This window comes from Lolium perenne, chromosome 5 (assembly GCF_019359855.2).
Source record: "Lolium perenne isolate Kyuss_39 chromosome 5, Kyuss_2.0, whole genome shotgun sequence".
In the NCBI taxonomy this organism is placed as follows: Eukaryota; Viridiplantae; Streptophyta; class Magnoliopsida; order Poales; family Poaceae; genus Lolium; species Lolium perenne.
In genome coordinates this window covers 119,389,380-119,450,327 of record NC_067248.2, presented here as the reverse complement: position 1 = coordinate 119,450,327, position 60,948 = coordinate 119,389,380, and the positions used below count along the sequence as shown (strand labels likewise).

The window sequence follows — 60,948 nt, the reverse complement described above, 5'->3', positions numbered from 1 at the left end:
ATGCCTTATTACTACCGTTGACAAAATTGTTTCTTGTTTTCAAAACCAAAGCTCTAGCACAAATATAGCAATCAATGCTTCCCTCTGCGAAGGGCCATTCTTTTACTTTTATGTTGAGTCAGTTTACCTATTTCTCTCCACCTCAAGAAGCAAACACTTGTGTGAACTGTGCATTGATTCCTGCATACTTGCATATTGCACTTGTTATATTACTTTATATTGACAACTATCTATGAGATATACATGTTATAAGTTGAAAGCAACCGCTGAAACTTAATCTTCCTTTGTGTTGCTTCAATACCTCTACTTTGAATTATTGCTTTATGAGTTAACTCTTATGCAAGACTTATTGATGCTTGTCTTGAAAGTGCTATTCATGAAAAGTCTTTGCTATATGATTCATTTGTTTACTCATTACATTACCATTGCTTTGATCGCTATATTCATTACATGTGCTTACAATAGTATGATCAAGGTTATGATGGCATGTCACTCCAGAAATTATCTTTGTTATCGTTTACCTACTCGGGACGAGCAGGAACTAAGCTTGGGGATGCTGATACGTCTCCGATGTATCGATAATTTCTTATGTTTCATGCCACATTATTGATGATATCTACATGTTTTATGCATACTTTATGTCATATTTATGCATTTTCCGGCACTAACCTATTAACGAGATGCCGAAGAGCCAATTGTTGTTTTCTGCTGTTTTTGGTTTCAGAAATCCTAGTAAGGAAATATTCTCGGAATTGGACGAAATCAACGCCCAGGGTCCTATTTTGCCACGAAGCTTCCAGAAGACCGAAGATGATACGAAGTGGGGCCACGAGGTGGCCAGACGCTAGGGCGGCGCGGCCCAAGCCCTGGCCGCGCCGGCCTGGCGTGTGGGGCCCTCGTGTGGCCCCCTGACCTATCTCCTCCGCCTACATATAGCCTTCGTCGCGAAACCCCCATTACCGAGAGCTACGATACGGAAAACCTTCCAGAGACGCCGCCGCCAATCCCATCTCGGGGGATTCAGGAGATCGCCTCCGGCACCCTGCCGGAGAGGGGAATCATCTCCCGGAGGACTCTTCACCGCCACGGTCACCTCCGGAGTGATGTGTGAGTAGTTCACCCATGGGCTATGGGTCCATAGCAGTAGCTAGATGGTCGTCTTCTCCTAATTATGCTTCATTATCGGGTCTTGTGAGCTGCCTAACATGATCAAGATCATCTATCTGTAATGCTATATGTTGTGTTTGTTGGGATCCGATGGATAGAGAATACTATGTTATGTTGATTATCAATTTATATCTATGTGTTGTTTATGATCTTGCATGCTCTTCGTTGTTAGTAGAGGCTCTGGCCAAGTTTTTGCTAGTAACTCCAAGAGGGAGTATTTATGCTCGATAGTGGGTTCATGCCTCCATTAAATCTGGGATAGTGACAGAAAGTTCTAAGGTTGTGGATGTGTTGTTGCCACTAGGGATAAAACATCGATGCTATGTCCGAGGATGTAGTTGTTGATTACATTACGCACCATACTTAATGCAATTGTCTGTTGTTTGCAACTTAATACTGGAAGGGGTTCGGATGATAACCTGAAGGTGGACTTTTTAGGCATAGATGCATGCTGGATAGCGGTCTATGTACTTTGTCGTAATGCCCAATTAAATCTCACTATACTCATCATATCATGTATGTGCATGGTCATGCCCTCTCTATTTGTCAATTGCCCAACTGTAATTTGTTCACCCAACATGCTTATTCTTATCGGAGAGACACCTCTAGTGAACTGTGGACCCCGGTCCATTCTTTTAATCGAATACAATCTACTGCAATACTTGTTCTACTGTTTTCTGCAAACAATCATCATCCACACTATACATCTAATCCTTTGTTACATCAAGCCGGTGAGATTGACAACCTCACTGTTACGTTGGGGCAAAGTACTTTGGTTGTGTTGTGGAGGTTCCACGTTGCCGCCGGAATGCCTGGTGTTGCGCCGCACTACACTCCGCTGCCATCAACCTTCGACGTGCTTCTTGGCTCCTACTGGTTCGATAAACCTTGGTTTCTTACTGAAGGAAAACTTACTGCTGTACGCATCACACCTTCCTCTTGGGGTTCCCAACGGACGCGTGTTAAACGGAAAAGACATACGTCAACTACGCGCATCAAGTAGATTTTCTGGCGCCGTTGCCGGGGAACGAAAAGCTACACAATAGAGATTTCCTCCCTCGTCAACCACGCGCCAGTCCTGGACAGCATCACCTGTTGAGAGCAACAGTTTATATCATGGCGTTTAAGCAAGATTTTAGCAATTGTATTCAATTTTTCTATCACAGCACTCATGACTTTACCCATTCTTGATTCTCTATAATTATTATATAATTCAATAAGATCCAACATGGTTATGCGTTCTTCCATAACAACAGTTTTTAATTTTTCGATTTTTCAAATTTTTATGGATTTTTGGGTATATGAGAAAAGTAAAACAAAACAAAAACAAACTAGACAAAAGTAAACTAAGCAAAATAATACTAAACAGAAATAAACTAAGCACAAAAACAAACTAGACAAAAGTAAACTAAGCAAAACAAAATAAAATAAAATAAAAACAGAGAGAGAGGTAGAGTGTACTCCCCAGGTGAACTTATGAGTAGAGCTATGCCTCCCCAGCAACGGCGCCAGAAAATACTTGATGCTGTCCTGGACTGGCGCGTGGTTGACGAGGGAGGAAATGGTGTAGCTTTCCTTTGTTCCCCGGCAACGGCGCCAGAAAATAGTCTTGATAACCCACAAGTATAGGGGATCGCAACAGTCTTCGAGGGAAGTAAAACCCAAATTTATTGATTCGACACAAGGGGTGGTAAAGAATACTTATAAGCCTTAACAACTGAGTTGTCAATTCAGCTGCACCTGGAAAAACACTAGTAACAGGGGTGATGTGAAAGCAGTAGTAATATGAGAGCAATAGTAACAGTAACACATCAGCAGTAGCAATAACACGGAGGCGATGGCACCAAAAAATAGTTGATACTACTTCCAATGACATATAGAACGAGTATATGATGATGAGAGATGGACCGGGGTTCCCAGCGATCTACACTAGTGGTAACTCTCCAATAACAAGTGACAAGTGTTGGGTGAACAAATTACAGTTGGGCAATTGATAGGATTGAAAGCATTAAGACAGAACATCAAGATTATTAATCATGTAGGCATGTTTTCCATATATAGTCATACGTGCTCGCAATGAGAAACTTGTACAACATCTTTTGTCCTACCAGCCGGTGGCAGCCGGGCCTCAAGGGAATCTACTGGCTATTAAGGTACTCCTTTTAATAGAGCACCGGAGCAAAGTATTAACACTTGTTGAAAACATGTGATCCTCATACCTACGCCTTCCCCTCCAGTTGTCCCAATTTCTGTCACTTTGGGGCCTTTGGTTCCGGACATAGACATGTGCATACAACTTGTAGATACAATCTAAGCAATAATTATAGAGCTTAAATCTAAGATCATGCCACTCGGGCCCTAGTGACAAGCATTAAGCATAACAAGATTGCAGCAACAATAACTTCACAAACTTTATAGATAGACTAATCACAATGTATCATCCATCGGATCCCAACAAACACAACACCGATTACATCAGATGGATCTCAATCATGTAAGGCAGCTCATGAGATCATTGTATTGAAGTACATGGGATAGAGAGTACCAACTAGCTACTGCTAGAACCCGTAGTCCATGGGGGAACTACTCACGGAGCATGATGGAGGCGGTGGCGTCGATGGAGATGGCTTCCGGGGGCACTTCCCCGTCTCGGCAGGGTGCCGGAACAGAGACTTCTGTCCCCCGAATTGGAGTTTCGCGATGGCGGCGGCACCCCTGGAGTCTTTCTGGAGTTTCGTCAATCGGTATCGAGTTTTTAGGTCGAAAGGGCTTATATAGGCGAAGAGACGGAGTCAGAGGGGTTACGGAGGCGCCACACAGTAGGCCGGCGCGCCACCCCTTTGGGCCGCGCCGCCCACACGTGTGGGGCCCCCAGGGCTCCCCTCTGGTCCACCTTTGACTTTCTGGAAGGTTCCGGGAAAAATAAGATGTTGGGTCTTTGTTTCGTCAAATTCCGAGAATATTGCCCGAATAGCATTTCTAGAACCAAAAACAACAGAAAACATGAACTGGCACTGTGGCATCTTGTTAATAGGTTAGTTCCGGAAAATGCATAAAAACATTATAAAGTGTGAGCAAAACATGTAGGTATTGTCATAAAACAAGCATGGAACATCAGAAATTATAGATACGTTGGAGACGTATCAGTCACCTCCAGAACAAAGAAACATATCCTTAGTTCTTTTCAAGTACTTCAGGATATTCTTGACCGCTGTCCAGTGTTCCATCCCTGGATCACTTTGATATCTCCTAGTCAAACTAACAGCATGTGCTATATCCGGTCTAGTACACAGCATGGCATACATGATAGAGCCTACTGCCGAGGCATAGGGGACCTGATTCATCCTTTCTCTTTCTTCTGCCGTAGCCGGATGATACGTCTCCGACGTATCGATAATTTCTTATGTTCCATGCCACATTATTGATGATACCTACATGTTTTATGCATACTTTATGTCATATTTATGCATTTTCCGGCACTAACCTATTAACGAGATGTCGAAGAGCTAGTTGCTGTTTTCTGCTGTTTTTGGTTTCAGAAATCCTAGTAAGGAAATATTCTCGGAATTGGACGAAATCAACGCCCAGGGTCCTATTTTGCCACGAAGCTTCCAGAAGACCGAAGGAGTCACGAAGTGGGGCCACGAGGTGGCCAGACAGTAGGGCGGCGCGGCCCAAGCCCTGGCCGCGCCAGCCTACTGTGTGGGCCCCCTGTCAGGCCCCCTGACCTATCTCCTCCGCCTACTTATAGCCTTCGTCGCGAAACCCCCAGTACCGAGAGCCACGATACGGAAAACCTTCTAGAGACGCCGCCAATCCCATCTCGGGGGATTCAGGAGATCGCCTCCGGCACCCTGCCGGGGAGGGGAATCATCTCCCGGAGGACTCTTCACCGCCATGGTCGCCTCCGGAGTGATGAGTGAGTAGTTCACCCCTGTACTATGGGTCCATAGCAGTAGCTAGATGGTCGTCTTCTCCTAATTATGCTTCATTGTCGGGTCTTGTGAGCTGCCTAACATGATCAAGATCATCTATCTGTAATGCTATATGTTGTGTTTGTTGGAATCCGATGGATAGAGAATACTATGTTATGTTGATTATCAATCTATTATCTATGTGTTGTTTATGATCTTGCATGCTCTCCGTTATTAGTAGAGGCTCTGGCCAAGTTTTTACTCTTAACTCCAAGAGGGAGTATTTATGCTCGATAGTGGGTTCATGCCTCCATTAAATGCAGGACGATGTGAGAAAGTTATAAGGTTGTGGATGTGCTATTGCCACTAGGGATAAAACATTGATGCTATGTCCGAGGATGTAGTTATTGATTACATTACGCACCATACTTACTGCAATTGTCTGTTGTTTGCAACTTAATATTGGAAGGGGTTCAGATGATAACCTGAAGGTGGACTTTTTAGGCATAGATGCATGCTGGATAGCGGTCTATGTACTTTGTCGTAATGTCCAATTAAATCTCACTATACTCATCATATCATGTATGTGCATGGTCATGCCCTCTCTATTTGTCAATTGCCCAACTGTAATTTGTTCACCCAACATGCTATTTATCTTATGGGAGAGACACCACTAGTGAACTGTGGACCCCGGTCCATTCTTTTAATCGAATACAATCTACTGCAATACTTGTTCTACTGTTTTCTGCAAACATCATCATCCACACTATACATCTAATCCTTTGTTACAGCAAGCCGGTGAGATTGACAACCTCACTGTTACGTTGGGGAAAAGTACCTTTGTTGTGTTGTGCAGGTTCCACGTTAGCGCCGGAATCCCTGGTGTTGCGCCGCACTACATCTCACCGCCATCAACCTTCCACGTGCTTCTTGGCTCCTACTGGTTCGATAAACCTTGGTTTCTTACTGAGGGAAAACTTGCCGCTGTACGCATCACACCTTCGTCTTGGGGTTCCCAACGGACGCGTGCTGTACGCATACCAAGCTCTTTTTCTGGCGCCGTTGCCGGGGAGATCAAGACACGCTGCAAGGGGAGTCTCCATAATCCAATCTCTTTACTTTGTTTTTGTCTTGCTTTATTTTATTTACTACTTTGTTTGCTGCACTATATCAAAAACACAAAAAAATTAGTTGCTAGTTTTACTTTATTTGCTATCTTGTTTGCTATATTAAAAAAACACAAAAAATTTAGTTACTTGCATTTTACTTTTGTTACCATGTCTAGCTCTGCACCTGTTACTTCTTCACCTAAAGAATTAGTCTTCACTTTTAAGCAAGGGGATGAGGAGAGTTTTAAAGATGCTTGGTCCAGAATTTTTACTTCTTATCGTAAAGCTGAACCTCAAATGACTCTAAGTTTGCTCCTTAGTAACTTTTATTTTGGTCTTATGATTCGCTATAGATATGCCTTGGATGCTGTAGTGGGAGGAGATTTCCTTCATTGCAATGGGGATCAAGCTTTTAATGCCATAAAGAAGTTGGTTGCATCACATGATTCAGCTAATAACTTTGATTCAGCCCTTATTAGCATTTATAATAGATTAAACACTCTTGAGACAAGTGCATCTCGCTTGAATGAAAATTATAGATATGTTCGTAACCGTCTTGATCAATTTTAGTGAACTCTGAACCTTCATTATGGGATCCTACTATTAAAATTGTTATCGGTAATCAAACTCTTCATGCCAATTGTGATATTATGTCTGAATTTTGCCTTATGCCTAAGAGTATTCATGAATCTTTGACACTTTGGGGATTCGTTGAAGGGGGAGAAGGAATAAATCTTATTGATAACTCTGTTATAACTCCTAAGGGAATAGCTGCGGGTGTGCATACAACCATTCTTGGAAGAACAATATCCATTGATTATCTTGTTATTGAATGTGTAGGAACAGGACAAATCACACTCGGAAGATCCCTGCTGAAACTATTGGGAGCAGTCATAGATATGGGAGAAGGCACCCTAAAATTCACCTCTACACCGGGGGATAGACATGTATTCCCTAAATCAAAGAGTAAGAAAAAGAACAAGAAAGGTAAGGGTAAAGCCCAAGGTAATGTTGATGCATCATCTCTTGATAATACTTGATACACACTTTCTGCGCCTAGCTGAAAGGCGTTAAAGAAAAGCGCTTATGGGAGACAACCCATGTTTTTACTACATTACTTTTATTTTATATTTGATTCTTGGAAGTTGTTACTACTGTAGCAACCTCTCCTTATCTTAGTTTGTTGCATAGTTGTGCCAAGTAAAGTCGTTGATAGTAAGGTTCATACTAGATTTGGATTACTGCGCAGAAACAGATTTCTTTGCTGTCACGAAATTGGGCAAAATTATCTGTAGGTAACTCAGAAAATTATGCCAATTTACGTGAGTGATCCTCAGATATGTACGCAACATTCATTCAATTTGAGAATTTTCATTTGAGCAAGTCTGCTGCCTCAATAAAATTCGTCTTTACGAACTGTTCTGTTTTGACAGATTCTGCCTTTTATTTCGCATTGCCTGTTTTGATATGCTTGATGGATTTTTCGATTCCATTAACTTTCAGTAGCTTTGTGCAATGTCCAGAAGTGTTAAGAATGATTATGTCACCTCTGAACATGTAAATTTTGATTGTGCACTAACCCTCTAATGAGTTGTTTTGAGTTTGATGTGGAGGAAGTTTTCATGGATCAAGAGAGGAGGATGATACAATATGATCAAGGAGAGTGAAAGATCTAAGCTTGGGGATGCCCCGGTGGTTCACCCCTGCATATTTCAAGAAGACTCAAGCGTCTGAGCTTGGGGATGCCTTCATCGACAACATTATCAGGTTCCTCTAGTGAAACTATATTTTTATTCTGTCACATCTTATGCACTTTGCTTGGAGCATCGGTTTGTTTTTGTTTTTTGTTTTGTTTGAATAAAATGGATCCTAGCATTCTTTGTGTGGGAGAGAGACACGCTCCACTGTTGCATATGGACAAATATGTCCTTAGGCTTTACTCATAGTATTCATGGCGAAGGTTGAATCTTCTTCGTTAAATTGTTATATGGTTGGAAACAAAAAATGCTACATGTAGTAATTGGTAAAATGTCTTGGATAATTTGATACTTGGCAATTGTTGTGCTCATGTTTAAGCTCTTGCATCATATGCTTTGCACCTATTAATGAAGAAATACATAGAGCATGCTAAAATTTGGTTTGCATAATTGGTCTCTCTAAAGTCTAGATAATTTCTAGTAAGGATTGAACAACAAGGAAGACGGTGTAGAGTCTTATAATATTTACAATATGTCTTTTATGTGAGTTTTGCTGCACCGGTTCATCCTTGTGTTTGTTTCAAATAACCTTGCTAGCCTAAACCTTGTATCGAGAGGGAATACTTCTCATGCATCCAAAATCCTTGAGCCAACCACTATGCCATTTGTGTCCACCATACCTACCTACTACATGGTATTTCTCCGCCATTCCAAAGTAAATTGCTTGAGTGCTACCTTTAAAATTTCCATTCTTCATCTTTACAATATATAGCTCATGGGACAAATAGCCTAAAACTATTGTGGTATTGAATATGTACTTATGCACTTTATCTCTTATTAAGTTGCTTGTTGTGCGATAACCATGTTCCTGGGGACGCCATCAACTACTCTTTGTTGAATATCATGTGAGTTGCTATGCATGTCCGTTTAGTCTGAAGTAAGGGCGATTTACCACTTCTTTAATGGTTAGAGCATGCATAATGTTAGAGAAGAACATTGGGCCGCTAACTAAAGCCATGAATCATGGTGGAAGTTTCAGTTTTGGACAAATATCCTCAATCTCATATGAGAACATTAATTGTTGCTAAATGCTTATGCATTAAAGAGGAGTCCATTATCTGTTGTCTATGTTGTCCCGGTATGGATGTCTAAGTTGAGAATAATCAAAAGCGAGAAATCCAATGCGAGCTTTCTCCTTAGACCTTTGTACAGGCGGCATAGAGGTACCCCTTTGTGACACTTGGTTAAAACATATGTATTGCGATGATAATCCCGGTAATCCGAGCTAATTAGGACAAGGTGCGGGCACTATTAGTATACTATGCATGAGGCTTGCAACTTGTAAGATATAATTTACATGATACATATGCTTTATTACTACCATTGACAAAATTGTTTCTTGTTTTCAAAACCAAAGCTCTAGCACAAATATAGCAATCAATGCTTCCCTCTGCGAAGGGCCTTTCTTTTACTTTTATGTTGAGTCAGTTCACCTATTTCTCTCCACCTCAAGAAGCAAACACTTGTGTGAACTGTGCATTGATTCCTACATACTTGCATATTGCACTTGTTATATTACTTTACATTGACAATATCCATGAGATATACATGTTATAAGTTGAAAGCAACCGCTGAAACTTCATCTTCCTTTGTGTTGCTTCAATACCTCTACTTTGATTTATTGCTTTATGAGTTAACTCTTATGCAAGACTTATTGATGCTTGTCTTGAAAGTACTATTCATGAAAAGTCTTTGCTACATGTTCATTTGTTTACTCATGTCATTACCATTGTTTTGATCGCTGCATTCATTACATATGCTTACAATAGTATGATCGAGGTTATGATGGCATGTCACTCCAGAAATTATCTTTGTTATCGTTTACCTGCTCGGGACGAGCAGAAACTAAGCTTGGGGATGCTGATACGTCTCCGACGTATCGATAATTTCTTATGTTCCATGCCACATTATTGATGATATCTACATGTTTTATGCATACTTTATGTCATATTTATGCATTTTCCGGCACTAACCTATTAACGAGATGCCGAAGAGCCGATTCTTGTTTTTACTGCTTGTTTTTGGTTTCAGAAATCCTAGTAAGGAAATATTCTCAGAATTGGACGAAATCAACGCCCAGGGTCCTATTTTGCCACGAAGCTTCCAGAAGACCGAAGGAGTCACGAAGTGGGGCCACGAGGTGGCCAGACAGTAGGGCGGCGCGGCCCAAGCCCTGGCCGCGCCAGCCTACTGTGTGGGCCCCTTGTCAGGCCCCCTGACCTATCTCCTCCGCCTACTTATAGCCTTCATCGCGAAACCCCCAGTACCGAGAGCCACGATACGGAAAACCTTCCAGAGACGCCGCCGCCGCCAATCCCATCTCGGGGGATTAGGAGATCGCCTCCGGCACCCTGCCGGAGAGGGGAGTCATCTCCCGGAGGACTCTTCACCGCCATGGTCGCCTCCGGAGTGATGAGTGAGTAGTTCACCCCTAGACTATGGGTCCATAGCAGTAGCTAGATGGTCGTCTTCTCCTAATTATGCTTCATTGTCGGGTCTTGTGAGCTGCCTAACATGATCAAGATCATCTATCTGTAATGCTATATGTTGTGTTTGTTGGGATCCGATGGATAGAGAATACTATGTTATGTTGATTATCAATCTATTATCTATGTGTTGTTTATGATCTTGCATGCTCTCCGTTATTAGTAGAGGCTCTGGCCAAGTTTTTACCCTTAACTCCAAGAGGGAGTATTTATGCTCGATAGTGGGTTCATGCCTCCATTAAATCTGGGACAGTGACATAAAGTTCTAAGGTTGTGGATGTGCTGTTGCCACTAGGGATAAAACATTGATGCTATGTCCGAGGATGTAGTTATTGATTACATTACGCACCATACTTAATGCAATTGTCTGTTGTTTGCAACTTAATACTGGAAGGGGTTCGGATGATAACCTGAAGGTGGACTTTTAGGCATAGATGCATGCTGGATAGCGGTCTATGTACTTTGTCGTAATGCCCAATTAAATCTCACTATACTCATCATATCATGTATGTGCATGGTCATGCCCTCTCTATTTGTCAATTGCCCAACTGTAATTTGTTCACCCAACATGCTATTTATCTTATGGGAGAGACACCACTAGTGAACTGTGGACCCCGGTCCATTCTTTTAATAGAATACAATCTACTGCAATACTTGTTCTACTGTTTTCTGCAAACATCATCATCCACACTATACATCTAATCCTTTGTTACAGCAAGCCGGTGAGATTGACAACCTCACTGTTACGTTGGGGAAAAGTATTTTGGTTGTGTTGTGTAGGTTCCACGTTGGCGCCGGAATCCCTGGTGTTGCGCCGCACTACATCTCGCCGCCATCAACCTTCGACGTGCTTCTTGGCTCCTACTGGTTCGATAAACCTTGGTTTCTTACTGAGGGAAAACTTGCCGCTGTACGCATCACACCTTCCTCTTGGGGTTCCCAACGGACGCGTGCTGTACGCGTATCACCGGACCTTGAGTTTTACTCAAGACCTTACCTGGCAACATAGGTAAGAACCCTTTCTTACTTTCGTCCATTCTAAACTTCTTTAGAATCTTGTCCAGGTATGTACTCTGTGAAAGCCCTATTAGGCGTCTTGATCTATCTCTATAAATCTTGATGCCTAAAATGTATGATGCTTCACCAAGGTCTTTCATTGAAAAACACTTATTCAAATAACCTTTTACACTGTTTAATAGTTCTATATCATTCCCAATCAATAATATGTCATCTACATATAATATCAGGAATGCTACAGAGCTCCCACTCACTTTCTTGTAAATACAGGCCTCTCCATGACACTGTATAAACCCGAAGTCTTTGATCACCTTATCAAAGCGTCAGTTCCAACTTCTGGATGCTTGCTTCAGTCCATAAATTGAACGCTGAAGTTTGCACACCTTGTTAGCATTTTTAGGATCGACAAAACCTTTGGGTTGTACCATATACAACTCTTCCTCAATGTCTCCATTAAGGAACGCCCTTTTGACATCCATCTGCCAAATCTCATAATCGAAAAATGCAGCTATTGCTAACAAAATCCTCACAGACTTTAGCTTCGCTACAGGTGAGAAAGTCTCATCGTAGTCAACACCTTGAATTTGTCGGAAACCCTTTGCGACAAGTCGAGCTTTATAGACAGTAATATTACCATCAGCATCTGTTTTTTTTTTGAAGATCCATTTATTCTCGACAGCCTTGCGGCTTTCAGGTAAGTCTACCAAAGTCCACACTTTGTTATCATACATGGATCCCATTTCAGATTTCATGGCTTCTTGCCATTTGTTGGAATCTGGGCTCATCATCGCTTCTTCATACGTCGCAGGATCTTCATCATTGTTGTCCACAATCATGACATTTAGACAAGGATCAAACCAATCAGGAGTGGTACGTTCCCTTGTCGATCTGCGAGGTTCAGTAGCTATCTCGTTTGAAGTTTCATGATCATTATCATTAGCTTCCTCTGTCACCGGTGCAGGCGGCATAGGAACATCTTCCGGTACTGCGCTACTCTGATCAACGAGAGAAGGTTCAGTAACCTCATCGAGTTCTACTTTTCTTCCAGTCACTTCTTTAGTGAGAAATTCTTTCTCAAGAAAGGTTTCGTTCTTAGCAAAAAAGATTTTGCCTTCGGATCTGTGATAGAAAGTATACCCTATAGTTTCCTTAGGGTATCCTATGAAGACGCATTTCTCCGCTTTGGGTTCTAGCTTGTCCGGTTGTAACTTTTTTACATAGGCTTCGCAACCCCAAACTTTAAGGAACGACAGCTTAGGTTTCTTATTAAATTATAATTCATACGGTGTCATTTCAACGGATTTAGATGGTGCCCTATTTAAAGTGAATGCAACTGTCTCTAATGCATAACTCCAAAATGATAACGGCAAATCAGTAAGAGACATCATAGAACGAACCATATCTAAGAGAGTTCGATTACGATGTTCGGACACACCATTTCATTGTGGTGTTCCCGGCGGTGTCAATTGTGAAAGTATTCCGCATTTCTTTAAATGCATGCTAAACTCATAACTCAGATATTCGCCTCCGCGATCAGATTGCGGAAATTTAATCTTTTTGTTATGTTGATTTTCTACTTCACTTTGGAATTCCTTAAACTTCTCGAAAGTTTCGGATTTATGTTTCATGAAATAGATATACCCATATCTACACAGATCATCTGTGAAGGTTAGAACATAACGATAACCACCGCGCGAGGCTACACTCATTGGTCCACACACATCGGTATGTATGATTTCCAATAAGTCTGTAGCTCGCTCCATAATACCAGAGAATGGAGTCTTAGTCATTTTTCCCATTAGACATGCTTCGCATCTATCAAGTGACTCAAAGTCAAGTGATTCTAGTAATCCATCGGAATGGAGTTTCTTCATCCGTTTCACTCCAATATTACCAAGACGACAGTGCCACATATAAGTAGAATTATCATTCAATTTAATTCGCTTAGCTTCAATGTTATGAACATGTGTATCACTACTATCGAGACTTAATAGAAATAAACCATTCTTCTCAGGCGCGTGACCATAAAAGATATTATTCATAAAAATAAAACAACCATTATTCTCAGACTTGAATGAATAACCGTCTTGCATTAAACAAGATCCAGATATAATGTTCATGCTCAACGCAGGCACTAAATAACAATTATTGAGGTTTAAAACTAATCCTGAAGGTAGATGTAGAGGGAGCGTGCCGACAGCGGTCACATCGATCTTGGATCCATTTCCAACGCGCATCGTCACTTCATCCCTTGATAGGTTTCGTCTATTCCGTAGTTCCTATTTCGAGTTACAAATATGAGCAACCGAACCAGTATCAAATACCCAGGCACTAGAACGAGAACCAGTAAGATAAGCATCTATAACATGTATATCAGATATACCTTTCTTCTTCTTGACAAGGCCGCTTTTCAGATCAGCCAAATACTTGGAGCAATTACGCTTCCAGTGTCCCTTCTCCTTGCAGTAATAGCACTCAGCATCAGGCTTGGGGCCAGTCTTAGGCTTCACAGGAGGCGCGACAACTTTCTTACCGCCCTTCTTGAATTTTCCCTTAGACTTGCCCTGTTTCTTGAAACTGGTGGTCTTGTTGACCATCAACACTTGGTGCTCTTTCTTTATCTCAATCTCAGCAGATTTCAGCATGGCGAAAAGTTCAGGTAACTCTTTGTTCATGTTCTGCATATTGTAGTTCATCACAAAGTTCTTGTTCATGACTATAGGGCAGTGATTGAAGGACACGATTAATCCCCAGTCTGTTAGGAATCACTATTCCCAATTCACTGAGTTTCTTCGCATGCCCAGTCATGATGAGCATGTGCTCACTAACGGAGCTGCCCTCTTCCATCATGCAACTGAAGAAGTGTTTCGATGCTTCATAGCATTCCACGGCCGCATGAGTTTCAAAGATAGCTTTCAGCTCATTGACTAACTCATGAGGATCGTGGTGCTCAAAACGTTTTTGAAGATCGGCTTCTAGACTGCATAGGATGGCACACTGAACTTGAGAGTACCGAGTTTTCTGAGTCTCGTAAACATTCTTTACGTCATCGGTTTCAGTTTCTGTAGGAGGGTCACCTAGCGGTGCTTCGAGCACATATTGCAGGTTTCCACCAGCGAGGAAAATCCTCACATGACGGAACCAGTCGGTGAAGTTGCTACCATTGCTCTTAAACTTTTCGTTCTCTAGGAACTGGTTAAAATTGATTGATGGGGACGCCATAATCTACAACATATATTTGCAATAGTTTAGACTAAGTTTATGATAAATTGAGTTCAAATTTTAATTCAACAAAATTAAAAATCTAGGTGAACTCCCACTCAAAACAATATCCCTCGAATTGTCTTAGTGATCACACGAACCAAATCCACCACACCAAGTCCGATCATCACGAGACAAGATGTAACTTCAATGGCGAACACTCAAAGTGTTCATCATATCAATCATAAGATTCATGCTCTACCTTTCGGTATCCCGTGTTCCGAGACCATGTTTGTACATGCTAGGCTCGTCAAGGCAACCTTAGTATCCGCGTGTGCAAACTGGCTTGCACCAGTTGTATGCACATGTTGAATCTATCATACCCGATCATCACGTGATGCTTCGAAACGACAAGTCTTGGCAACGGTGCTACTAAGGATGAACACTTTATTATCTTGATATTTTAGTGAGAGGGATCATCTTATAATGCTACCGTCGCGATCTAAGCAAAATAAGATGCATAAAAGGATTAACATCACATGCAATTCATATGTGATATGTTATGGCCCCATTGTCTTTGCACCTTTGATCTTCATCTCCAAAGCACGAACATGATCTCCATCATCAACGGGCATGATCTCCATCATCGTCGGCGTAGCGTCAAGGTCAATGGCGCCGTCTTCATGATTGTTCTCCCATGTAGCAACTATTACAACTTCTTTGAAATACTACTCAACATGAAATTTAAAGACAACCATAAGGCTCCTGCCGGTTGCCACAATACAATAATGATCATCTCATACATATTCATCATCACATTATGGCCATATCACATCACCAAACCCTGCAAAAACAAGTTAGACGTCTCTAATTTGGTTTGCATATTTTACGTGGTTTAGGGTTTTCGAGTAAGATCTAATCTACCTACGAACATGAACCACAACGGTGATACTAGTGTTGCCAATAGAAGAGTAAATTGAACCTTCACTATAGTAGGAGAGACAGACACCCGCAAATCCACTTATGCAATACAAGTTGCATGTCGAGCGTGGAGCAAATCTCATGAACGCGGTCATGTAAAGTTAGCCCGAGCCGCTTCATCCCACTATGCCACAAAGATGCAAATACTCAAACTAAAGACAACAAAGCATCAACGCCCACAAAACAATTGTGTTCTACTCGTGCAACCAATCTATGCATAGACACGGCTCTGATACCACTGTAGGGATTCGTAGCATAGAAAACAAAAAATTCCTACCGCGAGAACGCAATCCAAGCCAAGATGCAATCTAGAAGATGGTAGCAACGAGGGGATGAACGAGACTAAACCTTGAAGATTTCCAAAGCCTACGAGATTAGATCTCGTTGTTGCAGAAGATGATCACCTGCCGCTTTCAAAAGCGCGTAGAAGATCTCGACGGTGGCACAATCGGGCAGCACCTCCGTACTCGGTCACACGTTCGGTGTTGATGAAGACGACGTCCTTCTCCCCGTTCCAGCGGGCAGCGGAAGTAGTAGATCCTCCTTGGAATCCCGGCAGCACGACGGCGTGGTGGCGGTGTCGATGGAGATCTCCGGCGGAGCTTCGCTAAGCGTATGCGGGAGAGGTGGTGGAGGAGAGGCGGCTAGGGTTTGGGAGAGGGGGGCGCCGGCCACTATAGGGGTGCGGCCAACTAGGGCTTGGTGTGGCCGGCCCCCTCCCCTTGTCCCTCTTTTTATAGGTGGAACCCCCAAGAGTTGGTCTACAAGTCTTCGAATAAGACCCCAAACCAAAACCTTCCATGTGTAGGGAAACCTACCCAAGGTGGGATTCCCACTCAAGGTGGGATTCCCACCTTTCCTTGGAGGGGGGTGGCCGGCCACCTTGGTGGAGTCCACCTGAGACTCCACCCCCTTATGGGTTGGCCGGCCAAGCTTGGTGGAGTCCCTCCGGGACTCCGCCTTCCATAGTGATTTCTTCCGGACTTCTCTAGAACCTTCTAGAACCTTCCATAAATGCACCGGATCATTTTCAAACTTATAAAATGACTTCCTATATATGAATCTTATTCTCCGGACCATTTCGGAACTCCTCGTGATGTCCTGGATCCTATCCGAGACTCCGAACAAAACTTCGAACTCCATTCCATATTCCATATCTACTTAAACGACATCAAACCTTAAGTGTGTCACCCTACGGTTCGCGAACTATGCGGACATGGTTGAGACCTCTCTCCGACCAATAACCAATAGCGGGATCTGGAGATCCATAATGGCTCCCACATATTCAACGATGACTTAGTGATCGAATGAACCATTCACATACGATACCGATTCCGTTTGTCACGCGATATTTTACTTGTCCGAGGTTTGATCATCGGTATCTCTATACCTTGTTCAACCTCATCTCCTGACAAGTACTCTTTACTCGTACAGTGGTATGTGGTCTCTTATGAACCATTCATATGCTTGCAAGCTAATTAGACGACATTCCACCGAGAGGGCCCAGAGTATATCTATCCGTCATCGGGATGGACAAATCCTACTGTTGATCCATATGCCTCAACTCATACTTTCCGGATACTTAATCCCACCTTTATAACCACCCATTTACGCAGTGGCATTTGATGTAATCAAAATACCCTTCCGGTATAAGTGATTTACATGATCTCATGGTCGAAAGGACTAGATAACTATGTATCGAACGCTTATAGCAAATAACTTAATGACGTGATCTTATGCTACGCTTAATTGGTTGTGTCCATTACATTATTCACATAATGACATAACCTTGTTATTAATAACATCCAATGTTCATGATCATGAAACTATGATTATCTATTAACAACAAGCTAGTTATACAAGAGGCTTACTAGGGACTCCTTGTTGTTTACATAACACACATGTATCAATGTTTCGGTTAATACAATTATAACATGGTATATAAACATTTATCATAAACACAAAGATATATAATAACTACTTTATTATTGCCTCTTGGGCATATCTCCAACAGGCAGAGGTAGACATTAATGTAGAAAGGTGGGTGTCCGAAAAAAAAGCCATTGGTAAGACATATCTGTGAGAAAATAGCATTACACCAAACCGAAAAACCAGATCTGAACCCAGCTCATATTCTCCTGATTGAATAAATAAAATAAAAAAATAGCAAAAAAATTCAAAAAATATGTAATTTTTGTACAATGAACAAGAACAAGTGTTCAAACTGCGCGCAAAAAATCTCCGAGAAAATACATGCGTAGTGGTCTGTACAAAAAAGACAAAATGCAGATGCGGTGTTGTTTTGAACATCTAGATTTGTTGCTGACATCACTCCGATTTGTATTTTTTGCACAGACCACTACGTATGTATTTTCACATAGATTTTTGGTGTGCTGTTAGAACATTTGTTCATGTTCGTTGCGCAAAAAACTCAGATTTTTTAAAGCCTGTTTTCTATTTTTTAAATTTTTATACTCAATCAAGAGCATACGAGCTCGGGTTCAGAAACACCTCTCCCCAAACCAAACCTCGCTTTGAATAGTGTTAGGTGCACATCTAGTCACACTCACGAGTCTCAATTTGGAAATTTTAAAATGGTGAATTTAAAAATATGTACGTAGTACCAATTTTTGTATGTTGTTGTGGATGAGTTTGCCTATGTTTGAGCGGGCACGTGAGGTCGCGTGCCCCCTGCACTCGCCACCACCACCACTTGTTCTTTCCTTGTCCGCCTCCCCTCCCTCCATTCCCCTCCTCCGATCCGAATGGAGCCTCCGCAATCCGCTCCCGCCGGCCTCCCCTAGCCGCGGCCCGCCCCTGCTCCCCTGCGCGCTTCGCTTCGGTTCAGGTGCGTGCCTCCCGGATCCGCGCCTCTCTCCACCGCGTCTGGGCGATGATTCTCGGGATCTCCGCGTCGCTGGGTCAGCCAGAGGCGGGAACGAGGGGGATTTAGCTTCAATCAGGTGCTCTAGGCTCGTTTCTAGCTTGTATTTGTTGTTAATGCGGCGGATTTTAGCTGTATTTTTGGGCTTGAAATTCGTGGGATTCGGGTGTCTTTCCTTCCTGATTGACCCGGGGGTGGGCGAACCTCTTTTGGATTGGGTAATGTAAAAATGCGACCGGTACCCATTGTTTCTGGATGTAATCCTCTCTTATTTTTTTTCATTGTGTAATTGGATTGTGCCCCTCTGTTTCATGACTGCCTACCTCGCGGATTATTTTGTAGTTTCATGTGTTGCGACTTGCTAACCTGATTAATTACAATTTCATCAATTCTAGGCTGATGAGATTAGGAATGTTATTAGGTAGTCGGCTGCCAATGCCCGGAAATGCGTCTTCTAAGGGCGGTGCGTTTAAAATGCATCTCTAATGGCACTGAGGGAGATCTTAGAAATTCATGTCTAATACTATTTAGCCAAGCAATATGCCCGAATTTTGGTTATGTGCGTAGTGTTGTGAGAAGGTTCTCCACCACTTGATGTAGGCATTGGAGGTGTGGGAGAGTAAAGGTATGCTAATAGACTTTACGGGACATCAATAAAAGAAATCGATATGGGAATACATTTGACTATTTGTTAGGCAATAAAAATAAATTGTACATCTTAGTAGGGATCCCAGATTACCTTGCCGTTAACTGATTGTGTTGCTTTCTATTTTCCTAAGCACATCATCCAAACACCTACAAAATCCAAGGCTCCAATGAAGGCCTTGATGCACATGCTCTCAAGAGTAGCTACTAAAGCCTAACCACAATTATTGCATTTTCTGATACTTCACCGATACATGTCGGGCATGTATCGTTGTTGTGTAGTTTGAATGTTATTGTATTGAGATTGCTAGAAGTTAGAGTGAGGAAATGTGTATTAGGAAGTAACTTAGCTCATGATTTAGTGATTAGTAATGACGTGGCAAGCTCAGTAGATCTGGAATTGTGGGCATTCCCCTTGATCCCTACCATTGTTGTGAATTCATATTGGAAATGGAAAAAAAAGAGTGACTTGATTTTCATCTCACTTTCAAACAACAGATAGTGTTCGATTGATTAGTGTACCGCTTAATTTTTTGTGCGTGGCAAAAGCCAGACAAATTAAAAGGGGAGTTCATTTTGTAGAAAAAAAAGGTTATTATGCCTTGGGGAAGTTCTGTCATATTGTTCGTACCTTTTGCTTCTTGCCACGCATCAGGGTGGAATGGTATAAAAGTTAGATGACATAATTCGTCCAATTATTATGTTCATAATGATGGATTGGTATATAGTATGTAAGCCCAAAAAGGGGAAGTGTGACTTTTTCTTCCCTCTTCCAAGCGGCATATTGTACTAACTGCTTTCAGAAATGATATAGCACGCTTCATTATTTAGGAAGGTATTTCTGGGAGATCTGTTTTTCAGTTTGTTGGGGTAATGGAAGTAGGCAACCAGGATAAATATATTCTTTTCTGAGAAGAACTTTCACAGGCTAACACCAGCTAAATAATTTTCTTGTGCAGCCTCTTCATGTTCAGCTTATGTTGACAGTACTTGGGAGTTGTGATGTTGTTACTGCAAACATAGGAGGAAGTTTTGGCGTTTCAGCACAATTGCGTTTACTCCTGTTGGCTTTCAGAGTAGATGTCGTTCCGTAGCATTGTGCGCGATGTAAAGGATGGCTTTGGGAGCTTATCTCGAAGAGGGTTTGAGGTGAGGCTTCTTGGCCATCGCAGAGGGAAATCTCATAGTGCTGTCCACGAGTTGCATGATCCTGCCCCGGTGATCCAGAGCAGTTGCTGGGCTAACTTGCCTCCAGAATTGCTTCGTGATGTGATTGAGAGGTTGGAGGCCAGTGAGGCTGCATGGCCTTCCAGGAAGCATGTAGTCGCTTGTGCAGGTGTCTGTCGAACCTGGAGAGAGATGTGTAAAGAGATTGTTAAGAACCCAGAGTTCTGTGGAAAATTTACCTTTCCTGTTTCCCTAAAGCAGGTGATGATGCCCCTCTTAGTCTTTTTGGCTTCTTTTTCATTTTTAACAATTATTTTAGACTATACTTAAGATGATTTTATCTTATAGTGCTCTGTGAAATAAACAACAGAGTAGAAGCATATTCATCTATTCACTAATATGCTTTTATTGGTCGCTCTTCAGCCTGGGCCCCGAGATGGAACCATCCAGTGCTATATTAAAAGGGATAAATCTACCCAAACTTACTACCTGTATCTGTGTCTTAGCTCAGGTAAGCCTGTTCCAAGTATTTTGTTTCCTTGTGTTTACTGCAATTCTGGTCACTACATCTTAGCAGCCATCAATTTCTCTGACAAGTATATATATATGAGTTATGTTGAAAAGAATGCAAGATCAACAACCATGTTTTTTATAAAAAATAAAAAATAAAGTGGGGTGCAGTTGCCACATTGTAATTAATCATGCATAAAATTACTTCAGTTACTCAATATACCATAGTGATTGTTGTGTACCATTATGTTCTGTGTTAGTTTAATGTTGTATCATGAAACTATTGTGCTCCAATGGTGCCGGTCATTTATGCCTAATGTAGTCTCATTTTTTGCTCCTTACTCCCTCCATCCAGGAATAATTGTGCATTTAGCTTTAGTCCTAAGTCAAACTCTTTAAAGTGTGACCAAATTCATAGTAAAAAGTACAAACACGTATAGCACCAAATTAATATCGCTAGATCCATCTTGAAATTTAATTTCATAGTTCCATGCCATACATACTGCTACCTTTTTTCTATAAAGTCGGTGAAGCTTAAAATAGTTTGACTTAGGACAAAAGCTAAACGTGCACTATTTCTAGACGGAGGGATTATTTTCTTTGTATACATGGCTGGTACATCCTTGGTTCTTTATCTCACAAATCTAGAGGACCAGCTCCTCTGTAGTATTGTTGTAGAGAAGTATGCGCTCAGTTTGCTTTAAAAGATACCATGCAGAATCCAGTATGAATGACAGTTGCTGTTGGTTGACTAACATCGCTAAACGAATGTCATTCATCTGGAGCCAAACATTTCTCTTCATGAAGCCAGCTCTGTAAAAGTGAATTTGCTAGAACTGAGTGCACTACATCATCTGCATCAGCTTGGCTGGTATTCCAGCACTTACAATAACTAGTGCTGACATGCTTCTTCCAGTTTTCAACTATTTATCTGTTGTCAGTTCATCCCTTAGCAAGATCACATATTCCTCATGCTAGTGTACTTGTTAGTATCCATTACTGTCAGCTGCTTTTTAAGAAGCCCTAACACAACTTTTTAGTATTCATTTATATCAGCTGCTATTTAACATGCCATAATTCATTTTATACAGCTGTGATCGCTGAAGGTGGCAAGTTTCTTCTATTGGCGAAAAGATACTCCCGTCCAACCTGTACAGAATATACAATATTTATGAATGCTGACAATACATCTAGGTCAAGCAACATGTATATTGGAAAATTGAGGTACTAACTAAAATAATGGCAACTTACTTTGAACATCATGTTCTTTTTGGTCTGATCATGCCACTAATATCTTCACCACGTTGGACTTTTAGGTCAAATCTCCTCGGCACAAAGTTTGTAATATATGATACCCAGCCTCCATGCAATATACCCAATGTTCAGCAGTCAGGGAAAACAAGCCGTAGGTTCTACTCTAGGAAGGTGTCGCCGAAGGCTCCATCCAGCACCTACAGTATAGCACAGGTTTCATATGAGCTGAACGTTTTGGGGACTCGGGGCCCACGACGGATGAACTGCGTGATGCACTCCATACCTGCCTCGTCCATTGAGGCTGGTGGCAGTGTTCCATCCCAACCGGACAGTGTCCTTGCTCGCTCCGTTGATGAGTCATTTGGCAGCATCTCCTTCTTGAAGTCATCAATAAGGGACCGGTCCATTCGGTTCAGCAGCACCCGATTCTCTGACATCTCAATAGGCAGCTCCAGGAACGGGGCCCAGTCATTGGGTGACAACGAAGAGTCCAAGGATTTGCCATTGATTCTCCGCAACAAGGCCCCACGATGGCACGAGCAGCTGCAGTGCTGGTGTCTCAACTTCAAGGGCAGGGTGACGGTCGCGTCCGTCAAGAATTTCCAGCTTGTTGCTGCGACGCAGCCTTCTTCTGCTGGAGCCCCGACCCCGTCGCAACCTGCCCCGGCACAGCCATCCGAGCATGACAAGGTGATACTGCAGTTTGGGAAGGTCGCGAAGGACATGTTCACCATGGACTACCGCTACCCGCTCTCAGCCTTCCAGGCGTTCGCGATCTGCCTGAGCAGCTTCGACACCAAGCTGGCCTGCGAATGAGAGATCGCCGGTGCCGCAGCATGGCCCGTCGATTTTGTAATAGACTGGTGCCCCCCTATCTGGGGCCACCTCAGCGTTGTCTGTTGTTGATGCCTTATTAACGTGTAGCTGTCACTAGAAAAGCCGCGGATTAGCCGGTTTCTCCTGATTTTTTTTAGCTGCTGCCACCGATGTTGCGCTGTTGTATCCCTGTTTGTTTTCCTTTTTGCAGCTTGCTTTTCTAGCATCTTTTGCCTTCCTGTAATAACTAGCAAACTTAATTCGGTTGTTGATACTTTGCACTGTGTTAACTGAGAAGAGTTGTCACATATTCATCGGCGGCTAAGGTTCAGATCTTTTTCCTGCCTCTCGTGGTGACCTATGGTTTTTTTTTAATAAAAAAATGCCTTGCTCTGACTAAATGTTTGATGATGAAGAATGCTACATGAGGGGAAGGAGACTCTGCCTGATCGCCAATTTGATTTCAGTAACAAACGGCAAGGTTGTTAGCCCTCAGGGCATCTCCAACCGGGCGACCCATCCCGCGTCCGGATGGGTCGAAACGGACAAAAACCCGGCCCAACGCGGGGACGCACCGCAAAAGCGGACGGCCGCGGCGTCCGGAACAACGCAAACCCGGCCCAAATCTGGGCTAGGTTTGCGTGGCCGCGGATGGCACGCGCCGTCCGCTCGCGTCCGCGCGCTGGTCGCCTCGTCTCCCTTGGGCCCACCCGTCGGTGACCAGGGGAGTCTATTAAATGGGGACTGGAGGGTATCTGGCCCTCCACTCCAGTCCCCACTCCACTCCCGCAGCGAAACCGCCGCCATGGCCCCGAAGCGGGTTTTCGCCGGAGCCAACGACGACGAGGCGAGCAGCAGCCGGCGTCGTCCGCCCTGCGACCATCGTGCGGAAACCGAGGCGGCCTCCACATCGGAGAGGCCGCCCGCGGCGACGCGGCATTGCCGCAACCGCCGCCGCTGCTGCTCGAGCCCAAGCCCGAGTCCTCGGAGGAGGACCCGGACCTCCGCGCCGCCCTGATCATCTCGGCGGCGGAGGAGGAGGCGAAATGGCCGCAACTCCATGCGGCCATTCGCACCTCCGAAATGGAGGAGGCGGCGCGACGGGAGGTGGAGGACGCGGAGGGTCGGGAGCTCTACGCCTGTGCCCTCCAGGCGCGACGGGAGGAGGAGGAGGAGGCGGCGCGGCGGGAGGAGGCCGAGCGCCGCGCCGACGAGCAGCGGCGCCGCCAGGAGGAGAGGTGCCGCGGCCGGAGGAGGCGGCGCCGGGAGGTAGGCGCCGCCGCCGCGGGAGAGGCAGCGGCGCCTCCGGGCGGCGCGGGTGGCTCCGGACCCCCACTCGCCGTGGGAGGAGGCCCCGTGGTCTCCCTCTGGCCGGAGTCCCCGGCGCGGTCGAGCCACAACGGTGCCTCGCCGCCGGGGACCTCGACGACGTCGCCGACGACGCCCACAGGGGGCTAGGCGGCGCACCGCGGCCACCGCGCCGCCGACCAAACCCTAGAGGGTTTTTTATTTTCTCGTTTATATTTTAGTTTAAATTTAAAAGCCCATATAGGGGCTTCTTTTGTTAGTGTTATTTGCCCAAAATAGGGCTATGTACTAAATTTGCCCAAAATAGGGCATATGTTTAATCAAATATCGTTTAAATTTGCCATTTTCATTTCGTGTTCGTGTTTCTCCAATTTGCGATGCGTCCGCGCGTTGGGCGCAGCGCGCGACCCAAACGGACACGCGGACGCGGGGCGCTGTCCGCGTGTCCGGGCGGCGACCCAAACGGCCCAAAACGGACGGCCCAGCGCGTCCGTTTGGGTCGCCCGGTTGGAGATGCCCTCATTTCCCCATTGGCCGATTGGCGTCCTCCTCCAGTACCAGTAGGGAAATGCCGGAGTCGTGACCATTCCGTCAGATCAAGGCCGTGCGGAGCCCCATTGGACGGTGACCGTTTTTCCACCAAGGCGAGCTGAGTCACGACCATTCCGCCAGATCAGAGGCGTTCGGACCGCATCGGACGGTGGACGTTTTTCGAGCAAGGTTAAAAGGGGTTTAAACAAAAGTACAAAACCCTGGAACGAAAACCGCAAGCCCACCCCGGCCGAGAGGGAGAGGCGGCGCCGATCCGAACCCCCAGCCCAGCGCAGCCATGTCGCCGCAGCTCCTCCTCCGCCGCGTCGCCGGCGCCAGCGCCGGCGCCCGCCGACAGGCACGCGGCCACCACCACCGCCTCCTCAGCTCGGCGTCGGGGGCGGCCGACTACGGCGGCGAGATGCGGGGGTCCCCGCAGCACGGCGAGGAGAGCAAGGCGGTGAAGGTGTCGGTGTGGTGGGACTTCGAGAACTGCGCGGTGCCCCAGAACGTCAACGTCTGCCGCGTCGCCCAGCGCGTCTCCGCCGCGCTCCGCGCCGCCGGCGTCCGCGGCCCGCTCTCCATCACCGCCTTCGGGGACGTCCAGCAGCTCTCCCGCGCCACGCAGGAGGCGCTCGCCGCCACCGGCGTCGCCATCTCCCACGTCCCGAGCAGTTGCGTCATCCCCCCACCTCCCCCATCTTTCCGTTCCATCCCCTTCTGTGCGAATTTCTGGTGTACGGGAAATTGTTTGCCATTCTGGTGTAGATGTAGTGGGGAAGCATCTCGCCTGCCTAGTATTGTTTAGGCATTTCGTGTGCATTTCACTTTCTGTGATGGTGATTTGCGATGCGTTGCCCGTTGCCCAGGTTCTGCATTCTTTGGTGTGCTGCTGGAGTTGATAGTTTTGTTAATTCGTTTTACATCGCATAACTAAATACTACTGTACCACAAATGAGTGACTTTGACAGGATGGAAATTACACTTGGGCTGGTTAGAATGCAGTTTTGCCTGTGATTTTGAGCTTTGCTATCACTATCACTAGTAGTACACCAGAGTTCTTTTTGTGTTGGTGTTCATACAAGCAGCGTGACTTTCTCCATGTGAAAATTGGGGTAATTTTGGCATGGTACATCATAGCTAGCCCACTACTTGATTATACACTTGCATGCTCTGTAGTTTGTGTTGCCTTCTCAATAGTCAAGCACACTTATTAATAGATCGATGCAGGAGAAGTAGTAGGGCTGGAACAGTGCAAAACATGTGTTTTTCTTGTGTGTAGTACCAGAAAGGCTACAACTTTCTTTAGACATGGCTTCAGATTTGTGGGAAATGTGCTTCATTTTTGTAGCAGATCATGAAAATTAGTTATTTGACTTTTAATGACTCGATTTGATAACATCTTCATGGACTATCATCTTTTATTAGAAGCATTTTCTTTATAGGTGTTATCATTGGTTTTGTTGTAATCTGTAGTCATTTCTGTAATTTTATGAATAAAATCATTATTTTTCTTATACATATTTTGGATTGATAAAACTTAGGTAGTACTGTAAGCAACGGTGTTGCCCCTGTTTTTGTAGTGTACAGGAAACTCCGATATCAGGTGATTAGGTTGACAGTTTACTGCATGGGTGATGTTGGGGCATGCTCCTAAATAGGGATTTTTGCAGCTATTGCAGTTTAGGCTGTCTGCTGATACAAAGTATCGACCATTTTTGCAATCATATTGGCCGCGATATCGGGATGTCGGCTTATATTTCGGACATATCAGTCACATTCCTCGTTAGTGCGCCTCGTAATATTCAAATTATGCGTTCTGAAATATCTTTTTTCTTTTTCTTGTTCGTATTCTTTGCTCGTGTTTCTCTTGCTCTACTAATAGTGCTATTTCGATAATGTAGGTGGAAAGAATAGTTCTGACCGGTCATTTCTGGCTGATCTTGTCTACTGGGTTGCTCAGAATCCCCCACCAGCTCATTTTTTCCTCATATCTGGGGATAAAGATTTCGCAAACATTTTGTATCGGTTACGAATGAGCAACTATAACATATTACTTGCTTGCCCTGGTAATAGGACTACCAGTGTACTGTGCAATGCAGCGACAGTTATGTGGCGTTGGGAAGCTTTAGTTAGAGGGGAAAATTTCTCACCGAAACGTTTTAACCACCCACCAGATGGTTTATCTGGATCTTGGTATGGTCACTACAGAGGAGCCCTTGATGACCCCTTCGTGGAGGCTGAATCAGAAGAAACCGTTGCAACACCAGTACCATCTGACTCCAAATTGTGCCGAAAGACCAAAATTCCAGTTAAGGCAATCCCTCAATATGTGGTTAATATTATACGAAATATACTAAAGTCATATCCTGATGGGGTGAGACTTTCGGTTCTCCTGGAAACACTCAGAAAGAGAAATGTGCGTCTTGATTCTGATTACTTTGGCCACAAAAAGTTCTCTTGCCTTCTCCAATCGATGCCTGATATTGTGAAAGTTATTCCACCTACTGAACCTCATGATAATGAGCCATCTGCATTTCGGGTCAATAAAAGGTTACAGGAGCCTGCTGAACAAAGTTTGAACCCCCTGAGTTCTGCTGAAATTGATGTCAAGGACAATAACCTGGATCAAGCAACACACAATGACAAGCAACCTCCATCCTTTGTGTCAACTTCTTTTCCTGAACAAAATTGTGAAACCTTAAGTTCTCAACAAAGTGTCGTTGGGGAGAGAAGCTTCAAGCAGACTGTAGATGAGAACCCAGCTGCATCTGCTGTCTCATCTTCACCACAAGATGTGTTACCTGAGGATCAACAGGAGTGCTCAGCAGCTGATATGAATGCACAGACAGAATTACCTGCCAACCACGTGGAATTGGATGCCTCTAGAACTCCCTCTTCCTTAGGGGTAGAAGGTACTGTCAACAGCGATGGGCTATTGAAAAGGATCTTGGTACTATGGAATGGCCCTGAGAGTGCTAAGCGTGAGGTTTCTCCATGTCATGAAGGCACTTCTGCTGAAGTTTTTGATTTGCAAACTCCTCATCAAGATCACAGTCCCGATCAATGTAGCAGGCTTCTGAATAGGACTGGTAAGACCTCTTCCTGTAACATAAGCTCAGATGGAACAAATAGCTCTGCAGTGATATCTGATAACTTTTCAACTTTGTCCGGCCATGACCCTTCTGAAAAACATGCAGAAGAGATGGCAACGCTAAAGAGTGCGCCGCCAGTTCTCCAGAACTCAAAACCGTGTAGTGGATCTACATCTGTTCCATTGTGTAAAGCTGGAGGTGATACCTCAAAGATGAGTAAGGGCTTATTTAGCTGGCTACTGGGGTGGTGGAAAACTGAAAAATCAGATGCAGATAGCAGAACAATCAATAAAAGTGTCACTGATGAAGCGAATACGGACATGACTGATGAATCTGAATCTTTGAAGGCTTCAACTTGTGGAAGTGAGCAGCAGGTGGTTAATAAAATATTCACAAAATTTTACTTTTGGGATGTTTTAGGAAAACACCTATCGAAGCCCCTTGCATCTGAGCTTGTTTCAAAAGCAAAGACGAGGTAAAATTGTTAACCCTGATGATTTTATACTATGCCTTCTGGTTACCTCTAGATGTTACTTATTAGAAGGATAAATAGAAACTGTTGAAGATTTTACTAGCAACTAAAAATTGTACAATATGAATTCAAGTCTTGCATGTAATACGACAGACTTGTCCAGTATCAACTAATGAGAAGAAAATATCATTCGTTGTATATATATCTAGCAATGCCAACAAATGTGCATTTTTATAGGTTTGCTTGCATGATATCTTGTAGCCTGGTAAGCCCTAGCTCTTCAGTTTTGCCTTGCTGCTTGAAAAACTTTGATTATATCTAGAAATTGTCTGAACTTGTCATGATAACGTTGCAGTATATATTCTTTCTCATGCCGTTAGTTTAGTAACTGGAACACCTATATCTATCATGAGCATGTCTTATGTACTCCGTAACTAAATACAGGCAAGCAAATGGATCCCACCCAGATTCATATGAGATAATATGACAAATCATGTTTGGCTTGATCAGTTGAAGATATAATATTTCTTACATGATTACTGTTATCGACAGGGAGGAATTGATAAATGGATTGCAGAAGTTAGAATGTTGGCCACTCAATGGCCTTGCCGAGAAAGATCTCAATCAGCTGGTACATTTGTTAGTTTCAGAAAAGAAATGGATCGAGGAAACTCCTTCCAACTATTTCCCATTTCGTGTTACACTCCCTCAAAAGAGAACATGTGTTCCATCAAATTCTAGTAAATTTGATCTCAGTACTCTCTTCTCCAATGGGAAACCCTTGGAGCGTGGTAAATATGCCGGTGACAAAGGCAGGACAAACAGAAGTCTCACGAGGGAGGAAGTATTGTCTGATTGCCACAAGCTGTTGAAGGACCTTCTTCTGGAACACAAACATGGTTTTAACATCAGCATTTTCAAGCTCCAGTTTGCTCAGAAGAATGGGTACGAGCTCGACCACAAGAAGCTTGGGTACGCAGACATTGAGTCACTGTTGCAGATTATGCCTGGCGTGACAGTAAAGTTTCCAAGGGTTGTACGTGCAGAAAATGGGAAAGGTCAGGATAGTAGCAAGGACGGTGGGAATCAATGTAATGGTGACGATTTCATCTGGGAGGAACTGGGTCCTGTTTCTGGCACTTCAAAAACGGCTGAAGGAGTTGATGAGGAAACATGCTACCAGCCTCCTAAGCACTCAGAAGACGAATTCTCTGATAACGAGAATCAAGCAGACCAACGGGCCAGAACTGGGCAGAACTCGCTCCTATCGATCATCGATTCCTGGAACAGGAGCAGCAGCAAGGGTGATGGCTCCAGCATGACACCTGAAGAGATCGATGGGCTCATGGACTGTTCCAGGAGCAGTCCAGGTTATGTTGACACCCTGAAGGCTGCAAGGCAACAGCAGAAGCAGTACAGCTTTGTTTCTTCCGACTCGGAGGGAGAAGGCGGGAACAAGGATAAGCTTGTAGAGAGCGTGTTGGGCAGCCTGCAGAAAGCACGGGGCGTGAGGTTGCCTAATTGATGAGCTGGTAATTGCAGCTTTCATTTTTTTCCTTTCTTTCTGGCGACAAAATTGCAGCATTTAGCCCTGTGTTACCACACCGAAAGCTGACATGCTCCTCGTTCCGGTTATGCTCAGTCATCAACTCCTCAAAGCAGTAGGTTATGTTAGTGAGCTATATTTTTTTTTTCTATTCTACTTAGTTTAAGAGTGTACTCTTATACGAATTCACGGTTGGTTAACCAACGAGCTTCGTTTGGTTTATTTTGGTGAGCGTTCACTACTATCGAGAAGGACTGCAGTTAGTTTCCTAGTTGACATGATATAAGGTGAGTTTCTACACCAGGCCAGAGAAAAACAATTATCTTCTGGATTCTTTGATGCATTGTCTGTTGTTTGATTCTCACATTTGCTACATTTGGGTCAACACGAACAGTTGATTGTTGTGCTGATTAGTCTGAGTGTTGTTGCATTCCATACTCAAGATTCGTTTTGATGCGTGAAAGCTTGGTGTAGTAATTATTTATTACACGAGTCTTGTGCCGTACTAGTTCTTCGTGGCTCGCCCTTGAACCTGATTGCTTCTGGACTCCTATGGTCGATGTCAAGCGTGGGCAGGTCGACGCTCGCATCAGAGATGTTCTTGTTGGCTCTTTTGGGTCGTCACGGTAGTAAAGACAGCAGCTGTCGACTGCTTAATGAGAAAACAAATCGATGACATGACAGCCGATGATTGGACGGGATGCTAGTACGGAGTAGATAATTTTCGTGAGTTGGTGGTGTGAGTGGCACCTTGTCCATGACAAACAATTATTTTCTGGCAGGTGCATATTATTTTCCGAAGTTGGTGGTTTGAAACTTTGAGTGGTGCCTTAACCATTCTATGCACTAGGTTATGATTGTTTTTAGAGGTTGACCATGAAGTGTCAAAGCGCGGGATGTCCGGTAGTGACTAGTGAGCCGGGTAATGTTGACCATCGCCTCGCCAATTCGTTGACCATTGGCTCGCTGATTGTTGGAGACACTATCGGTATATTTGGGGGAAATGCTATGATGCACCCGGGTGTAGGTGCACCCGTTTTCTCTAATATTGGAAAAAAATGCTGTTTCAAAATCTTTAAAACTTTGAAATATTTTTTCATATACATATTCTATTGATACTTACTTGTATAAGTTTTTACAGAAAATTACACTTGTATATGTAGCCTACACGAAAATGACAAAATATCCAAATGGCACTATAGTGATTTGTTGTGTACTGTTTATGGTAATAGGAAATCCCATTTTCACATTTATGTGTAGGTCACACATGGTTGCTTTTTTATGCCAAAATCTGCACAAACAAGTATCAACATTGGATATACATGTGTGCATTTTTCCAATTTTTTTAAAAACTATGAAATAGCATTATTTGGAAATTTTCGTTATAGTGTGCATGTGCAACAGGGTTCATATCCTCCACGTCCGTATATTTGGATTGTTCATCCGGGCTAAGTTTCAACATGCCTACGGTTTGCAGTTTCTAGGAGCCACGGGACACTGCAATTCTGAAGGTGGGGTGCCGGTAAAATGTTTTTTTAACAAGGCAAAAGATTTGCCATTTTCATTAATTAAGATGAAGTTTTTAAGAAGTTTTACAAATCCAAGCTTGACCCAAGGGTTAAGCCAAAAGAAAATCCTAATCTCTTGGCATTACAATAGTCAACGCTTTTGCCCCCGCCAAGCTCCACATTGCCACTTCCTCTTTGATTTTTTTTTTTGCAACAAACATGGTTATGGTGGATGCGCTATTCCGGAACACACGAGCATTCCACTCCTTCCCAAGACATCAACATTGCAAGAAGAGCCCATATACATCAATTGGCTCCGGCTTCCATGTGCATCCTCGTGGATCTCCTCCATCCACCACTCCTTGACGGAGCGTCGAATATGCCACATACTAGGACCAACATCATGTAGCTGAAGGCAACTCTTCACAATTGTCCACGCACGGATGGTGAAGCGACACTTGTAAAGAATGTGAGACGAAGATCCTTGAACTAGATTGCAAAGCTTGCATCTCGTACAATTTTGCCACCCTCTTTTCTCAAGCCTATCCGCCGTTCAAACTCTATTTTGTACTATGATCAACTAAGCAAATAACTTGCATTTCGGGGGGAGCCCAAGGCCTCCAAACTGAGGATGGCATGGAAGAATTAGGATGGCCCAAGAATTGCTTGTGTCGTAAGCTGACTTCGACGCCATTAACGGTGAGCTTCCACGAGATAGTATCCGGAGTAGTAGTAGGATCCATTTGCAAGGGGCTTATTAACTCCCAAAGGTTTGTGAATTGCGTAATGGTGCTCAACGGAGATCGAGGCCATCCTACATATTGATTTGAGTGACCCAGGAGTTGTGTTTTCCAAAGCCTTGCTAACGGAGCATTTCCTCCTTGGAAGCGCGGACTGCAAACTCTGTGAGATTGAGGAACCAAACTCTTTTGGTTCGCAAACCGTTTCTCGATGTACCGAGACTGGAATGCTGCTTGCTAGAGACTGGCCGGTGCTTGGAGAGAGGTTTTGCCAAATTCATGCTCCTGCGATTCCTTCCTGTCGCGCCCGCGGGAGATCTCGAGTAAAACGAAGGCAGCAACACCGCGCGCGGCAGCAATGTTATGACGCTGAGATTTGGAAGTGGAAGCAGGGTGGGTCATGGATGCTCGTCTTGTGTTCGAGTGCAGTGAGTTCGTGCGAACAACACATGAGCAGTGTACACTGTCAAGGCATGGCCAATGCATAGCTCCAGGGGTGTTGCCTCGCAGCTTTATCTTGGTTCGGATGGTCCAAATTAGGTTCGGATAAGGAGGCAGTCTCTTCATCACGAAACAGCCTCTTTCAATCACAAAGTGAAAACTGAGTGAAAATGTGAGAGAGAAAGAGAAAAAACCAAATCAGATTTTGAGAGAAAGACATACTCCGTATTAATAAAAACCATAATATGGTGTAATTTTTTTTATCCAAGAGTAGAACGAGAGTGACGGTAGCAGCCAATCGGCAAATCCAGAGCGATCCGCCGGCCGAGTCAGACTTGCTTTTCCGCCGCCACCTTGCACAAAACGAGCTTTTCTCTGGGCCCAGACAGTACCTGTAAGCACACGCTGCCGCAAGTTGACAGTTGCAGCTGACCCCGCCTGGGCCTGGGCGTGGGACCCAGTTGGTCAAGGCGAGGACCGATCACGTTCAGGAATACGATAATACCCCTGTTCCCTGCGACCTTTGCTCGTGTGGACGCGGGGTGTTCCCGTAATCTCGCGCGCTCCCGCTTTGCTTCTCGAAAGGTGGGAACATTCCCGTGGAGCTAGCTAGCGTGGCCGGTGGATGCTGGGAGACCTGGTCGTCCGTGGGTCCCGCGCGCCAGCGTGTGCGCGCCCCCGGCGCGTCGCGGCCGCGTTCCCACTATGTTCCTTCCTCCGCTGCGCCGTGGGCCCCGCACCGCCTGCGTGGTTGCTCACTTTCTGATGGGCGAATCGGATCGGATTTGCCTGCTTTTTAAACTGGAAAGGCGTGGAGTGGCCGCCAAATCTTTTCTCTGCACCTACGAAGCTAGGAGCCTTTGCCGCCTCCGTGTTGCAATCCTTCGTGCATCCATGATCATTGATCCATCCTAGCCTAGAGAATGAAAATTATGCCTAAAGCATTCTACTAAAGAGAATTTAAATTAAGAAACGGGAAATCACAAAAGCCGATAGTGATGCCGTTTCCTTTTCGGTAGTTCTTTTTACTATCTGGATCTACCAATTTTTTTTTTTTTGAATTGTCTGGATGTATCAACTATACCTCAACTCTACAACAGTGAAACATCCTAAAGACATTACGGGAACACATAATCCTAAAACAAAAACAGGAAGATGAAAAGAAAGACCCCGCTACAGTGATCTATGTCCCGTAGCGGACAACACCCAGAGTGCAGATTCCTAAAAAAAAACACGGCGTCTCCAAGAAGAAAATAATGCACGAGCGTTGTGGTCGCTTGATCATAGATCGTAGGCTTTCCCCCGGAGAAAGTACACGCTCTAAAAACAATGACTTCAACAAGAGCATTGCGAGGCATGACCAATTAAGGTCAGACCTTGGGGTTTCACACTGAAAAATAAAGACTTTTGTAATTACGGGAACACATAATCCTAAAACAAAAACAGGAAGATGAAAAGAAAGACCCCGCTACAGTGATCTATGTCCTGTAGCGGACAACACCCAGAGTCTAAATTCCTAAAAAAAAACGACGTCTCCAAGAAGAAAATAATGCACATGCGTCGTGGTCGCTTGATCATAGATCGTAGGCTTTCCCCCCGGAGAAAGTACACGCTCTAAAAACAATGACTTCAACAAGAGCATTGCGAGGCATGACCAATTAAGGTCAGACCTTGGGGTTTCAGCCTGAAAGATAAGACTTTTGTAATCCTCTTTTTGCTGCTGCCCCCACTCGCCGATGCCGCTAGCGAGAAATATAAATAGGGGTAAATAGGGGTAAATAGGGGTGGACATGACCGAATCTCATCTGATCCATCAATCTATGCGTCAAGCGCCCGATGAATATCTCCGGTGGAGCCTTCTGGAACCAATCAACGACCAGATCAATGAGATCATGCATCAGGAACCACCTGCAACACGTGAATATGAGCAGCTGAGCCGCACCGAGCCCTCCTTCCTCCCAATCCAGCCGTCGTGTTGCTCTCATGACCGCAACGGCCGCGAAGTCGCAAAGGAACTCAGGGATCACCGCCCCGACGTCCAGGGCCATCGCGAAGGTCCGGTCGAGGATCACATAATGCGAAGAAGGAGTTGGGCCCCACGACCACCGGTCACATGAGGAGATGAGATCCCTCCACTATCGTCAGGCGCGCAACCTTTGAATGGATGCGTCCTTCAGCGGCGGTGGGGGAGCGTGGGTGCGGCTCTAGGGTTATGCCCAAGCCGCCCTCCTAGGAGCGACGCGGGGTCGTGTCTAAGCCGTGTCCAGCATAGTACAATAGATATATATGTCTATTTTATTAGGTGTGCTTGGCGACTACAAGATATTGCTATGGAAAGAGTAATAGCAATAGTTTGTCGATCATATTTTAATGAAGAACTAGTGTTATCATTGACCTCGCTTTCATCTAGTCGTGATGAACATTTGTTTTCACTTTATCTTCTCGCTGCAGTGTTTGTTTATGCCGTGTTATTGTTTTTTTATTTCTTGCAAACTTTCCACTCAGCTATTATCCCTTGGTGTTTCTAACATGTAGTTGCTCTCACTACAATGTGCCTTTTTTCTGCTACGCATGGTTTGTTGTTGTTGTTGTTGCAAACATTGCACTTGTCTCCCGATACCCTATTCGTTTTTGGGGTTAGCCTTTAGACTACCCACAATGGAAGTATCATAGGTAGTATCATGCATTTCATGCATGCAAAATACTGATGTGGCAGTGCAATGAAGGATGAGAGAGATGGTACTAGTATCATAGGTAGATACTGTATCATAGCACATACTACTAGAAAAATTAATGTCAACTAAATTATGTACATATATTTGCATTGAGATTCTACAAAACAATTAATATATGGAGACTATGATACTACTTCCTCTGGATCGGTTTAACAGGCACGCACGCAATTTAAGGTAAAGTTTGACCGTTGAATTGGTCAATGAAATATAAATTATATATTTACAAAATTTATACCATTAGATTTATATTTAAACAAGGTTTCTAATGATATAATTTTTGTAACATATTTTCCATATTTATTGACCAAAATAATGGTTGACCAAAATAATGGTCAAAGTAATTTTTTGAACTACGTGCGTGCCTGTTAAACCGGTCCGGAGAAAGTAGTATATGATACCATACATTGTGGAGATAATAACATGTAGTAGTATCATACACATGATACTTCTATATGATACTATGCATTTGACTAGTCTTACAACACTTGCATTGTCATCTCAGAGTTGTGTTGTTTTGAAGCCAACACCAACATGAGCATGCTAGAAACATGTGCAACTATAAAAGGCAAAGGCTAACCGTAAAAGAATAATATGGACATCATAAAGGACTTGAAAGCAAAGCAACCCCAAAAACGTGAGAGTCGCCAGAAACATTCGAGGCACAAAAGAAGAAGAATTCTGTAAATAATAATTCCCCTCCCTTCACGATTCGCGCACTCCCGATCTCCCAAAAATAAGCTAGTTAAGGATCCTAATTTAACTAGGGAACCCCCTAATCTCACGCTTTCATATAAAACTCCACCACCTCCTCCCACTTTCCCTCCTCTCCATCCATCGCTACAGATGCGCCGGGCCCCGCACCCTGTAGCCCGCTAAGCTCCTCCCGCCCGCGCGCGCGAGATCCGCTCCGCCTCCGGCCGGCGACCCCGCCGGAGGCCATGCCGGTGACGGACTACCAGGGGTCGTCCGCGTCCCCCTCGCCCTTCTCCTTCGGCTCCCTCCTCTCGCTCCGCCGGGACCACGCCACCATGCCCTCCGGCGAGGAGGCCGACCTCGAGCTCTTCCAGCGCCACCTCGCCACGTACCTCGGGGAGCTCGTTCCCGCGGACGCGCCCGACGGAGCCGCCGTCGACGAGATCCTCTCCGTCTCCTGGATCCGCCGCCTCCTCGAGGCCTTCATCCTCTGCCAGGAGGAGTTCCGGGTGGTCGTGGCCCAGGCGCGCCGCCGCGGGGCGCTGCCCGCCGCCGCCGAGAAGCTCGTCGCCGAGTTCCACGAGCGGGCCGTCAAGTCCCTGGACGTCTGCAACGCGGCGCGCGACGGCGTCGACCAGGTGCGCCGCTTCGAGCGCCTCGCCGACATCGCCGCCTCCGTGCTGCTCGCGCCCGGGGAGATCCACGAGGGCCAGCTCCGCCGCGCCCGCAAGGCCATCTCCGACCTCGCCGTCCTCCTCGTCGACGACACCACCGCCGCCGCCAGCGGCGGCGTCGCCTCCTTCCTCGGCGCCCACCGCAACCGCTCCTTCAGCCGCGCGCGCGCGTCCCCGTCCCGCGCCGGCGCCGCCGTCGTCGGCTCCTCCGCGTCCGCCTCCCACTTCCGGTCCCTCTCCTGGAGCGTCTCCCGCACCTGGTCGGCGTCGCGCCAGCTGCAGGCCATCGGGGCCGGCCTCGCCGCGCCGCGCGCGCACGAGGGAGGCCTCGCGGCGCCCGTCTACGCCATGGGATGCATACTGCACTACACCTCCTGGGCTCTCGTCACCGCCGTCCCGTGCCCGGACCGCTCCAGCGCGCTCCTGGCGCACCACCTGCCCGTGGCGCCCGCGCGCGCTGCATTCCCCTGGGCGCCGCCCCTCCTCTCCCTGCAAGAACGCCTGACCGAGGAGGGCAAGCGCAAGGACAGGCGCTCCTCATGCGGCCTGCTCAAGGAAATCCACGTGCTCGAGAAATCCACACAGAAGCTCGCCGACGCGATCGACGCCGCCCCCATCCCCCTCTTCGGGGACAGGGAGGTCGACGTGCGGGAGGCCGCGGCAGAGCTCGCCGCCGTCTGCGCGGCCATGAGGGACGGGCTCGAGCCGCTGGAGAAGCAGGTGCGCGAGGTGTTCCACCGCATCGTCCGCAGCCGCGTCGAGGGCCTCGATTCCTCCATGCACAATGCCGATTGATCCGGCCCCATCACCTCAAAACCCTCACCTTCTTCGATCGGGCAATGCGGTGGCTGTAGGTAGCTTTCTTCTTTCTTGGTTTGCTTCTTTCTGCTCCTAATCGTATTAAGTATAAATGTGTATGTACCTTCGGTGTAAAGGAAGGGGATTAGGAAGGGGCCGTCGTCATGCTAAGATGGCTGCTTGGGTCTCCCATGTTTTTTTTTTTTGTGATTGCGTTTCGGTATATATGTTGTCAAATTTTTGTTAGTAGAAGTTTGGTGTGTCCACGGCTAATGGTGATTCGATTTATGTTCCAGATTTCACCAAGATCAATTTGATCTTTGTCATAGTTATGAAATGAAGAGAATTTCCTTCACCTGTATTTGCACCTGCACATTGTACTTCTGTCGCTTTACTCGTGAAAATGTCTTCAAATGTCCTAGGCAGACTTGTGATTGTCTCGTAGGTTACGCTTTGGTATCACTCTGTCATAGTATGGCTGTATGTGATTGTTTGGTATAACTTCTGTCACTTGTGGCTTATACACTGTTTCAGTGGATATGAAATTTTGTTGTAAGATACTCAATGTTGCTACTTTGTTAAAAATGATGAAAGTTTGAACTAGGAGGAAGTGATTACCTGGTGCCTTCAGCATTGGAAATGTATCTTGTGAATCTATCGTTTCATTAATCACTGCATGTTTATATTTTGCCGAGAAGGGTGAAAACCTGAACACGAAGTGAATGCCTCTGCCTTCAGCATTGGAGATGCATGTTCTTTTGTGAATCTATTGCTGTTTCATGAAGTACTGGCTGGTGCTATTTTGCTAACAAGGAAGTAAACATCAGTGGATTTTGTATTGCAACAGCATGTATTACCTTTGGAAGTTTCGAAATGTGCTGGCAGCCTCTACAGCCTTGTGGCCTTGTCAAGCTACCCAGTTAGCCATGTGTGTAAGTACAAAATCCACTCTTTTTTGACCGGTGTTTTACAAAGTTTTTCCTTGTTATCCCACTAATAATATAAGGGTCACTGGCATGAAACAAATGAGGAGTAATGCTGCTTGCTTGCTTTTATCTCGTCTTTTGGATAGAAGGTGCGCACTTGCAAGTACGCTGCGCAAAATAGATACCGGCTGATTAATAATTTGAAGATCTAGTTCCTTTTGATTGATAAAGCATGGAATCAGGTGCATCGTTTCATAGTGGATTTATTTGTACATAGAAACTATAGTTAGTGGAGTGTTAAAATGTGATATAAGTGCGGTTGGAGTGCAATTCCAGTCACAACGCTCGCTTATTTCGTGCTTAAACTGGTTCGATGTGGAGCTGTCAATTTGACGAGATTTCGACAGTACAATGTAGGGTTTTTTAGAAGCTCTGTGGTTAGCTGATTCCACGGCCTTAATTTGGCAGCCATTGGTCGTGCTCATGGTTCTCTTTTGGTTCTAAAACTAATTGTAGGGGGTGATAACTGAAGATGTTGCTGACCTAAGGAAGTCTACTGGGGCTCCTGGATGTCAGTTCTTCAGTTCAGTAATAGTCCTAGTGCACCACGACTATGATAATCCGTTGAAATTCTGAGCATGCTCTCCTTTTACAGGGCACTATGACTATGATAATCCGTGGAATTAGCTCCGAATGGTCTAGTTTCAGTTTGCATTCTGAGCAGCGCTTGGCGGTGGCCCCTGGCAACCCCCACTTGCCTCATAACCTTGAACTGAATCAAGTTGTATACACTGGGACACATGATAATGACACAGTTAGTTCTGTAGCTTTCTCCAAAACTAATTTACTTACATATTTTGGAAGATTGTTTATTATTATACATCTTCGGAAGATTACTAGTTACATAAGTTAACATTGTATCCTGTCACTCATTCTACTACTAGGCCGTTGGCTGGTGGCGAACTTTACTAGAGGAAGAAAAGCACACCATCAGCGCTGCCAAACATTCTTGAATTGTCGAAGAAAGGTACTAGGAGAAGTTTCTGCACTTTGATCTAGAGGGCATTGCATCAGCAACAGCAGCAGCACAAGTTGGTCCATAACTCACAACAGCCGGCTGGGTCTGATGGCGAGGCCCGTCTCTGGCTCCTCCGGCTGTCAAGCTGTTCACCATAGCAAGAACAAGTCGTGAACGACGGCGACGACACTGCGGATGCGGACCCTTTCTCCCGGCAGTGCACTGATGTGGAGTCACCGGAGGTCGGCACGGCGACGACCGGGTCCGGTGTTGCCGTGTTCTATTCCGCCTAATTGATCCTCGTATGCTGCAACCTGGGTGGAGACGAGATGGGAATCGTCAACGTTCAAACGCACGTAGTCGACAGGGTTCAGACGTGCAGCCAGACCTGGGGGCATGTCGTGCGCGCGAGAAACATCATCCCTATACATGCGAGCTCTTCGACGAGGGGAAGATGAAAAGGACGGCGTGACAGCATTGTTCGTCGTGCTTTTGCTTTGCCAGGTGAGAAGGCAAGAGAGCGACGGAGGACAACGTTGCCTGTTCTAACTGTATGTAATGGGATGCCTTCCGTTTGCTGTGATTACTGCGACAGGATAGCTGTGGATGAAGTCCACGCTGAACTGCTTCTGCTACTGCGGTGGTCATCGTCGACGGTGACAGTAGTGGAGATAGACCTGCCTCCCGCTCGTTACCCTCGCTTCACTGGAGGTCGGCAGGACCATTGCATAACTGAAGATGTTGCTGACCTAAGGAAGTCTACTGATGCTCCTGGGATGGCAGTTCTTCAGTTCAGTAATAGCCCTAGTGCTACGACTATGATAATCCGTGAAACCCTAAGCATGCTCACCTTTTACAGGGCACTATGACTATGATAATCCGTGAAATTAGCTCGGAATTGTCTGAAGAACTGAATCAAGTTGTATACACTCGGACACATGATAATGACACAGTTAGTTCTCTAGCTTTCTCTAGAACTCATTTACTTACATATTTTGGAAGATGGTTTATTATTGTACATCTTTGGGAGATTACTAGTTACATGAATTAACATCGTATCCTGGGACTCATTCTACTAGCTACATAAATCAACATCGTATGGTGACACTCATTCATCATTTCTTCCTCAGGCCATTGGACTTTAGAAGAGGAAGAAAAGCACGCCGTCAGCCTTGCCAAACATTCTTGAATTGTCGAAGATAGGTACTAGGGGCGAGTTTGGTTGCTGGCATGTTTTTTTTTATTTTCCGTTTCTAGATTTTGGCCTGCCAGCTGCTGCATTTGCAAAAACCGAGGTTGGGCCAGTTTTGCACTATGATTGGTTGCTAACAAGGTAACACCTTGCATGAAGGCGCCATTTAAGCGTATTTTGGTTGGTTGGCATCATATCGGGATTTTGAACTGTGCTGATGCAGCACGCTTGTTTGGGAGGTTTTATATGGCTTGCTATGGCCACCTCACACCTCTACTTGGTGACCTTACCATCTGGGTTTAGATTCCTAACATCATGTGTGAGTAGATACATAAGTAGAGTTGCTTTCGCTTTGTTAACTTACTTGAGATATGTGAATGTTGTTCCGTGAGCTTGCTTGTCTCACTCTCAAAATTATTTCTTGCATTCAAAATATTAGTAGGCAAGAGAATATTCAAGCTTCTAACATAGTTATCTAGCAAATCCTTCATATATTTGCGAGACTCACGAGAAATCTCAATAGCATCTTTCATTATCTAATTTTTTATGGTTTTAATTTTATATGCAAGGTACTGGAAGTAACTAGCAATGCAAGCAAGAATAGAAGGCCTAGCGCTACGCTCCTCCGCAACGGCGCCAGAAAAGTATCTTGATTACCCCCAAGTGCAGGGGACCACCGTAGTACAATTCGATAACTATTTGCGTGTCGAACCCACGAGGAGCTGAAGGTAAACAATCAATTCTCTGAAGCCCTATAACCCACTGTTATCACCAGAATTTGACCGAGCCAGAGGTGGGCCGCGATCAAGATGAGATTGAAGAATATACATGGAAGAATTACGTGAATCGGCCTGTTATGTTGAGTTTGGGCTAGTCTGCCTTTGTATCTGTAACATATTAGGATACGTGTCGGTTAGTTAGAATTTTACCCGTGCACGGTTAGGTGCACGTCTAAGTTAGAAAGTCCCCTGGACTATAAATATGTATCTAGGGTTTATGGAATAAACAACAACCAACGTTCAACCAACAAATCAATCTCGGCGCATCGCCAACTCCTTCGTCTCGAGGGTTTCTACCGGTAAGCAACATGCTGCCTAGATCGCATCTTGCGATCTAGGCAGCACAAGCTCCACGTTGTTCATGCGTTGCTCGTACTGAAGCCTTGTTGATGGCGAGCAACGTAGTTATCATAGATGTGTTAGGGTTAGCATAGTTCTTCGCGTAACATGCTATCGTAGTGCAACCCTTGCATGTCTAGCCGCCCTCACACCTATCTTAGGTGTGGGGGCGGCACCCCGCTTGATCATTATTTAGTAGATCTGATCCGTTACGATTGCTCCTTGTTCTATAAGGATTAGTTTAATATCTGCAATAGTTAGGCCTTACAAAGGGGTGGAGGATCCAGCGGCACGTAGGGTGTCGTTCGCTAGCCCTAAACAGGATGTTCCGGGGATCAACCTCGTGTTGGTTTTTAGGCCTTGTTTAGGATCGGCTTACGATCACCGTGCGTGGCCGCGAGGCCCAACCGTGAGTAGGATGATCCGATTATGCGGTGAAAACCCTAAATCGTCATAGATCTCATTAGCTTTATCTTGATCAAGCAGGACCACCATATATTCGTGCACCTCGTACGAATCATGGGTGGATCGGCTCCCTGAGCCGATTCACGGATAACACGAGAGCCGATCGAGACTCGTATTTAATGTTTACGTGTATGCCATGCAGAAACTAAGCGAGGCATCTCCATCACCTTCCCGACCAGGTATAGGTCAGGTGGCACGCCTGCATCGGCATCGGACGTGTGACCGTAAGGCTTTGCGGGCCGTCGCTCGGAGGGACCTCGGCCAGCCGCAGCCCTAGGTTGTTCCCGGCTCTACGGTGTTGCCCGTCGCTGCCCGCCGGTGGGTTTCTCGACGTCAACACATTCTCGCACGCCGGTGGGACAAGCTTCTACATCAACCACATCGCCATCTACATCCGAGATGGCGGACGGCACGCCGATCACATACGAGGATCCGACGGACGAGCTCAAGAAGAAGTATGACGAGATCAAAGTCATCCTCGAAGCCGACCTCATCGGCTCTTTCCACGTAACCCGTTCACATGGCATCGGTGGAAGGGGTTCTCGCCTAATGGTGCACTAGATGGGATAGACCTCTCTGCCCCGTCGGAGGAACGCACCAGGTCTGCGGCGGAGATCAACTACTTGGTGGCTCACTCGGCTGCACCGCCACTCGAGAACCTGGTAAACACGTTGGAGCGTGTCGCTCTTCGCGTTATCCAGGAGATCATGAGGCACCGCACTCGCCGTCGGGACCAGCTCTCGGGACACATCAAGGAGAGTTGCCACTCCAGTCCCGTCCACCGCTGCCATATGCGTTGGCAGCACCAGAGTGCCGGCTTCACCGGCATTCGTCGTCTACAAGATCGGTGGTGACCCTAGTGACTACCAGTTCTTGCACGAGGCGCCTAAGGAGATCCCTCACGGTTACACGTGCACGTATGTGCCGATTGTGGTAACCGGACACTCACAAACCAGGCCACAACGTCGGGGACTTCGGGAAAACAGGAGGGACGTCGGCGACGAGCTTGAGAAGCGTACGTGGCTAACTAAGTACGCCACCCCGACGAACCTCCAGAGCTCAGCTCCTGCAGGTTGGCTCGTAGCTGGAAAAGCAAACATGGCTGGCTAAGTACGCCACCCCGGCGAATCTTCGTAGTTCAACTCCTGCAGCCAAGACACGACGGATCAGATCGCACTACCATGCGAGAGACCAGTTCGGCATGGTGCCGAAAAGAAGGGCCATCGGCTATTCCAAGCCGTACCCCGACGACTACGAGATGATCCCGCTGCCACCTAAATATCGGCTCCCTGATTTCTCCAAATTCAGTGGATCAGATGGTTCCAGCTCCATCGAGCACGTAGGCCGATATTTGGCGCAACTAGGACCGGCTTCAGTGTCGGATCAACTACGTGTGAGGCTCTTCTCACAGTCCCTCACGGGATCGGCTTTCGGGTGGTACACCTCGTTGCCACCAGACTCCATCCGGACTTGGAAGCAGTTGGAAGAACAGTTCCATATGCAGTACCATTCAGAGGCTTCCGAGTCTGGCATTGCCGATCTAGCACAATTACGTCAGAAGCGTGGAGAAACGGTGACAGAATACATCCAGCGCTTCAGGAATCTTAGGAACCGATGTTATTCGGTTCGTATAACTGAAAAGGAAGCAGTCGAGTTGGCAATAGCGGGCCTCGCAACACCGCTCAAGGACATGGCCTCCCAAGCAGACTACCCCTCACTGGCGCACATGGTTCAGAAACTATCGGCATATGAACAGCGCCACCCGGACCTGTACCAAGACAAGCTCAAGCGTGCGATGAGTCTGGTCGATGCGAGAGGAAGACGAAGGTCCTGCGGGAGATCAAGAGGTAGCGGTGGCTGAATGGACTCGGGAGGAACCCCCGTGTCCTGCAAATGGGTAAAGCCACCAGGCCCGCCCCGGGGGTTTGATTTTGACGTGACCAAGACTGAGCAAATCTTCGACCTCCTGCTCAAGGAGAAACAGTTGACGATTCCTGAAGGTCTCAAATTCCCCACGGTGCAAGAGCTGAACGGAAAGCCATACTGCAAATGGCACAACTCGCTCTCCCATGCCACCAACGACTGCAGGGTATGGCGTCAGCACATCCAAGCGGCGATAGAAAAAGGGCTTCTAATTTTCAACCAGTATGCCATGAAGGTCGACACCCAGCCCTTCCCCGCCGTTAACATGGTGGAATGCACTTACCCTGAAGGTTGCCAGCCAGGATCCTCGTTCAGCATCAACATGGTAGGACTTGGGAAACACTCTGGCAAAGATGGAGACGAGGGCAGCTGCTCTCGTAGCAAGGACACAGAAGAGGCCGCTCCACGCGATCGGCTCCGTCATGATGGCAAGCGCTACGTCACAGAGGGAGAAGTGAAGAACATGAGATATCAAAGACCCCTCTCTGATCACCTCCTCAACAAATATGTGAGTCAGTATGACCAACGCCAACGATCCAGCGATGATGATGAGAGAGATCGTCTGGCTAGAGAAGCCAGAAGACATCGTCGGCACGATCGCGATGAGGAGGAGCACGAGCGCCGTGCCACGGAAAAATCAAGGGAGCAAGACGACAACGACAGGCACTGGGACTGCCCCTTCTTCAGGCACTGCTAGGATTCAGGAATGAGCCGATTGCCCACAATCGGCAATTGCCCAGAATGCAACCAGAAAAAGAAGGAGGCAGCCAACGTATCTGTGTTCAGGCGCTTAGGGCCTCTCCCACCACAAAGCAAACGCGCTGAGTCCCCTCGCTGGGCAGATCTCGAGGATTCAGAAGACGAGGGACAAGAAGAGGAAGAAGACAGGTACCACCGTCCAAGGTGGTGCCCTGATGGACTCAGCCGTTCACAAAAGCGCAGGGTTCAGCGATTGCGCGGCCTGGAGGAAGCCGAAAGGTTATACTTGCATACACTAAGGAAGGCACGACCTGATCTGGCTGCGTAAGTTCAGCGAACCCTGGATGAAGAGGGTCGTCCACGGAAAATGGAGTGGCGCCCCAAGCAAAGGAAAGCCGATGATGAAACATCGGCTGGCACAAACATGGTGTTCATCCTCCCTTCGGAGTTCAGTGCTCCAGGATTAGACGAGGCACCTGTTGCACAACTTGACTGCGGCCCGAGGCCGGTTATCTTTGAGAAGCCACGAGAAAGAAGCTACAGACATCTGAAGGCCTTGTATTTGCGAGGTTATATCGATGGGAGGCCTGTAAATAAGATGCTGGTGGACACCGGAGCGGCAGTCAACATCATGCCGTACTCTATGCTACGTCAGCTGGGACGCTCTAGCTCAGATCTAATCAAGACCAACGTGACATTGAGCGATTTTAACGGCCAAGCGTCTGACGCACAAGGTGTTCTGAACGTGGATCTGACCGTAGGGAGGAAAACTATCCCTACAACGTTCTTCATCGTCGATAGCACGAGCACTTATGCTGTTCTGCTAGGAAGAGATTGGATCCACGCCAACTGCTGCATTCCCTCCACGATGCACCAATGCATAATACAGTGGGATGGAGATGAGGTAGAAGTCGTCCAGGCCGATGATTCAGCCGAAATTTCAACGGCTGGCATGAACGCATGGGAAGCAGCAGGCCAAGAACCCCTCTCAGGTATCAATTTGGACGACTGCGAGCGCATCGACGTGACGAAGGGAAGGGTTAAGCTGGTTTTATCCACTGGCCTGACCATGTAGCTGAGGCAAAGCAATGAGCAAACGGGGCGGGGCTGATCCTTGTGATCGGCCCAAAAAAATTATGAAGAAGCATTACAGAACCTTCAGTCAACACTTCAATAGATATGGAGGCCGATTCCAGCGATCGGCCAAAATTATCCTCACCACATGTTCTGCTTGTGTTCGTCCTTGATCCTATCAGGAGCCGACGTGCGAATTACAGAGCCGATATCTGCCATTCCCTGACAGATTCGGCTCGGGGGGCACCTAAACACGATGAACATGGGAACAGGTGCAGGAGGACATGTGTGCAGTGAAATATTGGGGCCGATAGGAGAAAATCGGCCAGTAAAAATTTTTTAGACAGCCGATGCAAGGGCATCGACTTTAGAATTGAGAAGCAGCCGATGCGCAGCCATCGACTCTAGTGGAATTATGCGAGGTTTACCGAATCTCCACCAAATCCAGGCCAGCTGTGGTGCCTTCTGCTTCTTCGCGGGAGTAAAACAATGGGAATTTCTTCAGCTGCTTCGAGCCGATCCGGGTTCCTGAACCTTCTTGTCGAGGATTTCCAATCTTTGGTGATAGTTCAGCCGTGTTGATAGAAGGGGTTGTCGGCTTTCTAAGGAGGAAAGGTGATCGGCTTTGGTGCGTCCTCTCTGACATTCTCGCCTCGAGTAAGGCTCGGGGGGCAGCAGGCCTGGTGGATACTCTGTTTATGAGCCGATTGGGGTACCATCGGCTGGTCTTTCGTCGCCACCTTCTTCACAAATGATGAGTATTAAAGAAGACCATTAGGTTTGGTTGGAAGAATTCAAAGGCTTCCCTGAAGATTCTACATTATCCACCAGATTTCAAAATCATCAGTTGAAGGATGGAAGGGTGAATTTTAAAGGACCGATGCGTTGCTATCGGCTCATTACGCATTGGCAAAGGGGACAAATCGGCAAGATCAGTATAAGAAGAAATTGGCTAAATTAAACTCAAAGGAAATCGGCAAGATCAAATTGGGAAAGTTCTTCATTGATAGATTTCTTACATAAAGAGCTGATTGCTCTCAAAAGGAAGTACTAGGGGATACATTGCCCCATCTACTACTACTGGTCCTATACTAGAGGTCCTATCTACGGGCCGTCGCTGCCCTCGTCGTCGCCGTCGTCGCCGCTGTCGGCGCTGCTCCCGGCGGGCTCGTCGTCGCTCCAATGGCCGCCGACCGGGCCCTCATTGTCCTCGTCCTCTTCGTCAGCGTCGTCGTCGTCGCTATCGAAGTCGCTGAGGTTCCCCGGCCAGGGGCAGAACCGCTTGGCCGGCGGCTCGTCGGAGGAGGTGTCGTCCTCCTCCTCCTCCTCTTCTTCCTCCTCCACCTCCTCGGGAGAGGTGAAGTCGCAGGAGAAGCGGTCGTCGTCGCTCTCCTCCTCCGTTTCCCCGCTGGCGAGGAAGCGGAGGTCGCTCTCCCCGTCGGTCAGGGACTTGTCGTCCTCCGACCAGATGTAGAAGTCATGGCTAGACTCCTCCCCGGCCTCAATGGCGCGGCGGATGTTGCCTGCGTGGACCTCCGCCGGATTCGGTTCCGGCGTCGGCTCGCGGGAGGAAGAGGACTGGGTGGAAAGATCCGATGAGGCAGAGGAGGAAGAAGACATGGTGGCACAGCAGGGCTTTTGAAGATGCGGAAATAAACTGTGCGGAGCGGTTAAATAAAAGGGGATATAGTGGAAATTCAATGCCACAGCAGTTTCCGAGGAAGTGGTGCCTAAAAAGAAAAAAAAACTGCCAGGTCACGCGGAGAAGTTGAGAAGGCAAGGCATCATGATGACGGATATCGCAACGGTTACGCCACGACATGACCCGACGAAGGAAAAGCAGAGTGATTTTGGAATTACCAATTCCAAAACCAGGGGGGCATGTGTTATCACCAGAATTTGACCGAGCCAGAGGTGGGCCGCGATCAAGATGAGATTGAAGAATATACATGGAAGAATTACGTGAATCGGCCTGTTATGTTGAGTTTGGGCTAGTCTGCCTTTGTATCTGTAACATATTAGGATACGTGTCGGTTAGTTAGAATTTTACCCGTGCACGGTTAGGTGCACGTCTAAGTTAGAAAGTCCCCTGGACTATAAATATGTATCTAGGGTTTATGGAATAAACAACAACCAACGTTCAACCAACAAATCAATCTCGGCGCATCGCCAACTCCTTCGTCTCGAGGGTTTCTACCGGTAAGCAACATGCTGCCTAGATCGCATCTTGCGATCTAGGCAGCACAAGCTCCACGTTGTTCATGCGTTGCTCGTACTGAAGCCTTGTTGATGACGAGCAACGTAGTTATCATAGATGTGTTAGGGTTAGCATAGTTCTTCGCGTAACATGCTATCGTAGTGCAACCCTTGCATGTCTAGCCGCCCTCACACCTATCTTAGGTGTGGGGGCGTCACCCCGCTTGATCATTATTTAGTAGATCTGATCCGTTACGATTGCTCCTTGTTCTATAAGGATTAGTTTAATATCTGCAATAGTTAGGCCTTACAAAGGGGTGGAGGATCCAGCGGCACGTAGGGTGTCGTTCGCTAGCCCTAAACAGGATGTTCCGGGGATCAACCTCGTGTTGGTTTTTAGGCCTTGTTTAGGATCGGCTTACGATCACCGTGCGTGGCCGCGAGGCCCAACCGTGAGTAGGATGATCCAATTATGCGGTGAAAACCCTAAATCGTCGTAGATCTCATTAGCTTTATCTTGATCAAGCAGGACCACCATATATTCGTGCACCTCGTACGAATCATGGGTGGATCGGCTCCCTGAGCCGATTCACAGGATAACCTGAGAGCCGATCGAGGCTCGTATTTAATGTTTACGTGTATGCCATGCAGGAAACTAAGCGAGGCATCTCCATCACCTTCCTGACCAGGTATAGGTCAGGTGGCACGCCCTTGCATCAGCATCGGACGTGTGACCAGAAGGCTTTGCGGGCCGTCGCTCGGAGGGACCTCGGCCAGCCGCAGCCCTAGGTTGTTCCCGGCTCTACGGTGTTGCCCGTCGCTGCCCGCCGGTGGGTTTCTGACGTCAACACCCACTTATATGACCTTCTATGCACCACTAGGAACTATGGTGTGTGTGCGTGTGTGGAGAGGTTTCTACTATAAAACTATATATGCTGAAATTAAAATGCAATGAGTAAAACTAATGCAATAAAAAGAAAGTGCAATAAAGTAAAATGAGATGAAGTGAATTAAAGTGGAGTAACTCAAGAGAGTAAATGTTCTAGCAAATTTCTACTTCATTTGTGTGGTTATCATAATTATTGAAGCACAAAGATAGTCTTTTTTACCATTTTTTCTAGAGAAGAGCCATAGATAGGTGTAGCCATAGATATGAGCAAATACACCCCTAGTGATTGGTCTTTAAGTTTAAAGATCCCCATCACTGACGGAGCTCCTTTGGGGCCAAACCGGGCCATGGCCCGTCCAGCTTTTTTGCAAAAAAAAAGATTCACTCATACTCCCTCCGTCCGCAAATAAGTGTACATCTAGGTTTTGTGTTTAGTCAAACTCTTTAAACTTTGACGAAATATATAGGGAAAAGTAGTAGCATTTATGACACTAATTTAGTATCTCAAGATTCATTTTGAAATGTAGTTTCAAATTATACCAAAATATTATTATATATGTTGCTACTTTTTTTTCGATGGCTGGTCAAAACTTAAAATGTTTGACTTAGTACAAAAGCTAGAAGTACACTTATTTGTGGACGAAGGGAGTATGCATCTATGGCCCACCCCACTTGCATGCGTAGCCCCTCAATGTACTTTGGTCGATCCCTGACTCCCTGGTCGTTCCTCTCAGAGGCGGCTCTCTCGACAGAAACTACGGCCATGGCGACGCCCAGGTATGGGATTTTGGAAAAAAAAGAGGGGAAATCTGGGGAAGTAGTGGATTATAGGAGGAACAACATCTTGCGGGCTGCCGCTGGCAACAGCGCATCGCCATAGCCGGCAGCCCATAGGCACGAACGCATCGCACAGGCTCGGGGCTGGCAGGACTTCAGCCGGCGTTGCGACCTAGCAAGCAGCGCTCCTTGTCTGCGGACCGAATCGATCCTCCCCTCTTCTCCAACCCCCCTGCCTAGGTAATCTTCTATCTTTCCGCAAATTTTCAGCTAGCAATTTGTAGCATCTGCGGTTCATTGCTCACTGAATTGGGAATTTGTTTTTTAGCTTTGCAAATTATAATAGCCACAACATCAGTGGGAACGGCCACTCACAACTGCAATGGAAAACACCACTCGGAGAGAAAATAATTTTGTCTTGAAAAGAAAAAGGAATGAGACAAGTGAAATTAAAGATTCTTCATCTTCAATCAATGAAAGCGATTTTTTTTTTGAGCAAAGACTAATGTGTAGTGAAGTGGTGTGGTTTGGAAAAAAAAGTGTATTTCAAAGCTTGGCCCGCCCATGAAATTTCTTCAAACTCCGCCACTGGTCCCCATAGTTATACCCCATGTTGATTAACCATGAACTAATACAACATGAATGTAAGAGTTGGGACATGGTATCTGTCAAGCTCCAGCTGTCCCTCCTCCCATCATCATACACCGATGACAACCTCATGCATTCCCCAACATATGTGTGCACTCATATGTTAGTACAACAATATTATCATAGAAAATAACATATACTTGTATTCAACCATCACAAACTATCTCACAATTGCCATGAACAAGTCACTACTCAAACAAAGACACGGAGACACAAAATACCATGGGAAATTGATAGATTGCAATACACATCATGTTCGCCAAAAGATTACAAAGAGTAGATGAAGATGTTGATGTATAAGTTGATGAAGAGGTGCAGCCCCAAGATGAATATGGCGATGAAGATCCCCGTGGCGGCGGCACGACGTGTGGCTCTGGGAGGGGGAGGGCTAGGGGACAGCGGCCCTTTGCCCCTTCTTCTTCCTTGGACATGGTGCTGGTGTTGATGAGGCCCCCCTCCTCCCGCCCGTGGCGGCTGCCAAGGATGAGAGTTTTCGTCACAATGGGTGGATGCCTCCAAAACAAGGGTTTTTTCCTCAATATATAGAGGTGGAGATACAATCATGGCCATATGATGGATGACCCTTTGATCCAAGGGCTCTTGAGCACCTCTAGAATATTCCTAGAACTCCCCTCTATACTTTATGAGTTCATAAAGTCGTGACTTGGCCGAATCCATCAAATATGGCAAGATTTTGTGTCAATCACGTCATCAACTTCTGAAAATTCTCCACAACTTATCTGTTGCACTTTTTCCGTTTAAGGCTATCTTCGGGTCTGTTTTGGGAGATCTTTAAGAAATATCATGCAAGGACAAATTTCAGGAAACTCCAAGTTTCACCATAATGACCAGTTTCCTTCCATATTTGCCTATTTCCTACACAACAAAGTTTAAAACAAGAACTTGTGCACTTTTGTAACTATTAATAGGTTAGTCCAAATAAATATAATAAAGTTGCAATATAATAAGTATATAAGTATATTAAACTACAAAGTTCATTTATGCATTTTACATGCATCACTATGGTCAATGAGACCTCCAAGCTCTTCCTCACGATAAAGTCATCATCCTCTACATGGCATCGCCGCTTAGGACATCCATCTTATTTTGTGGTTCAACAAGTTCTTAGGAGAAATAAAATTGCTTACACTCCAGAAAGCACCCCATATGTATGTTATTCTTGTCAACTTGCCAAGAGTCACCAATTGCCATACCCCATATCCTCTAGTGTTTCCACCGCTCCCCTGGAGCAAGTGTTCTCTGGTGTATGGGGCCCTACTCCTCTTTCTGTGGGAAAACATGCATATTATGTAAGCTTTATTGATGATTTTAGCAAATTTACTTAGATCTATTTATCAAGCATTCCTTAATTAGCAACAGTATGTTGAAAGAAAGTTTCATAGGAAATTACTATGCAAACTGATTGGGGGGTGAGTACGAAAAATTAAATGGTTTCTTTCGGAAATTGGCATTACCCACCATGTTTCATGTCCACATGCTCACCAGCAAAATGGGTCAGTTGAAAGAAAACACCATCACATTATTGAAGTTGGTTTTGCTTTACTTGCCAATGCATCCATGACTCTAAAATTTTGGGATGAAGCCTTTATCATAGCTACTTTTCTCATCAATCTCCTTCCTAGCAAAGTTCTGAACTTTGATACACCCACCGAACTCTTGTTGCATGTTACTCCAAATTATGATGCCTTGCATACCTTTGGTTGTGCTTGTTGGCCCAACATTCGTCCCTACAATACGCGTAAACTTGCTTTCCGCTCAAAATGATGTGTTTTATAGGATATAGTCCCCTCCATAAAGGTGTCAAATGTCTAGATGTCTCCACTGGTCTTGTGTACATCTCCCGTGATGTTGTGTTCGATAAAAATGTTTTCCCTTTTGAAACTTCCATCCCAACATCGGATCCCGCCTCAAGAAAGACACCATTCTCCTTCCACACTACACACCTTCTCATCAAGGGGGTGCACAAATTGTTGATGATCATATTACACCTATTGTACTTGTTACTAATGTGCTACATGAAGAAGAAGCAGAAGAAATCGCAATGAAATTGAGCTGAACTTGGTTCAGAAAATGAAGAAGAAAATTCAGAAAAAGATAAAACAGACACGGAGCACGAGGAGGAGCATTCCCATGATCCCGAGGTGGATACAGCCTCGTCGCCCGAGGGAGATCCTCCTACACGTTTCGCGCCTGCGCCCCTCGAGCAGGCGCGTCCCGCGGCCGACCGCGTGCCCCTCGTCTACACGCGTCGCCACTGGCGCGCTCCACGCTAGCGACCTGCCCTCGACTCCGATTGGTGCGGCTGCACCTGCACGTCCCGACAACGTGTTGTTGTCGCCTGGTGGCGTGTCCCCCAGCACAACCACGGGATCTTCTGTGGTTGATGAGTCGGCAGCCGATTCTGCTGCTGACTCGTCTCTGATGTCCTGTGATGCTTCTGCTTCTCTGTCAACACCCGGATTTTTAAGTCCGAGTGCCTATTATGTCATACATCGCAATCCCAGGAATATTGTTGTTGCGAGGCATAATAGTTAAGTATCACAGTCATCATTCATTACAAACCATAATGTCTTACAAGTGGAATCACATCATCCATATTACAAGAATAGTTGATCTATTGATCAACGAACAAACACAAGTTCATAGCGGAAGCGTAAGATACAAGGACTCTCTAGTCCACAGGCCAACGCTTGACGTCGGAAGACTCCTAGTTGTCGTAGGCGTCCTACTGGTCATTTCCTTGTTCATCTTCATACTCTGGCCATTTGAATAGCCAGGGACAAAGCCGTGAGTACTTTAAGTACTCGCAAACTAATACTAAGGTAAGTGCTAGACATTCTAGTAAGGTTTGCTAAGCTCTAGTTTATTTGCATAAAGCTAGTTTTAGTTCATAAGTATTTGAGAAAAGCTTATTCAAATGATAACTAACTCAAGTGGGAACATTAGTGTCATTCCCATCATTCAAGTGGTGATTTCAATTCAATTCACCACAAGTCATTTCACCATCTTCTTTCAACATCATTTTCAAAGATATGACATCGGAAACTGTATGGCCTTTCCAACCGTCCGTAACCGTGGACGCGGCTATTCGAATAGGTTTACACTCTGCAGAGGTTGCACACTTGTGCCACAACATTTGATTTCATCCGTCGGGATTACCCCGAATCATCGTAACACAGTACGCGGATCATCAACCATAACCTTTCACTTATAAATCCTAGTATGAGCACCTCTCCCCATGAGCTTGGCCTCCCAGTGAAGACCAACTGTCAACCTGGGAACTGCACAGGGCTTGGCCGTACGATTCACCTCAATTTCACATCATCTCTCAACAACGGAGGCAGCCTCAAGCGTAACCCCTATGACGTGTGTTCAGAGGGAACCCATACTAAGATGCATAAACTTCCAGTTAAGCCCTACCCATAATCAGGTATTGTGGGGGTACTTACTAATTGGAAAGGTATCGCATTCAAACCAACATCATGTTTATCAAAAATCACCATCTTCTCTTTGTCATATTCACCTTCAAAAATCATTCAATGGAATGCATAATCATTCCAAGGTTTCAAATTTATTTCAAGTCACATTGTTCCCATCTAGAGTAGTCAAGTTTTATTCATTAGCACTAGCTCTAAATCATGAGGGGTGCTATCTTGCTTTGCTTGATGGAGGCTAACTTTACTACTCTAGTAAACTTCCTTACTTTGACCAAAGTTAACTATAAAAGTAACTTCTTGAGAAAACAAGTAAAAACTTGTAATGTATAAACTTGGGAAAGGCTTATGTAAGAAAAGGTAAGATTCATGGTGCCTTGCCCCAAGGGGCTTTGCACTTTGCAAGAATATTAGCTTGCCTTGGTAGTTCTCAAAATTCTCCTCCTCCTCCTCCTGGTAGCAACCTTCTTCTTCCGTGTACTCTCCAGTGCTAGCGTCTAAATTTGAATACGGGTATAATTACTCACTAATTCAATGGCTATTTGATACGTCTCCGACGTATCGATAATTTCTTATGTTTGATACGTCTCCGACGTATCGATAATTTCTTATGTTCCATGCCACATTATTGATGTTATCTACATGTTTTATGCACACTTTATGTCATATTCGTGCATTTTCTGGAACTAACCTATTAACAAGATGCCGAAGTGCCAGTTCCTGTTTTCTGCTGTTTTTGGTTTCAGAAATCCTAGTAACGAAATATTCTCGGAATCGGACGAAATCAACGCCCAAGTTCCTATTTTCACCGGAAGCATCCAGAACATCCGGGAAGGACCAGAGGGGGGGCACTGGGCCCCCAGACCATAGGCCGGCGCGGCCCAGGCCCTGGCCGCGCCGCCCTATGGTGTCGTCGCCCCTTCGACCCTCCTGCGCCGCCTCTTCGCCTATTTAAAGCCTCCGTCGCGAAAACCCTGATACGTTCGGCGAAAACCACAGAAACCTTCCAGAGCCGCCGCCATCGCGACGCCAAGATCTGGGGGACAGGAGTCTCTGTTCCGGCACGCTGCCGGAGCGGGGAAGTGCCCCCGGAAGGCTTCTCCATCGACACCGCTGCCATCTCCACCGCCATCTTCATCACCGCTGCTGCTCCCATGAGGAGGGAGTAGTTCTCCATCGAGGCTCGGGGCTGTACCGGTAGCTATGTGGTTAATCTCTCTCCTATGTACCTCAATACAATGATCTCATGAGCTGCTTTACATGATTGAGATTCATATGAGTTTTGTATCACAATTTATCTATGTGCTACTCTAGCAAAGTTATTAAAGTAGTTCTATTCCTCCTGCACGTGTGTAAAGGTGACAGTGTGTGCACCGTGTTAGTACTTGGTTTATGCTATGATCATGATCTCTTGTAGATTGCGAAGTTAACTATTGCTATGATAATATTGATGTGATCTATTCCTCCTACATATGCATGAAGGTGACAGTGTGCATGCTATGCTAGTACTTGGTTTAGTCTTTTGATCTATCTTACACTAAAGGTTACTAAAATATGAGCATTATTGTGGAGCTTGTTAACTCCGGCATTGAGGGTTCGTGTAATCCTACGCAATGTGTTCATCATCCAACAAGAGTGTAGAGTATGCATTTATCTATTCTGTTATGTGATCAATGTTGAGAGTGTCCACTAGTGAAAGTGTAATCCCTAGGCCTTGTTCCTAAATACTGCTATCGCTGCTTGTTTCATCGTTTTACTGTGTTACTACTGCTGCAATACTACCACCATCAACTACACGCCAGCAAGCTATTTTCTGGCACCGTTGCTACTGCTCATATATATTCATACCACCTGTATTTCACTATCTCTTCGCCGAACTAGTGCACCTATTTGGTGTGTTGGGGACACAAGAGACTTCTTGCTTTGTGGTTGCAGGGTTGCATGAGAGGGATATCTTTGACCTCTTCCTCCCTGAGTTCGATAAACCTTGGGTGATCCACTTAAGGGAAAACTTGCTGCTGTTCTACAAACCTCTGCTCTTGGAGGCCCAACACTGTCTACAGGAAAGGAGGGGGAACGTAGACATCAAGCTATTTTTTTGGCGCCGTTGCCGGGGACCTGAAGGAACAAGCTTTCCTCCCTCGTCAACCACGCGCCAGTCCTGGACAGCATCAGCTATTTTCTGGCGCCGTTGCCGGGGAGGAAAGGTAAAAGGTACTCACACTCCGGATCTCGGCTACTAAGCTATTTTCGCCGTTGTAAGTACTCGAAGCTATTTCCTTTAGATCCTACAATTGCATCTTTTTGTTTCTTGTTTACACTAGTTTGGCATAATGGACAAGAATGATCTTCTTATTCTATTTCCTGATTTAAAACATGGATTGTTTGATGCGAAAATTAAAAAACCTATGGAATCTTATTTGCATGCTGGTAGTAATATTAGTATGAACGCTTTGAACACCATTGTTGATAATAATATAGAAAGTTCTAAGCTTGGGGAAGCTGGTTTGCATGATATTTTTAGTCCCCCAAGCATTGAGGAGAAAATTTTCTTTGATGATACTTTGCCTCCCATATATGATGATTATAATGATAGTGGTCTTTTGGTGCCACCTACTATGGAGAGTAAATTTTGTTGTGATTATACTATGCCTCCTACACTTGATGAGAATAATAATGATAGCTACTTTGTTGAATTTGCTCCCACTACAACTAATAAAATTGATTATGCCTATGTGGAGAGTAATAATTTTATGCATGAGACTCATGATAAGAATGCTTTATGTGATGGTTATATTGTTGAGTTTGCTCATGTTGCTACTGAAAGTTATTATGAGAGAGGAAAATATGGTTGTAGAAATTTTCATGTTACTAAAATGCCTCTCTATGTGCTGAAATTTTTGAAGCTACACTTGTTTTATCTTCCTATGCTTGTTACTTTGCTCTTCATGAACTTGTTTATTTACAAGATTCCTTTGCATAGGAAGCATGTTAGACTTAAATATGTTTTGAATTTGCCTCTTGATGCTCTCTTTTGCTTCAAATACTATTTCTTGCGAGTGCATCATCAAAACTGCTGAGCCCATCTTAATGGCTATAAAGAAAAGAACTTCTTGGGAGATAACCCATGTGTTATTTTGCTACAGTACTTTGTTTTTATTTTGTGTCTTGGAAGTTGTTTACTACTGTAGCAACCTCTCCTTATCTTAGTTTTGTGTTTTGTTGTGCCAAGTTAAGCCGTTGATAGAAAAGTAAGTACTAGATTTGGATTACTGCACAGTTCCAGATTTCTTTGCTGTCACGAATCTGGGTCCACCTCCCTGTAGGTAGCTCAGAAAATTAAGCCAATTTACGTGCATGATCCTCAGATAAGTACGCAACTTTCATTCAATTTGAGAATTTTCATTTGAGCAAGTCTGGTGCCATTTTAAAATTCGTCAATACGAACTGTTCTGTTTTGACAGATTCTGCCTTTTATTTCGCATTGCCTCTTTTGCTATGTTGGATGAATTTGTTTGATCCACTAATGTCCAGTAGCATTATGCAATGTCCAGAAGTGTTAAGAATGATTGTGTCACCTCTGAATATGTTAATTTTTATTGTGCACTAACCCTCTAATGAGTTGTTTCGAGTTTGGTGTGGAGGAAGTTTTCAAGGATCAAGAGAGGAGTATGATGCAACATGATCAAGGAGAGTGAAAGCTCTAAGCTTGGGGATGCCCCGGTGGTTCACCCCTGCATATATTAAGAAGACTCAAGCGTCTAAGCTTGGGGATGCCCAAGGCATCCCCTTCTTCATCGACAACATTATCAGGTTCCTCCCCTGAAACTATATTTTTATTCCATCACATCTTATGTGCTTTTTCTTGGAGCGTCGGTTTGTTTTTGTTTTTTGTTTTGCTTGAATAAAATGGATCCTAGCATTCACTTTATGGGAGAGAGACACGCTCCGCTGTAGCATATGGACAAGTATGTCCTTGGTTTCTACTCATAGTATTCATGGCGAAGTTTTCTTCTTCGTTAAATTGTTATATGGTTGGAATTGGAAAATGTTACATGTAGTAATTGCTATAAATGTCTTGGGTAATGTGATACTTGGCAATTGTTGTGCTCATGTTTAAGCTCTTGCATCATATACTTTGCACCCATTAATGAAGAAATACATAGAGCATGCTAAAATTTGGTTTGCATATTTGGTTTCTCTAAGGTCTAGATAATTTCTAGTATTGAGTTTGAACAACAAGGAAGACGGTGTAGAGTCTTATAATGTTTACAATATGTCTTTTATGTGAGTTTTGCTGCACCAGTTCATCCTTGTGTTTGTTTCAAATAAGCCTTGCTAGCCTAAACCTTGTATCGAGAGGGAATACTTCTCATGCATCCAAAATACTTGAGCCAACCACTATGCCATTTGTGTCTACCATACCTACCTACTACATGGTATTTTCCGCCATTCCAAAGTAAATTGCTTGAGTGCTACCTTTAAAATTCCGTCATTCACCTTTGCAATATATAGCTCATGGGACAAATAGCTTAAAAACTATTGTGGTATTGAATATGTAATTATGCACTTTATCTCTTATTAAGTTGCTTGTTGTGCGATAACCATGTTCACTGGGGACGCCATCAACTACTCTTTGTTGAATTTCATGTGAGTTGCTATGCATGTCCGTCTTGTCTGAAGTAAGAGCGATCTACCACCTTATGGTTAAGCATGCATATTGTTAGAGAAGAACATTGGGCCGCTAACTAAAGCCATGATCCATGGTGGAAATTTCAGTTTTGGACATATATCCTCAATCTCAAATGAGAAAATTATTAATTGTTGTTACATGCTTATGCATAAAAGAGGAGTCCATTATCTGTTGTCTATGTTGTCCCGGTATGGATGTCTAAGTTGAAGAATAATCAATAGCGAGAAATCCAATGCGAGCTTTCTCCTTAGACCTTTGTACAGGCGGCATAGAGGTACCCCTTTGTGACACTTGGTTAAAACATGTGCATTGTGATGATCCGGTAGTCCAAGCTAATTAGGACAAGGTGCGGGCACTATTAGTACACTATGCATGAGGCTTGCAACTTATAAGATATAATTTACATGATGCATATGCTTTATTACTACCGTTGACAAAATTGTTTCATGTTTTCAAAATCAAAGCTCTAGCACAAATATAGCAATCGATGCTTTTCCTCTATGGAGGACCATTCTTTTACTTTTATTGTTGAGTCAGTTCACCTATTTCTCTCCACCTCAAGAAGCAAACACTTGTGTGAACTGTGCATTGATTCCTACATATTTGCTTATTGCACTTATTATATTACTCTATGTTGACAATATCAATGAGATATACATGTTACAAGTTGAAAGCAACCGCTGAAACTTAATCTTCTTTGTGTTGCTTCAATGCCTTTACTTTGAATTATTGCTTTTTGAGTTAACTCTTAAGCAAGACTTATTGATGCTTGTCTTGAAAGTACTATTCATGAAAAGTCTTTGCTTTATGATTCAGTTGTTTACTCATGTCATTACCATTGTTTTGATCGCTGCATTCACTACATATGCTTTACAAATAGTATGATCAAGTTTATGATGGCATGTCACTCCAGAAATTATCTTTGTTATCGTTTTACCTGCTCGGGACGAGCAGAACTAAGCTTGGGGATGCTGATACGTCTCCGACGTATCGATAATTTCTTATGTTCCATGCCACATTATTGATGTTATCTACATGTTTTATGCACACTTTATGTCATATTCGTGCATTTTCTGGAACTAACCTATTAACAAGATGCCGAAGTGCCGGTTCTGTTTTCTCGCTGTTTTTGGTTTCAGAAATCCTAGTAACGAAATATTCTCGGAATCGGACAAAATCAACGCCCAAGTTCCTATTTTCACCGGAAGCATCCGTAACACCGGGAAGGACCGGAGGGGGCACTGGGCCCCCAGACCATAGGCCGGCGCGGCCCTGGCCCTGGCCGCGCCGCCCTATGGTGTCGTCGCCCCTTCGACCCTCCTGCGCCGCCTCTTCGCCTATTTAAAGCCTCCGTCGCGAAAACCCTGATACGTTCGGCGAAAACCACAGAAACCTTCCAGAGCCTCCGCCATCACGCCAAGATATGGGGGACAGGAGTCTCTGTTCCGGCACGCTGCCGGAGCGGGGAAGTGCCCCCGGAAGGCTTCTCCATCGACACCGCTGCCATCTCCACCGCCATCTTCATCACCGCTGCTGCTCCCATGAGGAGGGAGTAGTTCTCCATCGAGGCTCGGGGCTGTACCGGTAGCTATGTGGTTAATCTCTCTCCTATGTACCTCAATACAATGATCTCATGAGCTGCTTTACATGATTGAGATTCATATGAGTTTTGTATCACAATTTATCTATGTGCTACTCTAGCAAAGTTATTAAAGTAGTTCTATTCCTCCTGCACGTGTGTAAAGGTGACAGTGTGTGCACCGTGTTAGTACTTGGTTTATGCTATGATCATGATCTCTTGTAGATTGCGAAGTTAACTATTGCTATGATAATATTGATGTGATCTATTCCTCCTACATATGCATGAAGGTGACAGTGTGCATGCTATGCTAGTACTTGGTTTAGTCTTTTGATCTATCTTACACTAAAGGTTACTAAAATATGAGCATTATTGTGGAGCTTGTTAACTCCGGCATTGAGGGTTCGTGTAATCCTACGCAATGTGTTCATCATCCAACAAGAGTGTAGAGTATGCATTTATCTATTCTGTTATGTGATCAATGTTGAGAGTGTCCACTAGTGAAAGTGTAATCCCTAGGCCTTGTTCCTAAATACTGCTATCGCTGCTTGTTTACTGTTTTACTGTGTTACTACTGCTGCAATACTACCACCATCAACTACACGCCAGCAAGCTATTTTCTGGCACCGTTGCTACTGCTCATATATATTCATACCACCTGTATTTCACTATCTCTTCGCTGAACTAGTGCACCTATTTGGTGTGTTGGGGACACAAGAGACTTCTTGCTTTGTGGTTGCAGGGTTGCATGAGAGGGATATCTTTGACCTCTTCCTCCCTGAGTTCGATAAACCTTGGGTGATCCACTTAAGGGAAAACTTGCTGCTGTTCTACAAACCTCTGCTCT

At 45.3% G+C, this 60,948-nt stretch overlaps 3 protein-coding genes across 5 annotated transcripts; all 3 read left to right on the top strand.

Moving 5' to 3' along the window:
* Positions 1-18,307: 18,307 nt before the first annotated feature.
* On the top strand, positions 18,308-23,222 carry LOC127299736 (tubby-like F-box protein 14). 2 transcript variants are annotated; one of them, XM_051329773.2, is made up of 5 exons: positions 18,308-18,480; positions 20,121-20,589; positions 20,752-20,839; positions 21,930-22,062; positions 22,155-23,222. In XM_051329773.2, exons 2-5 carry the CDS (start codon positions 20,242-20,244, stop codon positions 22,906-22,908), a joined length of 1,323 nt encoding a protein of 440 aa, XP_051185733.1. In that variant the 5' UTR covers positions 18,308-18,480; positions 20,121-20,241; the 3' UTR covers positions 22,909-23,222. The 2 variants fall into 2 exon arrangements, with proteins under 2 accessions (XP_051185733.1, XP_051185734.1); XM_051329774.1 differs by lacking the exon at positions 18,308-18,480 and adding an exon at positions 18,487-18,595.
* A 1,770-nt stretch (positions 23,223-24,992) lies between these two features.
* On the top strand, positions 24,993-30,218 carry LOC127299735 (uncharacterized). Of its 2 annotated transcripts, XM_051329772.2 has the most exons (4): positions 24,993-25,421; positions 26,652-27,839; positions 27,948-28,317; positions 28,867-30,218. In XM_051329772.2, the coding sequence occupies exons 1-4, from the start codon at positions 25,046-25,048 to the stop codon at positions 29,837-29,839; spliced, it is 2,907 nt and encodes a 968-aa protein (XP_051185732.1). In that variant the 5' UTR covers positions 24,993-25,045; the 3' UTR covers positions 29,840-30,218. The 2 variants fall into 2 exon arrangements, with proteins under 2 accessions (XP_051185732.1, XP_051185730.1); XM_051329770.2 differs by having other exon boundaries at positions 26,652-28,317.
* A 5,870-nt stretch (positions 30,219-36,088) lies between these two features.
* LOC127299734 (protein BYPASS1-LIKE-like) lies at positions 36,089-37,804 on the top strand. The gene has a single exon (XM_051329769.2). The coding sequence runs from the start codon at positions 36,223-36,225 to the stop codon at positions 37,444-37,446; it is 1,224 nt and encodes a 407-aa protein (XP_051185729.1). The 5' UTR covers positions 36,089-36,222; the 3' UTR covers positions 37,447-37,804.
* Positions 37,805-60,948: the final 23,144 nt, after the last annotated feature.

What these genes read in the sequence shown, in the direction of transcription:
- LOC127299736 (XM_051329773.2), top strand. Translation starts at nt 20,242, where the DNA reads ATGTCGTTCCGTAGCATTGTGCGCGATGTAAAGGATGGCTTTGGGAGC. An exon ending in TTCCTGTTTCCCTAAAGCAG is followed by an intron (nt 20,590 to 20,751) that starts GTGATGATGCCC and finishes GTCGCTCTTCAG; the next exon opens with CCTGGGCCCCGAGATGGAAC. An exon ending in ATGTATATTGGAAAATTGAG is followed by an intron (nt 22,063 to 22,154) that starts GTACTAACTAAA and finishes TTGGACTTTTAG; the next exon opens with GTCAAATCTCCTCGGCACAA.
- LOC127299735 (XM_051329770.2), top strand. Translation starts at nt 25,046, where the DNA reads ATGTCGCCGCAGCTCCTCCTCCGCCGCGTCGCCGGCGCCAGCGCCGGC. An exon ending in CATCTCCCACGTCCCGAGCA is followed by an intron (nt 25,422 to 26,651) that starts GTTGCGTCATCC and finishes TCGATAATGTAG; the next exon opens with GTGGAAAGAATAGTTCTGAC. An exon ending in GTTTCAAAAGCAAAGACGAG is followed by an intron (nt 28,318 to 28,866) that starts GTAAAATTGTTA and finishes TGTTATCGACAG; the next exon opens with GGAGGAATTGATAAATGGAT.
- LOC127299734 (XM_051329769.2), top strand. Translation starts at nt 36,223, where the DNA reads ATGCCGGTGACGGACTACCAGGGGTCGTCCGCGTCCCCCTCGCCCTTC.